General features: G+C 36.1%; 3 protein-coding genes across 3 annotated transcripts; 2 read left to right on the forward strand and 1 right to left on the reverse strand.

The window, feature by feature from the left end:
- The first annotated feature begins 4,407 nt into the window (after window positions 1-4,407).
- LOC136218009 (uncharacterized) lies at window positions 4,408-8,573 on the forward strand. Its single transcript, XM_066004731.1, has 7 exons — window positions 4,408-4,542; window positions 4,625-4,694; window positions 4,822-4,981; window positions 6,062-6,143; window positions 6,844-7,060; window positions 7,956-8,020; window positions 8,125-8,573. Exons 1-7 carry the CDS (start codon window positions 4,450-4,452, stop codon window positions 8,377-8,379), a joined length of 942 nt encoding a protein of 313 aa, XP_065860803.1. The 5' UTR covers window positions 4,408-4,449; the 3' UTR covers window positions 8,380-8,573.
- Window positions 8,574-19,219: 10,646 nt separating this feature from the next.
- On the forward strand, window positions 19,220-34,340 carry LOC136218010 (mitogen-activated protein kinase homolog MMK1). Its single transcript, XM_066004732.1, has 6 exons — window positions 19,220-19,556; window positions 19,684-19,813; window positions 25,419-25,556; window positions 29,424-29,756; window positions 30,218-30,398; window positions 33,969-34,340. The coding sequence occupies exons 1-6, from the start codon at window positions 19,315-19,317 to the stop codon at window positions 34,142-34,144; spliced, it is 1,200 nt and encodes a 399-aa protein (XP_065860804.1). The 5' UTR covers window positions 19,220-19,314; the 3' UTR covers window positions 34,145-34,340.
- A 748-nt stretch (window positions 34,341-35,088) lies between these two features.
- LOC136218011 (uncharacterized) lies at window positions 35,089-41,852 on the reverse strand. Its single transcript, XM_066004733.1, has 5 exons — window positions 41,532-41,852; window positions 40,210-40,311; window positions 37,095-37,239; window positions 36,956-37,002; window positions 35,089-35,792 (listed from the first exon to the last, which is right to left on the reverse strand). The coding sequence occupies exons 1-5, from the start codon at window positions 41,616-41,618 to the stop codon at window positions 35,574-35,576; spliced, it is 600 nt and encodes a 199-aa protein (XP_065860805.1). The 5' UTR covers window positions 41,619-41,852; the 3' UTR covers window positions 35,089-35,573.
- Between the last annotated feature and the right edge of the window lie 30,237 nt (window positions 41,853-72,089).

Consider the following 72,089-nt stretch of genomic DNA (forward strand, 5'->3'; position numbering starts at 1 on the left):
TGGGATATAGTAGCATACGTATGATATAATCATAGAGGCAACCATTACATCCATGCACAATCATGGGCAACATACAGAACACACAAGAATGAATAATACACGGATGATCTTATTCATATATAAGCAGTAGTGTTACATCCAAGAGGTCTCATTCCGTAGTAGTAGGGGGGAGACTACTAGAGATGGTAGAATGTCGGCATACTTAGTGATAAGTCCAATGTGACAGATCACTCCACCCTATAATGTTTCTTATACCAATTTAAGGTCTACAGTCAATGACCATTACATTGTTTGAATGCTACACTAGAGTCACTCTCGCCTCCATTACATAATATGATTACAAGGGTAATATGAACGGGCCTTGATGAAGTCTTCAATCGTGTGCTGGAAAGGTTGGAGGTCAGTGGATTTTTTCCAACTGGTTTATTCCTCTCCTTGAGTTCTCCATTTGATAAGATACTCTTTGTAAGAGCATCGTGATGCTGATGTTATGCGTTCTGCAAGGATTTCTTCAACTTCTCTGTTGGCGGGTGCTTTCTTTATGATTGGTGGTCTTTTTGATTTGTTGCATTGATCATCTAATGGATCTGGATGGTACTATTTCAAGTTGCTGGCGTGGAAAACCGGATGGATTGACATCCACTGTGGTAGTTTGAGTTTATAAGCTACGGGTCCTACTTTTGCTAGAATTGGAAAGTGTTCCCTCGTACTTTCTCACCAGTCTTCTATCTCGGTTGTGTAGGTAGTGAAGTTGTTTAGGTAGGAGTTTCACCATGACTAGGTCTCCAACTTGGAAGTCTTGGGAACGACGACTTGAATCTGCCACTTCTTCATCCTCATTACTGCTTTCCCTAAATATGCTTTAGCTATCTCCTCGTTTTGTTTCCACTCCTTAGTGAATAAGTATGCGTTCAGATTTTTGCCCTTATATGGCATGTCAATCGCATGAGGCACTGACGACTGTTGACTTGTAATAATTTTAAAAGGTGATTTATTAGTAGCAGAACTTTTCTGGCTATTAAAGCAGAATTGTGCTACATCCAACAATGAAGGCAAATTCCATTGACTAGTATTGACAAAGTGGTGGAGGTACTCTTCGAGCATGCTATTAAAATCGCTCTGTTCGTCCATCAGTTTGAGGATGATAACTAGTAGACATGTCGAGGCTCGACCCCAGGAGTCGGAATAGTTCATACTAGAAGCTTCCCACAAATCAGCCCCCTATCACTGAGAATACTCTTCGGGATCCCCAATATTTCACCACATTCTTGAAGAAGGCTTGAGCTATGGTTTCTGCAGTTGAGTACTTTGACAGCAGAATGAAAGTCCCATATTTGGAAAATCTGTCAACCACCACCAAGATAGAGTCGAACTCACCCATCCGAGGAAGGGTTGAAATAAAGTCGAGGGAGACACTTTCTCATGGTCGGTTTGGTACTGGTAGAGGTTGCAACAATTCTACGGGTTTCTTCCTTTCGACCTTATCTTGCTGGCAGATCAGGTAGGTTTTTGTGCATTCTCTCACGTCATCCTACATTCTTGGCCAATAATAATTATGTTGGAGGCGAGCTAACATGCGATGCCATCCTAAATGACCCGTCCATAGTGTGTCATGACATTCTTTCATCAACATCTTCCTCAGATTTGCAGCAATTGGGACATAAACCTTTTCTTTTGTTGTTAACAATAGGTTGCCGCTAATCCAAAAGTGTCATGTTCTCCCTTGTTTTGCTAGATTGATGATGGCAATCGTCTGAGGATCTTTCTATAGGTTCTCTCGAATCTGCTGCTGCAACAATGAGGATAATTGGCTGCTGGATAAGGTAGCCATCTGTGTCAACCCTGCTAGCTCTAACTTCCGACTGAGAGCATCGGTGATTCGGTTCGTTTTTTCTGAATGATATTCCAACACAAACTCGAATTCGACCAAGAAGCCTTGCCATCGTGCCTATTTTGAAGTCAGCACCTGTTGGGTCAAAATGACTCACCGCTGTGTTATCCATCTTCACCACGAACTTGGATTCCAATAAATAATGTCACTAGACTCTGAGGCAATGCACGACTGCAAGTTGCTTCTGCTTTGGCGAAGGTGGAGTTCGAAAGTGACTCTCAGATTGTGGCTGCAAGGGTCAATTCTGGGAAACCGGATCTCTCTGAATTTGGCACCCTTATTTAGGATTGCAAAAATATCATCTAAGTTAGTGATATTTTTTCAGTCGCTCTTGTTCCTAGATTAGCGAATAGGGTTTTCCATTTAGTTGCTTGGCAAGTTCATTCCAAATTTTGTTATGAATGGTGTTCCTATTTGGTTTATTGATATAATTGTTAAGGAAGTAAAGTCAATAAAGCTGATGTTGCTTAAAAAAAAAAAACTTGCCTCTGATACTGCAGTTTAAAAGTATAACCACCTAAACATTAATTTTAGATACATCCTCAAAATAAACATTATTATAAGAAAGATCCTCATACATAGACTAAAATATAATTGCAAATCATTATTATTTGTCTTTAATAGCAACAATCTTTTCGAATAATGATTATTTTATTTCATTTAAAATTTAAATAAATTGAAAAAAATGAACTATTTAGGCATAATACATGACCGACTCCTTATCCAAAATAGTAAATTGGCTCCCTAAACTTTGCAAGTATCTCACTAGTTCTCTAAATTTGCTTATTTCGTATCAGTAGCTCCCTAAACTTGTCCATAAAAATAGATTAGCTCTCTGAATTTTACAAGTGTCTTACCAACTCCCCAAACTTACTTATTCTTTAACAATTAAATACAAAGACAATAATACTAAGTTTTTGTATTTAGTTGTTACAAAATAAACAAGTTTAGGGAGTTGGTGAGATATACAAAGTTCAGTGAGCTAATCTATATAAACAAGTTTAGAAAGCTTGTGATACAAAATAAGCAAGTTTGAAAGCTGACAAGACACTTGTAAAATTGAGGGAGTCAATCTACTATAGCTGAGCTTAATATATATATTTATATTTAATTGGGTAAATTACAAAACTAGGTCAAATGGGAGGCTCATTTGTATATTTAACCCATTTACTCAACCTACTATATATCTAGACTGTTTTTGTGCGACTTTCCCATAATACCCTCAATATTTACGCTCGTCTGTCTCCCTCTGACTTCGAAGATTCGACCATATGCGAAGCCTGCGAAGCTAATGTTTGGTTTACTCGATGAATTTAATTAGTATATGCGAAGCCTGAATATGTTTTGAAACTAATTCGCAAAGTGGTATATAACAAAAAATGTCAAACAACAACGGATTCTAACATTAAAATCATAACATTATCAAAATTTACAACAAGATTGCCATAATAAACTTCTAACAAATCATTTCAAAGTCAATGTGACGAATCTGGACAGAAATTTCTCCTTCTACAGGAAGTCCATACCTTTTGGGATGATAAATGGAAGTCCAGACCTTTTGGGATGAACGTGTCTCATGATGCATACCAAGATTGGCACAATCTCTCCTAACCAATCATTTCAGAATGAATGTGTCAATCTTGAGGGAAATTTCTCCCTATACAGGAAGGAAAGTCATCTCCCATGCAGCCCAATACGTCGCCTTCCAGAAATGGATGTTATGTAATCAACCACCTTCAGGAAAAATTAATCGTGTTAGACAGGGAAAAAGATGATTTTGGCTTTACGAAATAAGGATTAGCGAAGCATGCGAATGTAAATGTGTAGGGAAATGATAATTTTACTTTGCGAATCGATGGTTTCGCGAAGTCTGCGAGGTCTGAAACGTGACGATCTACGTCGCATATCGATGCTTTCGCGAAGTCTGCGAATGAAATCATGAACTTTTCTACTCGCAGACTTCGCGAACTAATCGATTCGCGAAGTAGATCGACACGTTTCAGGCTCTTTCTCTTCGCGAAATCATCGACTATGTGAAGTGATTTCATGCAAAAACGCAGAAGAAACAGCAGATACTTACATTTTTCGCGTCTTTCCCCAATAACAATATGATAAACTGGGAAAAACGATGGAAATAACGTAGAATAACCATTTCTTTGATGGTAACAAGAAAAAAGAAACCAAGTAACAAGCAGGAACAGGAAAATGAAGAACCATGGCTTCGTTTTCTAAGATTAGAAAGTTGCAGAATCAAGAGATGAAGAGAGAAAAAAAGAGAAATACTTTGTGATTCGAAGAAATGGTGCACATTTCGTGCAATTTAAAGGAAGATCAAAAGTTTTGAAATCATTAATGGAGGAGCCAACAACCGTTTCGTGTAAGGGGAAGGAGGAAGTGGGAAGGTTAAGGATATTATGAAAAAGTCACACTAGCTTGAGTAAATGGTTTAAATATGTAACGTGCCATTTGACCCATTTTTTGTAATTTACCCTATTTAATTTCCAATGTAGATGATATATTACATACAGTAGAGAAAGCAGAAGAAAGAAAGGAGAAAGATGATGCCTCAAAGCTCCATTAAATCCAGTGAGGCACAGCTCTTCCAGACCTTGAATGGTCTCCAACATCTAGCCGAAACGCGTCGTTTTAAGGTTCGTCCCAAACCTAACTTCAATCTCTTCCGTTTTAATCTCAGCTGAAAATGGCCTAATTTGATTTCTGATTTGAGGTCAGGCATGGTTATTGGATCAATTTGGAGTCCTTCATGATGGAAAACAACCATATCCTGGTGCAATTTCAACTTGTATGTTTTTTTATCAGTTACCTTTAATCTTTGGGTAAGAGTTTTTGAGCTCCTTTCAATCACTGTTTCCTTTCCTATTTGAATGATGTCTAGTGGAACTGCATTCTTTGCCACGTTTTGATTGCAGTGAAAAAACTAGCAGGCAGCGGTGCCAGAATGGTGATTATAAGTAACTCTTCGCGTCGTGCATCGACTACAATGGAGAAAATAAAGAGTCTTGGATTTGATCCTTCTCTTTTTGTTGGAGCTATCACCAGTGGGGAGTTAACTCATCAATTCCTGCAGAGGTTAGCATCCTATTAGTTTAGTTTAGTTAGATAAGGACTCAGTTTTGTAATTAATCCGGTATACAAAATACCATATACAATGGCTAAATTGTCTACTTGAATTGTTTGAGCATTAATGATCTCAATTCACTTCTTGATAATTGTAATTTTAATGGTCCCTCTAATTCTGTTATGGTTGATGGAATATGTTACCATTATATTCCCACCTTTTCCTTTCTATGTTTTTGACAAATAAATTGCAAATGGTGGTTCATAATAAGAAATGTTGCAATGCCATTGCTTATTGTCAGCACATGTAATAGATATGTTTATCCATTTTACTTGGTTTAAAGGTGATGCAATTTGCTGTTTCATTGTGTTGCAGGGAATAAATTAATCCCATTATTTTTTTTTTTGTAAAAACTTAAATTGCTTGGCTGTAAGTTGTATTGGCTTTTCTGGATCTGTAGATATAGATTACTTGGAACTTTTAGTTATAAGGTTTAATTGGTTTTGTAGTTATACAATTACTTTATCTCTAGATAACTATATATGGATGTCTTGAGATTGTTCAATTTTAGCATACTTCAGAACCATTGCTTGTTTACGGCTTCAATTTGGTCTCACATTCTCCATTTGGATTTCATAATTTACTGGCACATATACAAGTGAGACCAAATCCAAACTGCCAAGGTTTCTTTTTCCATTGTGTTGTTATGTTCTTTATTAACTTATTTGCTAGTCTTTTCCTTTTTTTTTTCTACCCACTTAGTTTGAATTTTTTTTTTTAAAAAAGAAGAAAGAAGAACAGTGCCTCTTTGAATTTATTATACTCTTTCTTTTGCTAGTACTCGGTTACTTAGCGCTATTTATTAATATTAATTGCATATGTCCCACCACTAGTGTATATATCATTCTTCACTAGCCATGTTTTTTGTGCATGGATTGAGTAGCAGACTAGCAGTTATAATGTGGAAATTTGTGCTTCCTCTCAATTCACTTTGTTGGAGTTCAAAATGATACATGTTTTCTTCCTTAGCTGTATTTTCATATCTCAATTCCAGATTGTTTTTTTTTTCTTTTGGATTTTATCACGAATAGGAGAGATGATGATTGGTTTGCGGCATTAGGAAAATCTTGCATCCACATGACTTGGAGTGACCGGGGTGCTATATCGCTTGAGGTATGCCATAAAGATGTTTTTACCATTTTTCCTTTTTCTTTCCAGTTATGGCATACTATTTTAGATGCATATGGTCTATCTTCCTCTCTGTATGTCTTTCTTCTACATATATGTACTTGTTTATGGTAGCCGTTGTATGTGAAGGTGTTGTTTCATTTCATGTCATAATATAATATATTGGTCCATGGTAGATGTCTGCAGGGGTTCCCTATTGAGTATTGAGAAAGGTTGATTGATATATTGACATATTGTGAACCTTTTGTATCTTTTATGCTCAAATGCAGGAGTTAGGTTATTGATTAAACTGAGAAGCTTAGATCCGAAGATCATATGCAACCTTATTTTCTTGCTATTTTTTCATTCAAAAAATGCCCTCATTTGTGGTTTTGTCCTTTTTGTTTGTCAGTTTCGGGAATATCCTCATTCATAGGTCCAAAATCCATATCTATGAATTGAAATGTCCCAATAATCAACTCCACGAGCTGCTGTTAGAGCCAATAGGTCTTCAAATCGTTCATTTGAAAAAATTGAAACCCTTCTTATTCGATTTCTGATTTAGCACTGAGTGTTTTTTTTAGTGGAATTTCTGTTTAATTTGAATAATCAAGAAGGATATACTGATGACTAGGTGTATTGTATTATTCAACAATAATACTTAAAGTCCATGAATGGTAAACAATATTGCTGGCTTTTCTTTTAGGGCCTAGGTTTACAAGTTGTGGAAAATGTTGAAGATGCTGACTTTGTTTTGGCTCATGGCACTGAAGCCTTGGGGCAGTCTTCTGGTTCTGCTTCTCCTATGACTCTTGACGAGCTTGAGAAAATATTGGAGCGTTGTGCTGCTAAAAAGATTCCTATGATAGTAGCCAATCCAGACTTTGTGACTGTTGAAGCTAGAGCCTTACGAGTTATGCCTGGTAAAGATTTTTCTTACCTTCTCTTGAGTGGAGAAATTATGTTAGTGAATTTGAGCATCATTCTTTATCTTTTTAGAAGTTAATCTACCTTGATTTATAGGTCCGTGTTGTCATGCTCAGTTGCATAAGAATTTTGCATGGTTCTGCTCTATATGTATTTTGTTTGTGGGGAAGGTGTCTGGGTCCAGGAATGGATTTAGTTGAAGCTTAGTCACTAATTAATTATCTAGAAATAATCCATATCTTATGCCCATCTAACAAATGGGTGAATCCCTTTTCAACAAAATGAGAAACCCATTATTGATTGGATAAGGGAAGAGCTAATTCATTGGTAAATTAAATAATCGACCATTTGACACTTGAAATAAAAAAGAAGAAAAAGAAGCTGAGGTGCAAGGGAAGAACTTGTTTCAATATTTCCAGATGCTGGTCACTGTAGGGTATAAAATCCAGAAATTGGATCTTGTTGCACCTTTAATATCTCAAATGACATGTAGATTCGATTGAGTTTATTGAGAAATGGTGCAAATAAAGATAATATGAAATAACAATATTTGCAGTTCTCTAAGGTACTAAAACAAATTGAGATGAATTTGGACTTTCTATCTCATAGGTATGAAAAAGCTAATAATGATTTGTTTTGTGAGTTGTTATCAATTTGGGAGTATTGGATAGAATTGTAATGCAAATCTATTCTCAACTTGAGGATACGTTATTCCGTATTTGTATAAATTGTTCTTTATATCTGAATATCTTATTTAATTGAAAAAAAGGAGGATACTCCTGCATCTTTGCCGTTTCAGACATCCCTATTAATAGAAGCATGCCTGTACTTTTGTGGCTTCAAGTCCAGATATCTAATTAACTTCCCTTGTGAGTTCCATTGATTTTGTAGGTACTTTGGCTGCAACGTATGAGAAACTTGGGGGAGAAGTGAAATGGATGGGCAAGCCAGATAAGGTATTCTCTTTTGTCTTTTGAGTGAAGTGAGTGCTTTTTTTATTGCTGCAATTCTTCTCTTGATTGTGCTGCCTGTAAAATGACATGTTGAAAGTTATTGGCAGATAATATACAAATCAGCCATGGCGATGGCTGGTGTAGATGCTGTGGATTCTATTGCAGTAGGTGATTCCCTTCACCATGACATTAAAGGTGCAAATGCAGCTGGAATAGAGTCAGCATTTATAACTGGAGGGATTCATGCTACTGAACTCGGTATCGGCAGTTTCGGACAAGTGCCAGATTTATCTTGTGTACAAGCCCTTGCTAACAAATATGAAGCACATCCATCATATGTGTTACCTGCATTTACATGGTAGAAATTTACGTCCCCATGAGCATTATCTGCCCTTTTTATTTGGTTAAGATCTACATATAGCTTTGTATCAATTCATTACTTTAATAGAGATTGTGGAGAATGAATCCATAATCCCACTCCAAAAGGTGCTTGGTGGGTGTATGAAGTGATTTTTGAATAAATAGAATCATTATTATTATAACTATTGTGATATTCTGATAGTAATTATCAACATAATGAAAAAAATATAGGCCCTGTTTGGTAAAGAGCGTTTTGGGATAAAAAGAGCGGTTTTGACCAACTTTAGCGGTTTGACCACTGAAACCGTTGATTGGAGTGTTTGGTGGAGAGAGGTTTGGAAGAGAGTTTTGGGATGAAAACGCTAATTTAGAAAAAGCTCCTTTTAGCGTTTTGCAATATTAAAATTAATGGACTTCTTTAACCCTAATAGATAGACTCATTCTCCAATATTAAAAAAAGAAACGCCCTTATTCATCTTTTTGCACAAACCGCTATTATCAATCAGCTAATTTTTACTAAACAGGTCTACACAAACAGCTAATCAAATCAGCTAACAACTAATGTAATCAGCTAACAGCTAATTCCCAAACAGGGCCATAATAAAAGTAATTATGGTTATAATTTTTTGGATTAATAATTATAAGGTCCCTGTGTTTTTACCTAACACGCTAGTAAGTCCATTATATTATTATAAGGTCCTTAAGTTTTATCTTAATCAATTCTTTAGCCCTTCCATTTATTTTTGTAAATAAATGTCCAAAATTACCCCTAGTTATATACATAAAAAAAATTTATCTTTTAATTTCAAATTTAATCTAATTAATTTTAATGAAGTTTTTAAAATACATATACACAAAAATTAATATAATTGAAAAAATGTATTATTAATTTTCTTAAATTGTAATTATTTTTTAATATAATATCTTTAATTAACATTAAATATTATTATAAATATTTTATAATTTTTTAAAAATCATATATTTTTTTTCTTCATTCGTAAAATTTATTAGAATTGTAAATTTTTTTTACAATGATAGTCTTACTCCTATTTTAATAATTTTTGAAATATTTTTCATTCATTTTTTAGTCAATAAATTTTACGTTATTAAATTAAAGTTTTATAATTATATAAAAATTATTAAATCATTTACTTTATATTAGAGTTTATATTGGAGAGATTGTGATTATGTAGGAAAAAAGAGAAAAAAATATAAAATAGAAAAAATAGATATTTTATTATTAAAACATAAAATAAAGGGTAATTTTGGTATTTTAATATTTATTTAGTATAATTTGACCATTGACCCAAGCATAAGGACTAAAGAGTTAACAAAAACAAAAACTGGAGGACTGTATAATTATTTCTAAAAACACAGGGACTAAGTAGTGTATTAGGTAAAAACATAGGGACCTTATAATTATTTACCCTAATTTTTTTAGGGTAAATTACAAAACATGGTTAATTTGGAGGCTCATTTATATATTTAAATTCATTACACAACATATTACATATTTAGACTATTTTATTTAGGAATTTCCCACAATAGCCTATATATATATATATATATATATATATATATATATATATATATATATATAACTTAGCATTTTCTTCCCCTTTCTTATTTCTCTCTTCCTTTCGATTTCATACATCAATTAAAGATCCAAACTCTTTAGGTAAGTATTATGTTCATTTTACATACATAAATCTCTTTGGGCTGGGTAGTTTTGTGTATTTGAAGTTAGTTTGGGCCTATATTTGATATTTTTGGAGTTTTGATTTAACTCGATGGTTTCGCGGTTGACGATTTTGCTTCGCAGAATCGCAAACTGCAAAGCTCTTTAAGGCTTCGCAGATCACTTAAAACCGTGAAGCCAAACCTAACATATACTTCGCGGTTCAACAAAACAGTGAAGAACTGCGACTTCGCAGTTTTGTAATTTGCTTCGCGGTTCAAGTAACTGCGAAGCACATTTCCTTTTTGTCTTTAGTACATTGTTTGTATCTTTATTTTCTTTGTTTTTTTTAACAGTAGCAGTATGTCAACCAACCATTTCTTATGTGTGATCATGTGGAACGACCAATGGAAAATCATGGAAAAAGCAATGACATACGAGGGGTGAATCGAAGTTGCTTCAACTTTCAACAAAAATCAACTTCAAAATGCTTCAAGAGAGAATATACACTTCTGCACGTGTTGATTCAACATCATTTGACATATGTATGACTATGAAAACTACATAAGGTCCAAACAAAGTTCCTGGGATAGTAGTTTCGATTGTTGATTCAAGTGATGTTGAGTGCTTCACAGAGTATTGTCGGATGAGTATAAGCGATGTTATCCCACTATATGTAAATTTTGAATCATGGACAATAGATGCACAACTACCGCGAGCTATGAAGACATAGAATATTATTCAACCAAGTTTTGATGCCACTATTTAAGTGGACACAACCGTTGAAGTTGAAACCCATCGGCCAAGCAAGAAAAAGATCACTGATGACAACCTCGCATCCAACCCTGATTTAGATGATATTAGCTTGAATCTGTTTTTTGATTTGGAAGAAATGATATATGAAGAAGATATTTAGGGTCATTTTGACCCTGAAGAAACGGTAAATAAAGAAACGGTATATGATGAACAACTTATCTCTCAGAAACAATCTCGTCGCGAACGTGTTCCTGAAAGCAATGCACGAGCTGGCCATGTATCAGTAAGTTTCTATGAGGCGGATGATGAAGAAAGAAGAAGAAAGAGGACTGATCCATTTCGATGGCTGCAAGAGGTCCATGATGCACATGTGCTTCCTATTAAATCTAGTGCATCAAAAGGGGTTGTCGTTTTAAAGGTGTATAATATATTTTCAAACAAACGAGAATTACAAGATGCACTTGGAAAATAGACAGCTAAGAACATGTTCGAATGGAGAGTCTACAAGTCTAACAAGTCCATGTTTGAAGTTAGATGTAAGCATGATGAGACATGTAAATGGCGTGCTAGAGAAATGGCGATACCCAATTCTAATATGTCCATGATACGAAGAATGGATGAAATGAACAAACACACATGTGCAAGAGATCATATGTTACCACATCACAGGCAAGCAGGGAAACAAGTTATCGGCATACTACTTGCGGATAAGTTTGATCTCGAGGATAGAGTGTATAAACCAAAGGACATTGTGAAAGATTTTGAGAAAGTGTATAAACTCAACACGTCTTAGATTCAAGCTTCAAGAGAAAGATGTTGGGCATTAGAAGATGTGGGGGGTTCACTAGAAGAGTCATTTATGTTGTTACCGGACTACTACAAGACCTTGAAAAAATGCAATCTAGGTATAATGACACATAGTCAAACTGGCGATGTTAATCACTTTAAGTACTTTTTTCTGGCGATGGATCCTTCACTTAGAGCTTTTAAAGAACATATTTGACCTTTTTTTGTGTTGAGGAGCATTTTTAAAAGGTAAATATCCTGGCCAATTGTACATTGCAGTTGGCAAAATGATAATAACCAGATTTATCCTATTGCTTTTGGGGTTGGACCAAACGAAAGCAATGAGACATGGTCTTGGTTTATGACCAAGCTTAAAAAATGTATTGGGGATGTAGAGAATTTTTCCATAATCTCGGACAGGCTCAAAGGAATTGATTATGTCGTGAATTTAGTATTTCCAAATGCGATATATGGATGTTGTTGTCAACATTTGAGAATGAATGTGAAAGCTGAATTCCAGAAAATTAGAAAGATAGATGAGGTGTACTGGTTAACTGCTAAAGCTTATAGAGTTTCTGATTTAATGAGGCATTTTCTCGACTTCGGCAACTACATGGTCCCGCAGCAGAATATTTAGAGCAAACCGACATCCAGAAATGGTCACATGCATACTTTCATGCCCGTCGGTATAACATGATGGCCACAAACATAACAAACTCATGCAATGCGATTATGGTGATAGGAAGACATTTACCTATCACAATGTTGGTAGAGTACATTAGAGCTACTCTGCAACGATGGTTTTACGAGAGACAACAATTGGCTGGTATACATTTCAAATATGGTTTTATGAAACTTGGATGTCATATAAATGTATTAACATAACAACTTTGACTTTCGGGATCACGACAAACATATTTGTCGCATTGGACTGAAAAGAAGATGACGAGTTATATTGAAAAAACTATCACTTGTACGTTTTCTGGAATAAACGCATACATATTTCTGATCAGAGATCGAACAAAATGGGGAGTTGTAGACTTAAATGCAAGAACTTACACGTGTAGGAAATCGCAACTTTCTCAGCTTCCTTGTAAACATGTATGCAAAATTGTGTGTGAGCATCGATTGAGTAATGCATACCAATGGGTGGATAGTTACTACACCAATAACATGATTAAATTATCCTACGTTGAGTTTATATACCCAGTCGGACCCCCATTCGAAATGGACAAACTGTGATCCTTTAATGAAAGTTCTCCCCCTGTAAAAGGCTCTACACCTGTCGGTCGACCAAGAAGTCAGAATAAAAGATCATCACAAGGTGAAAATCTAGTTCCAAGAATATGTAACTGATGCGGGAATACTGGCCACACTAGGTTGAATTACCAAATACAAGTCATCATCCAAGTACAGTAATAAGTTCTCTAAGTTCTAGAACATGATGTAAGAATTTTGCCATAATTGTAATAGTTTTAAACTCATTATAATAGTTTTGAACTTATGAATTTCATCGTAATAATTTTAAACTTTTGTAATAGTTTTGAACTTATTGTAATAATTTTTAACCTTTGAAATAATTTTAAACTTTTGTAATAATTTTGAAATGCCACTTCGCAGATGGAAAATACTACCTTGCGGTTTCATGACATGCGAGTTTGCAGTCCTTGTCAACTACGAAACAGATATAACAACTACGAAGTATAATACTTCGCAGTTCATTATTGTCGTTCGCGGTTACATGAACTGTGAAGTATAATATACTTCACAGTCACATCAACTGCGAAGTGGTAATGCCATCTGCGAAGAGGTCTATTTGCACTTAGTGAGTTTTCAAAACCTGTATAATCAAAACAATCCAATACCAAAAAACACATATATACCAAAAAAAAATATACTATGTATATTCCAAAATTTACAATGGATATAGTTTTCCATTAAAAACCTTGAGCACAACACGATATCTTGAAAAATCTTCATCATTTGGACTAACTGCTGTCAGTGGCCTTCTAGCCATGGTTTTAAGAACCGAACCAGAAAGGCCGGTTCAATCAGGTTCGATCGGAACCAGTCATAATTCTGGACCAGAAATGGTTCGGGTTTTTAATACTTGAAAATCGATCTGAACCATCTAATCCGGTTGATTGAACCGCGACCCGTCTGGACCGGTCGCAGTTAACCAGACTGGTCAGGTTACATTTTACACTTAATAAAAAAAATTGATTTCCGAGAGATTCGAACATAGGATCTTTGAATAAGGAATGTTTACTTTACCACTGGACTTAGAGGTGGCAATGGGGGTGGAGGAAAACTGAAAACCGTAGAGATTCGAACCGACGGGACCGGAGAAAAATCGAAATTGTTGACTACAAGTAGCTTCTTTGTTAGGAGCTAAGGAAATCACAACCTATCGAACTATCTTTTTTAAATACTTATTTCAATTTGCATTATTGTTAATATATTGTTACACAATTACAATTTCAATTATATTAATTATTTATTTTTGCTTTATATTTATATCAACAAAAAGTTAGTGCATGAGTAAGAAAAAAAATACTTTTTGAAGTGAAACGATGGTATCTACTGATTTAAGCGGATTTTAAAAAATAAGAATGAGAACAATTGATTTCCTTTTATACTATTTGGTTAATATATATTAAATAGAAATAAAAATCTTGGGGCATATTGCAATACAGTATTTTGAAACGGTTTTCTCTGACAATAACAGTGAATGGAATGAAGTGGTAGATTTGATGCAGCCACGCATCACTGATCGGGACAATAACCAATTACTACGACCACTTACAAAACAAGAATTCAAGAGAGCTTTATTTGATATGCATCCTGATAAGGCTCCAGGACCTGATGGATTTAATCCAGGATTTTACCAAAAATTCTGGGACATAATTGGAGATGATATCTTCACTGCTGGGTCAATATGGCAAGGTATGTTCCCCTCTGAACTTAATAATACTATCATCACTCTTATTCCAAAGTGTGAGAATCCTGTTATTATGACTGAACTTCGTCCAATAGCACTGTGTAATGTTATACTCAGAATTTTCTCCAAAGTCTTAGAAAATCGATTGAAATTGCTTTTGCCTGGGATTATCTCTGAAAATCAATCTGCTTTTATTAAAGGGAGGTCTATTCATGACAACGTTTTGATTACATTTGAACTTATTAATAGCATTAACAATAACGTTACTAAGAAAGTAGGTAATGTGGCATTAAAGGTTGATATGAGTAAAGCATATGACAGGGTGGATTGGAATTATCTAAGAGAATTGATGCTAAAGTTAGGTTTTGCAGATAAATGGGTGAATTTGATAATGCATTGTGTATCTTCTGTGCAATATATGGTTAAAATAAATGATCAGTTGGTTGGTCCTGTTTGTCCAAAAAGAGGGCTTCGCCAAGGTGATCCATTATCACCGTATTTATTCATGCTTTGTGTTGAAGGATTGACGTCATTATTGACGGCAGCTGAGAACAGGGGGTTATTGCATGGATGCCGAGTTAAGAGAGGGGCGCCAACAATTTCACATTTGCTCTTTGCTGATGATGCATTCTTATTTTTCCAGGCTACCATATCTGAAGCTAGAGTGTTAAAAAAATTACTCAGAACATATGAATTAGCTTCGGGGCAAGCTATAAATTGTCAAAAATCTGGAATCATGTTTAGTAGAAATGTGGCAAATGACCTGGCTATGGGAATTTCTAGCATTTTGGGTATTACTAGTCCGTTGAATACGGGAAGGTATCTGGGTCTTCCATCGTTGGTGGGCAGAACAAAACGAGTAATCTTTGCACACTTCAGAGACAGATTATGGCAGCGGCTACAGCGCTGGAGAGGGAAAGGAATATCAAAAGCTGGTAAGGCTACACTTATTCGAGCAGCAGGGCAAGCTATCCCAATCTATTTTATGAGTGTATTCTTGCTCCCTATATCGACGGCTGAGGAATTACAACGAATGATGATTTCGTTTTGGTGGGGTAATAAAAAGTCAGGTGAGAGAGGACTGAATTGGATGGCATGGGACATATTATATGCTCCAAAATTGATGGGAGGACTTAGTTTCCGAAATTTCACAGCCTTTAATCTTGCTATGTTGGGAAAACAGGGATGGCGGTTATTTACCAATCCATCTTCGCTTGTTAGTAAAGTTTTCAAAGCTAAATATTATCCAAGAGGGGATTTTATGGGGGCCTCATTGGGGCAGTCACCAAGTTTTATATGGCGAAGTATCTGGAGTTCTCAACTAATCATTAGAGAAGGAATCAGATGGGAAATAGGAAACGGTCAATCAATAAATGTGTGGAGTGAGAGATGGTTGCGTAATGAGGATGATGGCTATATACGAACCCCTATGGTGGAAGGGTTGGAGTATTTGAAAGTTAATGATTTGTTTATCCATAATTCCAGGGATTGGGATGAAGAGCTGTTGGAGGAAATTTTCGAGCATAGAGATATTACGGAAATTCATAAACTCGTCATTGGTACTTTAAGTAGTGAGGATCGGTTAATATGGAAATTCCATTCTTCGGGACATTACACAGTGAAAAGTGCTTACCGATTGGCTACAACATTGGAAGCAAGTGAAAGATTTCATGTTCAGGGAGCCAGAAAAAAATTATGGCATGCTGAAATTTCACAAAAAGTCCGGCATTTTGGTTGGCAATTAGCACGCAATTGTCTCCCAACGCGTGTGAATCTTCAATCTCGTGGGTTACAGATATGTAGTACTTGTGTAATTTGTAACGAACCTTGGGAGGATGGATGGCATCTTTTTATTGAGTGTGCAGGAGCTATAAGAGTGTGGCAGAAGGCGGGACTTCTCGAACGAATTAATGCAGAGGCGGCGGTAGCTGAGAACCTGACAGCATGGTTTCATAATATAATTAGAGCAGCACCGGAACAAATTATAAAAACATTTTTGATGCACCTCTGGAGTTTATGGCAGGCTAGAAATACCCGTCTTTGGCAGTATGAGGTTCGCACAACAGATCAAATAGTAGCTCAAGCTTGCACAGTACTTAATGATTGGTCATAAGCAAATGAGGAATCGGACTGGTACGGGGGAACAGCGGATCGGGAATACAGTAGTAGGAAATATTTCATCTGTTGGTTGCACGGCTTGGCACCCGCCATCGGAAGGATTTCTCTCGTGTTGTGTTGATGCTGCATGCTTTAACGTTGATGGTCGTGCAGGGATGGGAGCAGCAGTACGAGATGCAAATGGGCAGTTTGTAATGGGGAGATGTGCGGGTTTGTTATGTTGTCCGACAACACGAGAATGTGAGGCCGAAGCTCTATTACATGCTATGCAATGGCTAAAAGCTGATGAAATAAGGAATGTGGTTTTTGAATCTGATGCTATCTTGACGCAATAAATTCTAGTTCTGTTGATGATTCTGAATTTGGAGATAGAATTATTCAAATACGAGCGATTCTAACATCAAATGACTCTTACTCAGTTAAATGGATACGGCGGCAAGCGAATGGGATGTCACATGTGTTAGCATGGTCTTCTCCTTTATCCACTTGCCCTTCTGTTTTTAATTTATTACCGAGTTATGTTTCTGATTCATTGTTACAATTTTGTCATGATTTGGCTCATTAATTCATTGTTTTTTTTTATTAAAAAAAATAAAAAAATAAAAATCTCATTCATCCAAACATCGGAATCCAACCTCTCTCCCATTAATCATATTTCATTCCTTTTTTTATTATTAATAATGACTACAAGGCTTTTTTTTTTTTTTTTTTTTTTTTTAATCATGTATCCCATAATGTATAAACTTTAAATTTGGGGACTGCTATATACCGTAATATTTTTTCCACCTACCGCACTTTTTTGACAATTTTGTGCTCCTCATAATTTAAACTCAAAAATTCAAAAATCTCAAATCCTCTCTAGCTTTTTGGTTTTTCAAAAAACCCGACCTAAAACAACATGCCGCCAAAGCCAGGAGCGGGTAAAGGCTTCATGAAATCTCCGTTAAGTTTTTTTTAAATTACTCAGAAATCACGGGTTCCGCCTCCGAATCGGAAACGGAACCCATATGAATATAAGGTAAACGGAATCGCCGTGCCGTTTCCACCATGGGTGGAACGGACGAACTGCCCCTTCCACCCGTGGTGGAAACGGCACGGCCGTTCGTTCCACCGTAAGGTGGAACGAACGGCGCTCTCGTTCCACCGTACGGTGGAATGAAAGGCGCAATCGTTCCACCGTACGGTGGAACGAGAGCCATGCTCGTTCCGCCTTACGACGGAACGAGCGGCGCATCCGTTCCACCGTCCGTTTAGGCCAAAAAAAAATCGAAATTCAAAAAACGAAATTTTAATTTAAATTTATATCGTAGGATTACCTCGTGTTCGAAATCATGGTCTTCGGGAATGCTCGGGTTCATTTTCGTCCAATTCGGGTTTTTAGGCTTGGGAGAAAAAGAGAGGAAAAAAAAGTTTTGGTTTTTGATAAAAAAATTATGACAAAGGCATAAATGTCAAAAGAGTGTGGTGGGTGGAAAAAATATTGCGGTATATAGCAATACTTTTTTTTATTGCAGAATGTTACTAACTATAAGTTACCATTATATATTTTTATAATATTTATATTTTATATATTATTTTAGTGAAATTTGTATTTATTTATTAGTTTATAAATAAATAAATATAAATTATCAGATTATGGATACAAACCAAATCAAATAGAATTATTAAATGGTGATTTGAATTTCGATTTCCTACCATTTTAATTTCGATTCCAATTCTGATTTTAACATTTAAACCAAACACTAAATATTTGAAACACATCATTAGAAAAGATAAATTGCATCTTCAAAAAAAAAAAAAAAAAAAATTAATTGTAGGTTAGAAAAAGAATGGTGATATAAAAAATAAAGAATATAATGCTAATTGACTGAAATCATATCAGGCTAAAAAATATCATACCTTAAATAACTTATATTTTGTATAAAATAATTTCTTTTATATTTCAAACAACTTTTAGTCAATGAAAATTACAAATTTATTATTATTATTATTTTGGTAAAAACATTTAGTAACTTTAGTATAATTTTCATTTATATATCCTATGATAATGTTGGTAACGGTAAGTTACTATTATTTATATATATATTATTTTAATAAAATTATATATTATTTATTAGTTTATAAATAAATAAATAATATTATATTACGATTCCAAACCAAACCAAACAAAATTATTAAATGGTGATTTCGATTTAAATTCACTATCATTTCAATTTTTATTTATATATTTAAACTAAACATCTTCTAAATATTTAAAACACGTCATTAAATTCTTCAAAAAAAAAACACGTCATTAAAGGAAATAAATTGTAAGTAAATGCAAATAAGGAATATTATGCTAATGGACTGAAATGATAGGCTAACAAAAATATTAAATAACTTATATGGTATATAATATGATTTCTCTTAAACATTTAGGAGGATTAATATAATATGTATATTATAAAAGGAAAAAAGAAAAGCAGAGAGAAATTGTCACGTGTTCCCAAATTCACTTTAGCCAAACATAATAATTAATATCAAAGGAATCGAAATAACAAATCAGAAAAGATTTCTGCTTTCACATTTTAGCACATATATAACATTCTTCACCTTCAGATCTGTTTGACCCTTTTTTTCACTTTCCATTCCGCACCTTTCTTAACCAATTTCTCAGTCATGGACGGGGGTGGAGCTGCCCTGCCGGCCGATGCTGAGATGGAGGATGCCACTACCGCTCCTTCTGACTCTCAGAACAATCACCAGCTTCCTCCTACTGCTGGCATCGAGAATATTCCGGCCACTCTTAGCCATGGAGGCAGGTTCATTCAGTACAACATATTTGGTAACATATTTGAGGTCACTGCTAAATACAGGCCTCCTATTATGCCCATCGGCAAGGGCGCTTATGGCATCGTTTGGTATGCTCCCTTTACCTTTCTCTGTATGCTCCCTTTAGAGACTGTTTTTGGGTTTAGTTTTTATTGTATCCAGTGTATTTGATGGTGTTTACTGATTCTTTCTTTTTTTGCTTTTTCTCCTTTTTAGCTCGGCATTGAATTCAGAGACCGGAGAGCATGTGGCAATAAAGAAGATAGCCAATGCTTTTGATAATAAAATCGATGCTAAAAGGACTCTTCGTGAGATCAAGTTGCTTCGACATATGGATCATGAAAACGTCAGTGAGTGGTTAATTGGGGGTATTAAGTTTCAATTCGAGGTTTTGATTGAACTGAAATTTTCTAGTTTTTGGCAAATGACTTAGTAAAGCATTCAAATGCAAATACTAGTGTTCGTTTTCTAATGTCTATTTTGTCCATTTATATATAAAAATCCATGCCAGATATAGTTAGATGCCATCTTAAGGCAGATGATCTTCCCTTCTAAATAGGAAAAATGCCCTTTTTTGGAATGCACAAAGTCATTGTTATAGTTACTTTATGTGCAGCTTAAGTCATTTTAAATGATAAAGTCTGAGACTTGCACTCGCTGAATAGTTATCTTGATTCTTCCATTTGGTTCTGCTGTCTTTGTATTAACTAGAAAGAGCTGAAGTGGAAACTTTGTATGGTATTAAATGTGGGAAACACTCATTGGGCATGTTCCTTGGTTATCCCATTTTATTGTTTGATGAAGTAAAAGTTGCTCAAGGGGAAAAAATTTCAGTCTTTAATATATATTAGATAACCATGGAGTAATGCGTATTTAGTGTTACAGCCCCAATTTCAAAGGTTCGACCACATCCTTTTTTTCTTTTGTCAGAAAACTGGGCAAATATAGTAGTTATCATTTTTATTAGAGAATAAATAAAAATGCTGTTTACATCAGATTCATAAGGATTCCTATCACATGCAACTGCAGTTCTTTTGCTTTCATGTGACATTTCATATATCTTATGGGGTCTTTAGCCCAAAACGGAGCAGTGAATGTTGTTTCCTTTTTTAGGTATTGGAATTTGACATCTTTTTGTATTTCTCTTACTTATTTGTCTTCATTTTTATGGATGTTTAATACAAAATTCTTCATTTCACTTGACTTGGGAAAGAAACTCCAAATAAATGTTTCTAACTTCTAAGCATGAACTAATTCTTCACCTTGAGAGAGGGACAATAACTATACTAAGTTCCTTGCTTCACAATCTAATTCTACTCTCATCAAATGGTACTATGGTACTGTGTATTAGTCTTTAGATGCTGGCATAACACGAGACAGTCAAAACTTGTACTTTTATTAAAATATGGCTTTTGTCTTTTAGTATTTAAATAGACCCTGTAGTGAACTGAACAGACCATACAGGTTTTGCCTCAATTGGGAAAAATCTTGTGCAGGATTATGTAGGACAGTCCTAATTGTCATGACTGGTGAGATCCTTGGTCACACTTGTTGGCATGGACATGTTATTGAGCTCTTTCTAACAGTAAATATGTAGTGATTGTACATTCTTACCATAATTTCATAATAAGCTATTGAAGCTTTTTACTTATTAAGAACAGCGCGGTGCAAGTGAAAGAATAACTGTGACTTCTTGGGTGAGAAGTGGATCATTGATTTGCTCCTGTATCTGTACTTAGAAATTGACGTGTTTGTCTAAAAGAATATTAGTTATTTTCATAAACTATATATTCACTGCATATAACCTCTGTTTTGCATTAGCCTGTTTTTTATTGCTACAATTCTGATTGAATATTAAGATTCCTTTTTCATTGATTTTCCACTACGTGTTTAATATTATTCTTGTGATTTTTCTTCTCTTCACTTTTAGAAAATTAAAATCAAGATCAAGTTTGATTAAAATTCAAGTGACACCTGTAAAACATATATTAGGACTTGCGATTTGCTAAATTACTTTAATCCTTCCTTCTTGTAGCTCTTAAGTTCATTACATGACCATGCTGGTCTTTAGTTTATTGCATTCCTATAGGAGTTTGAGCTTTTCTTTCTTGAGCAAGTAGAAGAAGTGTTAGTATTAATGCACACGTGAGTATGGAGGAAAGGTCTCTTTCATCTTTTGATGCCATAGTTAAAGGATGGATTGTTGTAAACTGTGTATATGGAACTAATCACCTTAAAGTTCATAAAAACAGGGGTGTAGCTATGTAGAGGAGAGTGGGGGCAAGTGCCCCCACTGAAATTAAAATTTTACATGTATATTTATTATATAAAATAAATCAAAACTAAATACAAGGGTTGCGGGTAAATAAGCTAGTCCACGGTAATGGTAGGGGTAGGGGTAAGGGTAGTAGGTTACGCTTTGGGACATGGAACATAGGTTCTTTGACAGGAAGATTAGCTGAAATTGTAGATGTTATGAAGAGGAGGAGAATAAATATATTATGCCTACAAGAAACCAAGTGGGTTGGAGCCAAGGCTAGAGAGATAGCTCCTCGGGGTTATAAGCTTTGGTACTCAGGAAAGGATAAGGGTAGAAATGGAGTAGGTATTCTTATTGATAGGGAGTATATTGATGAGGTAGTAGCGGTGTCTAGGAAGAGCGATAGAATTATGAGTGTCAAGCTAGTGATAGGGGATGAGGTTGTGAATGTCATTAGTGCATATGCGCCACAAATAGGATTAGATGTGTCTATAAGACAAGCTTTTTGGGATGACTTAGAGGAAGTGGTGCAACAGGTTCCTAGGGATGAAAAAATGGTACTAGGGGGTGATCTCAATGGACACGTGGGTTCTAGGCGAGATGGGTTTGAGAGTGTTCATGGAGGGTATGGCTTTGGAGATAAGAATGAAGCAGGAAATGATATTTTGGAATTCGCATCAGCCTATGACTTGAGTATCATGAACACATGGTTTATGAAGAGAACATCCCACTTAGTGACTTATCGGAGTGGCGGTAATGCGAGCCAAATTGACTTCTTCTTAGTAAGGAGTGCTTGGAGAAAGAGTTATATTGATTGTAAGGTGATCCCTGGTGAGAGTACGACAACCCAACATAGAGTAGTGGTGCTAGATTTTCGAAGTAGGAAATGTATAAGAAAACAAACACCTCAAGTAGAGACTAAGATTAAGTGGTGGAAATTGCAAGGGGAGAATCAACAAAAATTTGTGGATGAGATGACCAAAAAAGATATTTGGACTTGCAATATGGATTCAGATATAGATTCGATATGGAATAAGATGGAGCATAGTATAAGGGAAGTAGCGAAGGAAGTTCTAGGGGAATCTAAAGGTAGCATGCCACCGGGTAAGGACACATCTTGGTGGACAGAAGAAGTACGACAAGCAGTAAAGAGTAAGAGAGAATCCTATAAACTATTGGGGAAATGTAGGAGTGACGAGAACTACGAAAAATACAAAGAGGCTAAAAGGGAAGTAAAGAAGGTCATACGAGATGCTAGAGCAAAGGTGAATCGGGATCTGTATACAAGATTGGATACGAAAGAAGGGGAAAGAGACATATATAGAATTGCTCGGATGAGAGATAGGAAGACGCGAGATCTCGGAAAAGTTAAATGTGTGAAGGATGTGGACCAGAAAGTCCTAGTTGGAGATAAGGATATCAAGGAACGATGGAGGTCCTATTTTGATGACTTATTTAATGGAGATCGCCAACAAGATGTTGGAGATATAAGTATCCATCACGATATGATAAATAATGAATGCCTGCGGAGAATTCAAAAGGGTGAAGTCAAAATGACATTAAGTAAGATGAAGTTGAAGAAAGCAGTAGGACCTGATGGCATCCCTATTGAGATTTGGAGATGTTTGGGAGAAAGAGGAATCGAATGGTTGACGACGTTCTTCAACAAAATTTGGAGAAACAATAAGATGCCATCAGAATGGAGGAAAAGTACCTTAATCCCTTTGTATAAGAACAAAGGCGATGTCCAAGATTGTGCCAACTATCGGGGAATCAAATTAATGAGTCACACTATGAAACTTTGGGAGCGAGTGATTGAACAAAGGCTAAGGAGGACGGTGAAGATCTCGGAAAACCAGTTTGGCTTTATGCCGGGAAGATCAACTATGGAAGCCATCCATCTAATGAGACAATTAATGGAGCACTATCGAAATAAGAAGAAAGACTTGCATATGGTTTTCATTGACTTGGAGAAAGCATATGATAAGGTACCAAGGGAAGTACTTTGGTGGGCCTTGACAAGGAAAGGCATTTCGCGGAAATATATTGACATCATAAAGGACATGTATGAGGGAGTATGCACGAGTGTACGTACTAGTGTTGGGAAGACTGAAGAGTTTCCTATTACGATTGGAGTGCATCAAGGTTCCGCACTAAGCCCATTTCTTTTTGCCATCGTTATGGATGAACTAACAAGTTCACTTCAAGATGGTATACCATGGTGCATGCTGTTTGCAGATGATATTGTGTTGGTTGATGAGACGAAAGGAGTGGAGATGAAGTTGGAACTATGGAGGCAAACTCTAGAATCTAGAGGCTTTAAGTTGAGTCGAAGTAAGACAGAATATTTGGAGTGTAAGTTTAGCGGCCGTAGGAGTAGGGAGGTAGGGACAATCACCCTAGATGGGAGAGTTGTTCAGGCCTCGGATTGCTTCCGGTATTTAGGATCTATTATCCAAACGGATGGAGAAGTAGATGGAGATGTTGCTCATAGGATTAAAGCTGGTTGGTCGAAGTGGAAGAGTGCTACGGGTTTCCTTTGTGATCCCGGCATGCCTAATAGATTGAAGGGAAAATTCTACCGGACGGCAATCAGACCAGCATTGTTATATGGTACGGAGTGTTGGGCAGTGAAACACTGCCACATCCATAAGATGTCGGTGGCGGAGATGCGTATGTTGAGATGGATGTGTGGTCACACGAGAAAGGACCGGGTGCGTAATGAAATAATTAGGACAAAAGTAGGGGTCACATCTATTGAGAATAAAATGAGAGAAAACCGACTAAGGTGGTTTGGCCATGTGAGACGTAGAGCGCTTGATGCGCCGGTTAGGAGAACCGAAGAGTGGCAAAGGGATGTAGTGGTGAGGGGTAGGGGAAGACCTAAGCAAACTTGGAGGAGGGTGATCGAGAGTGATATGAGTTTATTGGGAATTGAGGAAAATATGGTAGTGGATAGGACGGAGTGGAGGGAGCGAATCTGTGTCGCTGACACGACTTGATTTTCACGGTTTTATATGATGGTTCATGTTAGCCGACCCCGAATCATTTCGGGACTAAGGCTTTGTTGTTGTTGTTGTTGTTTGCAACTTAATAAACAAAGTTTTAAATACTAATTAAGAATATTAGATCAAATTGGCATTGATATTACCAGTTACCACTGCAAGTTTTTGAAAGAGCATTTTCTATGATAAAGATTGTGAAAAATCGACTACGAAATCAGATGGGAGATCAAGTGTTGAATGATAGCCTTGTTACATATATTGATAACTGTATTTGATGGTCTTGTTATGAAGTATTTTCAGAATATGAAAAACCTTCAATGATAATTATAGAAATTGTAAGTATACTTTAGAGTTAATAATTTGTTACATTTTTTATAATTATAAATTTATTTAGTATATCTATTATACATTTTGAATTTTGACCGTGCTAATTGAATTTTTTGGCTATGCCCCTGCGTAAATAAATAAATTTAAAGCTGGAACTGAGGTCAAAATTTGTGATCGTTTCTTTGATAAAGCATAGATGTAAAACAAAACAATTTGGTGAAACACCAATCACTTGTTATGATATCTAACTGTAAATTTTTTGGGATTCAATCTCAAGATTTGGCTATGCATATAACCTTTGGCAACAAGTATATTCAAGGGTATGTCCCTCATGAACTTCATTGGAATTTTTCTTTCAGGTGGTTGCAATCAGGGATATAATGCCTCCACCCCAAAGGGAAGTGTTTAATGATGTTTACATAGCATATGAACTAATGGACACTGATCTGCATCAGATTATTCGTTCCAATCAAGCATTATCAGAAGAGCACTGCCAGGTTGGCTTTTCTTTCACATGCACAGCTTATTTACTTTTATATTTCTAGTTTATTATCAAGTTCCATAGCATTGACTGCAGATTATGAATAAGATCAAAGTTTTTAGTAATGAACTAGCCATGCACTAATATATGAAGATAGGAATTTCTACATGTAACTGTAAAAGAGCAGCACTTGAGGCAGATTAAGTTATTGACTTCAACTGGCTATGGTTCTGGTCTTCATATGGTTCCGCCTAGGACTGTAATTGTTCCTCATCAGGAAATAGCTACATTTTATCTAAGTCGTATTGGCTGTGCTATTCATAGCTTTTACCACTAGTTCTATGATACTGTTTAATTTATGCTGTATCAATCTTTTCTTGCATGTTACAGCCATGAATAATTGTAGCTGCTGCAGATAATGCATGTGAATTTCTGATATGATAATAAGATTTTTTGATAGATATAGAGCTCTTAATATACCTTGAGATTTCAGTGACAGCGTAGTATTAGTATTACCACTTCTTTTCAGTAGGAATATCAGAGAATTTATAAAAGATATTGATGATATGAAAGATAGAGGCTGCATTGCCCATAATTTCATTATTTCAACAAGATGCGCATGGGATGGGGCATAAGACTTACTTTGTGAGGATTGTTCATTAGGTTTGTGATATTACTTTTCATGGCAGGCTTACCTGTTTCGAACATACTAGTTGTGAAACATCTCTGCCTTATATATGTAACATAAAATCTGTAGTTCTTGCCTGTTAGTTTAATTGATCTATATGCCTTTCAATTCAATAGTTGTAGTACTTTGGAATCACAGCATCATGTACATCAAAGAGATTTTTATGGAGAAAATGATAGCTTACTTCATAAATTTGTGAAGTATAGGTTCTCAATTTAAATACAAATGAAGGTATTTTCCTTGAGGTGGGATTATTGGCTCGCATGTAGTTGGCAATTCTATAATGATGAGAATAGATTTATTGTGATTACTTGGCGTACTAATTGATTGAGCTGGAAGATATATTTCTTTCCAATTTATGATAACCTTAGACCTACTCAATTGTGTGCAGCAGATGCAAGAATTTAGTATAATAGATTGTGATTTGTTGAAGCCCAAATATAAATCACAAATTTGGGGTTTGGTCTAGTAACAGACTAACAGTACATTGGTAATATCATAAGGAGTTACTTTTGTCTAGATTGCAGGTCTGTTGCACAGAGCATAAATTTCTAACAAAAAGAAAGCTAATAAGTAGGTCTTTCATGTTCTTATATTATGTGTATAGTTACATGGTACTTCTCTGCATCATATAGTATATGCATGCCAATTGAGTAACATCGCCTTTTCCGTAAATTTCTTTTATTTGTCTTTATACTTTCTTTCTTGTTGACCTTTCTAGAAACCAAAATATCCTGAAATCAACAATTCTGATGGCAGAAAGAAACAATTTTCGTACGCATAATCTTCTTTGTAAGATTACTTGTGACCTTCACTTACGCTTTCTTTGTTTCATAGAAAATATTTTCTGAGGGAAGCATTTTTTTATTTTTCAATAAATTAGACTGAAAAAACGTGCACCTATAAAAAACTCAGGTTAAATTATGAATTGTATATTGAACGAATCCAGGCAAGGAAAAAAGTAGTTAGTGGTTGTTTTTTGTCAGAACTTCAAGTTCTGATGTAAGAAAATTGGAATAGAAGGGAAGGATAGAATAGAATATAGGAGAGAAGAACAGATTAAGAGGGAAGAAGAATGTTAGGAAGAAGAAAGAGAATTATCATCATTCATAATCAAAAGCACGACCCCTATAAAACCATTGAGGTCAGAAGCAGTTACAAGAGTAAATAACTGCACTACAATCTAAAACTGCCTAGTGCTAACTTCTAGGCAGCATTTAGGGAAAACAAAATAACTAATTCTGTTTCAGCACATTTAAGGGTAAATCTCACTTCTAGTCCTTCAACTTCTTCCCTTTACGTTGATATGTAACATTTTTGAAGAGTGGTGATGGTCACTGGTAGCTATGGCTGCTGGAATGATTGACCTAGGTCCATAAATTTCTTTGTTTTCTTAAAAGATGAAGTTATTTTCACTGAAATTGTTTCTCCTTTCATCTAGGCAAACTTTTTTATTAACCATTTTTCCTGGAAATATTTTCTGCGCCAGAACAGCATCAGCTGGCTGTTAGTGCAAACACATATTAGTGATTCCTTCTCCCAAAAGAAATTTAAATCTATGTTAAAATAAAAATAGAAACTTTGGTTAAATAAAGTCTATGGTTCTATTATATGTACGAAAAAATTTGTCTGTTTCTCTTGTATCCAGGAGGTGATTCTACTATGCAGGTATTTGTTTCATAATTGGAAATCTCGATTGAGGGAAGGACAAAAGAATCCTTATCTAACTGATACACATGATACATAAAAAGAGTCAACAAAGAAAAATTAACAAGTACAGAAAAATAACTTTTTAAGAAAAAACCGATGCAGTAAATGATTGGAGAATTTTGTTCCAAACTTTAAAGGAAGCTTTAGGGTTTAATATTTGGTTTCTAATCAATGGAAAGCTAGCTTTATGAATTTACGTTGTGCATCTTTCCCTTTCTGAAGCCTAGAGGGTTCTTTTGCTGAAGCTTGTCTAACTCATTAGGATACGTATGTTGTCAGATAAACAGGAGATATGTTCCAAGTGAACCAAAGGGAAGAGCTTAGCCTGATTGCATGGCTTTTAAATTTGAAGGTGTCTTTTCTATTCAACTGTCATTTCAGTGACAAGATTTCTTAAAAATCTTTTGATATTGGACTCATGGGATTTCTTACTGGCACCTGAAGATTTAAGTGAGAGAATAGTCAATTTAGCTTGGGCTGTTATTAGTAGATGCTGTTTCAACAGTTCTGAGGAGCCCCTGCCAGTTTCAGGCATGCTAAAACACTGTACGGTTAAATGCACTTGTGGCTGCTGCAGGTGGTGCTTCCTAGCGCCTCTTACACACTAGGCGAAGTGTCTTCAAAATAAATGGAAATGGCTCCTGTTGGCCTTAATTTTTCACCTAAAGCAAGGACCTTGGCGATTGAATCAAAAGTATCTAATAATTTGCTCCATTTTTACTTGCAATAAAACTATCTGAAATAGTTAAAATGATGTTTAATGGACAACAAAATACGTAACAGAGTTATTTTAGTTGCAGAATTAGATTCCAAGCGGTACTAGGAGTAGGAGTCAAATATTAAAACACAAGCTTCGTTTTTCTTTCTATTTTCTCTTATTTTACTCCCAACAAAATTCAGTATGATGTTAGGTTTGCCTCAAGTATATGGATAAACTTTGTGTTATACTGTACTCCAAGCCAGTACCTTTTTTTTTACCTTCAGCCTCATATAACCAAGGGACCTATTGAAACTTTCACTTTTAGTTACCGCTACTCCAGTCATATTCCTGATTGAGAATCTCCCGATCAAAAACGTTTTTCCCCAAAAGATGATAGTAGAGTAGTTTGAAAACTGCATATGAAGGCCTATGTCAGTAACATGCTATAGTAGTTGAACTGTGGTTACAAGAGGTTCCTGAGTTTTTCTTTATCACTATCAGTTGCAATACTTTGGTAATTATATGATGTCTGGCTATTTGGCTTCTTTATTTCTCATTTTAAAAGTAATACTCAAAGGTAAAGAATAATGCCCCAGAGCAACTTTATCACCTTTGTTTGTGAAGATTTCATATGCTGCCTAGATGAGATTGACTACTTGCTGTATATATTTGTTCATGAACACGGTTTTGTTAAGTTTTGTTCAAGCAAAATCCACTTGGTTAAACTCAAATCAAGTTTGACTGAAGAACCCAGAGCCTAGCTAATTCATATGTGGTTTATGCAGTATTTTCTGTATCAAATTCTCCGAGGGTTGAAATATATACATTCTGCAAATGTTCTGCATAGAGATTTAAAACCAAGCAATCTCCTCCTGAATGCAAATTGTGATCTAAAGATTTGTGATTTTGGTTTAGCACGTGTTACGTCAGAAACTGATTTCATGACAGAATATGTCGTTACAAGATGGTACCGAGCACCAGAATTGCTGTTGAACTCTTCAGACTACACTGCAGCTATTGATGTATGGTCAGTGGGCTGTATTTTCATGGAGTTGATGGATCGAAAACCCCTATTTCCTGGCAGAGATCATGTGCATCAGCTTCGTTTACTTATGGAGGTAATTTAATTATTAAATTTTATCTACCTTCTCAAAAGATATAGCAAATCATGCCATGATAGGGTCAATCAAAAAGGTCTATACCGTGCAAATGATTACTTATCATTTTGAATCGTAAGAATATTATTTTGGATGTCATTTCTTGAAAGTTATACCTTATTGGCTGTGGTTGATTTATTATTTGTTTTTCCTAGTTTCCTTTATGCAGTTAGAATTGTATTCAATTGTTGTTAGCTGACACGACTTGATTTCACGGTTTTATATGATGGTTCATGTTAGCCGACCCCGAATCATTTCGGGACTAAGGCTTTGTTGTTGTTGTTGTTGTTAGCATCTCATATTTTTTACTTAACAGGAACATTTATATGAAATTTATTTTATCCATGTCCTAATTTCATGCACAAAGGTTTTTAAATTCAGATATATAATTTGCATATACTCAATCATTGTAAACCTTTCAGCTAATTGGCACTCCATCAGAGGCGGAATTGGGGTTTTTGAATGAAAATGCAAAGAGATATATACGGCAAATGTCTGTTTATCATCGACAATCTTTCACTGAGAAGTTCCCAACTGTTGATCCAGCAGCTATTGATCTCGTTGAAAAGATGTTGACATTTGACCCCAGACAGAGAATTACAGGTGACTTAGTATCTTGATGTTATTTTCATGGCAACATTGGTTGTCCTGCATTATTTATTACTCCTTCTGTTCCACAATAGATATCTTTCTAGAGATTTTTTTTTTTGTTCCATAATACATGTCGTTTTGATTCAATCCATGCAAATCAATTGAGTTTTACCAAATATACCCCTATTTAAGTTGCCTTTTTATTTTGGGAATAAATAAAAATTAATTAGTGGATGCAATTAATACAGGAGTAACAAAGTATTTTAGTTAGAACTAATTATATTTCTTAATTCTTGTGCCCTAACCTTAAAAGACATCTATTGTGGAACGAAGGGAGTATATTTTTTTGGTTTGGAATGAGTTTTCTACATAATGGTGCTTTTGCTGTCTTTGTTTTGTTTATGGGTATAGTTTTGAGGCCTCATAACATTTGCGTTACTTGTGTGATGCTTTAACACTCGTAACATTGTTTAGTTTAGTATGTGCTTTAGAATGACAAGGCTAGCATTGTACTTAATTAATCATTAACTCCACTCATACATTAATTGGTAACAGAAGAGAGCTTGAGGAAGATGTACAAGAAAAATCATATAAGATTCTAATAAATATTGCAGAACACAATTAACAGATTAAAGGCTACATCTTTACCCATTAAACTATCAACTGTTGCTTCATGTTCCTTTAACGTCAAAACAGCTGCCTACTTATACATTGATGGCCCTAGCGGTCACTACTCTCATATTTGAATTTTTCTATTTTTGACAGAGGGAATTTCATTAAATCAAATAAGAGTTACATCTTCAAGGATGGAACTCGTCTATAGAACTAGCTAGAATCTTACAATCATGAATAGCAACACCAAACTCTGATAAATCCTCAGAGGTACCGTTATACGCATTAGCCATGACTCCATGAGGTGAGAGTCGGCTTCCATGATAACACAGTTCTTGTTGTTGTCCTTGAGCCAAGATAAGGCCTCCTTAACGCTAAGAACTTCCGCCAAATCAGCACTAAGCACACCCGGGTTCACAGAGGAAAGAAACCTTCCACACTACCTGCTGAGTTTCGAATGATAAACCCACAACTGAAGGACTGAAGATCAGTGAAGATAGTGGCATCGACATTGACCTTGATGCGGGCTGAGGGAGCAGCCAGATGCACTGGGACAGGCCCTGCGGGGGCAGAATGAGCTGCTCAGAACTGGGCATAAAATCCCAGCAAGCTGGACGGAAATCGAGGCAGGAGAGGTTGGATTGTTCCACACGTCAGCATTCCGATTACCAACATTAGGAAGCCCGGGTGAGGCCCAAATACCAACAATTCCACCATCCCCAAGGCGCCTACGAAAGCCATGCGAGAGGTAAGAAATCGCATTCCAAATACCACGCCAAATTTGGCTAGGGTTAGAACCCAAGTTAGCCATATTTAGCTTTGAGAAGTCTACTTGAAAGGATACTTAGTAACGAGATTCCAAACATGTTTTCCCAACATAGCGGTATTGATGCCTGCCATTCTCCTTATCACAAAGTCGAGTCCAAGAAGCCAAACGAATACGACGACTACCATCCGTTTCATACCCCACCAGAAGGAATTCATTAACCTTTGCATCTAAGGAGGAAGGCACTCATGCAAAAAGACGGGTTAGCTTGGACCACTAACTTGAGAAGCACTTCCTTCCGTGCTTGAGAAAGAAATCGGCCTTGCCATCTATTAACCTTTCGCCAGACTCGGTCTTGAAGAAGACTGAAGACATCATATTTGCGACCAATAAGAGAGGGGAGCCCTAAGTAGCGCCTTGTATTAAGGGGATGAGAGACACCAAGCAAGTTTCTAATGTCGGCCTGAAGATGAGGGGGAGCATTGTTACTGAAGAAAAGCCCCAACTTTTGCAAATTAACACTTTGCCCTGAGTCAAGCTCAAATCTAGCAAGGATATTTTGGATAACAGAGGAGCAGCTGTATCGGCCCGCAAGAATAAAATATTGTCGTCTGCAAAGAACAAATAGGACACACCTGAAGCACCAGCGCAAATACGAACACCGTGGAGAGCTCCACTAGACTGCGCCCTTCTAATGAGCTGTGAAAGCCCTTCTAATGTAGGACAAATATTAGACAACCCGATGTGTAATAGAGATGGGAATGAGGAAGACCAGTCGAAGTAGAGGAGAGATAAGCGTGAAGGCCGTTTGTTAATGTACCTTACCGTTTGTTTGTTTGGAGGTTTTTTTAAATTAAGGTAAGGTACGTGTACGTAGATGTCCTTGTTCGTTTTGAAGTGTAATGTAAGTAAGGAGAAGTGTAAGTTTACTGAAAGAAAAAGAAGGAGAAGTGTAAGTGATGGTAAATGGTGGTAAAATTTGGGTGATTTTACTTACGCGCCTCAATTTGGAGGGGAGCCATGGTAGAAACTTTACTTTTCCTATATTACTCTCAACTTTCTATTTTGTTTCCATCACTCTATGTTTAATATAAATACTTTATTGTAAGTGTAAAAAAGTAAGGTAAGTGTACGCTGATGTCTTTGTTTGTTTTGAAGTGTAAGTAAAAAGTGTAAGTGGTGGTAAGGTTGGGTGATTTTAATTACACTCCAATTTGGAGGGAGCCATGGTTAGAAATTTTACTTTTCTTATATTACTCTCAACTTTCTATTTCATTTCCATCACTCTATGTTTAATGTAAATACTTTATTGCAACGATATAAAAGTAATTTACATATAACTTTACCTTTCTTTGTCCTTAAACAAAATACAACTAACATTATTAAACCATCATTTAGCTTACATTTGTTTCCAAACAAACAAGGTATTTCATAAAACTTTACCATACTTCACTCAACTTACCTTACCATATCATACTTTAATGAATGAATACTACCATGCTTTAATGAATGAATACTGATTCATCTAAAAATACATAAAACTAAAACTATTATAATAAATGAACAAATATCTAGTAGTGGGCAAGTTTTTTTTGTCTATTGATCTCATAGATAAATCATATATTATGAGTTAAGAACTCTTCACTTTAACTTGCATGACATTCATCTTTCAAGGAATAAGTCTGTTGGGTTTCATTGAGTGTGATGGTGAAGCTCATAGATTAAGGCAATAGTCGATTTGAGGTAATCAGATACCTTTCTTGTTACATACATAGGATCAAATGTGTGGGCTTGGGTTTGAGCCTCCTTAAATTGTTCAAAGACACATAATTTTATCCGGTCAGGCTAAGACCGGAACTCAAAGAAAGCTAAATCCCATGTCTCCCAGTATGCAAAGAGGCTCTCATCAAGTTGGGTGTAGATTTACGTTCTATTTCTTTACTCTGTAAACAAGTTTAAAGAGTACCTACCTTGGAATGAGAAAATTTGTGGTCAACTATTGTTCAACTGTTTTTTGTTCGAGTCATACAAGTCAATTAATTTGGTGTTATAATACTTTGTTCAAAACTTTGTTCCATTTGAATTTTGTTAGTAGCAGGCTGTGACTAGTACTGCTGCGAATCATGATTGTTGTATAGTTACGTTTTGGCATTGAATAAATGTGGTATAACTAACTGAATATTCCATAATTTTTGTTGGTACAGTTGAGGGTGCACTGGCCCATCCATACCTAACATCGCTACACGACATCAGCGACGAGCCAGTGTGCATGACCCCGTTCAGCTTCGATTTTGAGCAGCATGCTTTGACCGAAGAACAAATGAAGGAGCTGATATATAGGGAGGCTCTGGCATTTAACCCGGAGTATCAGCACCAATGATATTGTGGCTTTGATCAGTGTGATTTATGTTAGTTGGGATGCTTTCAGTGATTTATTTCCTGTATATATGTTCCACCAAAACTGGGTGGTTCTTCACCTGAATTATTTGATTATGGACGGAATAGGGAACAACAACTATTTAAATGGTGTTTGTATTAGCTATGTTTCTTTCTATTGTGCCATCGAGTTTTGTCTCTCTCCTTGTGGTACAATGAAATGATAAGGTCACCGTGAAGCCTAAATATATTAGGCCCTTGAAATTTGCACGAAAAATCGGCGGTCTCTGAATTTTGAAAGTGCCTTATTAGTCTCCTCTTGATCTTCCAAACTTAATTAAAGTGATACGTTGATATTTGGAACTTGCTTAAATTGATATATTAGTTCCATGAGTTCAGCTAAAATGATATACACTCAACTTTTCCAAATCTCTTATTGGATTGTCATATAGCAATAGTCATATTAATCGAGTTAAGAAGACTAAAGAGGTACCCTTAAAGTCCAAAGCTCTATTGTAATGGATAATGTTTACTTGGATATTGATTTGGTCAATCACCGTTAAATATGGACTTGTTAAAATCTCTTCTTAGGATTAGTTCCACTCTAGAACTAATAAATCTATATCTAATGGTGACTAAAACTTATTTACTCAGCAGGTCTAAGAGAACATTACCATATTCTAATATATTCTGTATAGTTGATATGAAACCCTAATAATGTACATTAAAAAAATAAAAGTGACATTTAAGGTAAAATCATTTGGTTAAGAAGTGGCTGTTTCGTACAAACGAATTGACAACTTTAGCTATACTAATGTCGCATGAGATTTAAAAACTTGCATTTGCAGACATAAAAGACATGAAAGATACACGAAAATTTTGTTATATTCCTCTTTTCTATATTTTCTACATTGGACATTAACCAGCCAATATAAGAAAAACCTAAAAGAATTACATGTAATGGATAAGTATTAACAATATATTTTAAAGTATTTTTCTGGGCAATATAAATCATATTATGTCTATTATTACACCAAATTTTTCAGCACTGAGATTTAAAGCAATTTATACAGTTCCGATTCTAACTAAAAAACATGACAAACAAGCAGGTTTGTTTCAACATTTACTACACGCATAAAGCGCCACAACAATAACCGGTTACCTCATCTTGTGTTATCCTTTGCCTCCCTTGTTTCAGCAGAGCAGCATAAAACTCAAAAAGAACCCAACTTTTCAGGCAACCAAAGAACTCGACTTTTCCAAGACAATATGGAGGCAAACAAATATCATTACAGGCTCTCAGAAATTCAAAAATTAATAACCGGACTGACTTCCTGAAAGCAAATCTCATGTTAATTCTTAAGAACAGGGTAACTGAATCCCCGTTCTTGGAAGAAGATTTGCATAGTTCAACACCATCTTCAACTATGGAACTATGTTTTCATGCTGCCGAAGAACTTTGAAAGTGGTACAGGACCATCGGTTTCTTTTTTGCCACTGATCGAGCGCTTGGATTTTGACTTGTGCTTCTTTTCTTTCTTTGTTCTCTTGGATCTGGACTTTGATCTTCTTGATTCTCTCTCATCATCACTGCTTGAAGAGTCCGAGGATGAACTTGTGGAGCTAGAATCCGAAGATCCCCGTCTTGAATGCTGCAATTGCAATGTTATATGAGAAACTTGAAGTTTATATGCATGTAAAACAGCATTACCAGCAAAGTAAAAGGGAAGATATACCTACATTTGCTGCTCTAGACCTTCCAACTCGGAAATTACATTATACATTCAACACTTTTATTTAACATAGACTATCGGATACTTTATTTATCAAACGAGCATAAACCCATAGTCTCAAACACCTTACATGAGAACTAGAAGTACAATTTGACTGTTCTGAAAGCAAGACATGAAGATAGTGATTTATGCATGTTATCTGGGAACTAATATACATTATCTAACTAAGGTGACAAAAATAACAAGAAAAAAACATTGAAATGTCTTCCTATTACCATAGCCCTACGATAGTTCAAGAACACTTCAAGCAGTACAACTAACAGGAAAGAGATATTCTACATTACTATATCTCCGTAGCTGCTGACATTTTATTTTCGGAACCAAAATCAGCACTGCATCAGTGAATAAAGAGTGAGACACTGTTTCAACAGGAAAAGAATGAAAACTAAATGAAGAATCTTTTTTTCTTTGACATTTTAGATTTTCAATGAAGAAATCGAACAGCACAAAACATTATCACATCAGAATGTGATGGCATTTCAGTTGATTATACGTCACAAAGAAAATGCAAATTCTCTAAGTAGATGATGCTACTATTTCAACCCGAAAAAGCAGAATTCATATAATTTCATTTAAGTCAACATACATTGCCAACTTAAAGTGCAGGCGAAATTATTCCATGTGAGGTGAGATGATGACCCAAGAGGTCTATCTTGAATTGCGAATGCCAAGAAGATTGACCTGACATACACCCCAAATTTTATATTAAATTAAAAGATACCAAATCATATTCTGTTTTCAATAAAAATTATGAGAGCTAGGGTTCATTTTATCCTCGCTGAAATGGAACAAATCTTCTGAACAGCAAAAATACCAGGAAACCAATTGTATGGCAGATTTTTTCTTAATGTGTTAATTTTATTGACATAAGAACATAGCCTAAAGAATTAAATAACAAAAAAAAAATGAAATTAATTAGAAAATCAAGGAACGTCAGCATTTCATTTTACACATAAAAAAGCATGTTCTAGAAAATCACACTTCAAATACTTGTAAAAGTAAAAACAAAGCAATCCATGCACCTTTCTCTTTCTGCTGCTGTGTTTCTTTGAATCTTTGTCTTTTCTATCTGCAAGGGCACATCTCATTCAGAAGTGCCACGCAAGAATACTTATTTATACATAAAATACTATTTTCATATGTCACTTTTTTGAACATTACCCTTTTTGTGATTAGACTTGTTGCTGCTAGAATGGTTCCTTCCATGGGCAAGTTTTTGTGCCCTTTCAGCATCAAGCTGAGCTCTGTACTCTCGCATCATTCTATCTGTATCAGCTTCCAGTTCACCCTGCCTCAGTTCGTCTTCCTAATAATCAAGTGAAAGAGCGAACATAGTTACCATACTATGAACCAGAGTGATTCATGTGTTTTTTGTGTGTGTGCGCGCGAGTGTGTGAATTTGGAAATTCTAAATGAAAACATTACAAAACTTTAGCCACCATAAAGAAACAAAAAAAAAAGAGGACATCTGAACCTTTAACCTTATTGACAAAAGTTCAGATCATAAGTAGATCAACTTTTATGGACAACTCCAGTCCCCGCTTGTCAGTTATAAGATCATTACACTTGACACTTCTGTTTTCAATAACACAATTTATACTTTTTGCATAATTAAATTTTCTTTTCCTACTTCTCTACATTCCACACACAACCCAACAGACGCATTATGCATTGTCCGATTTCTAGTATTTTTTATCATAGAAAATAAAAATTTGCTCAATGCATTACTTTCCAATGTTTTAGGACATCGAGAATGTGGAGCACAGGCAATAAAAATTTGAAAGAGCCTAAGTCAAAAATCCATGTTCCTCCAGGCAATTTGTAGAATCCAAAGTAAATAAAACCTATAGCAGAGGCAAAAAAGGCAAGTAGGGAATGTAGGTAGTTGAGATATTAGAAGAACAAATGAACAGAAACACTAAATGATAATAGAGAAGAAAAGGAGGGAAGAAAAATAAGCAGAACTGGAATTTTAATTCTCAGCCAAATCTCTTAGTTTGCATCATGAAAATTTTCTCTCCAGAAACATATTGGCTTAAACACGTAATCAAGGCGTCAAGAAAATATTCAAAACAAAATTGCTAGATCTACTGTGATAGAATTCACAAAATGCTATTAATCCTGCTTGTAAACTAATGATTTACGTCTAGATGTTGACAATTGTAAACATGCATACAAGACTGCACTCGGCAAGCTAAACGGTAAGACAACACACCATCTTAATATACATGGAAAATCTACCTCCACTTCCATACATTACCATACCTTCGGGCCATGCTTGGTACGCCACAATGGAATAGAATGACACAATGAAATGGAATGGTTATTCCATTACCGTGTTTGAATGTGTACAAAAATGTAATGTATGTGTATATATATATGTGTGTATATATTGTTGAAAAATACCAATGACTGAAAAAGGACAAAGACACAAAAATAATATGAAACCTTGACCAAATAGCTTTGAAGTTAATTGCATAAAACTAGCTGTTTAGACAGATTGATATGGATTACATATTAAGTAAAGTCTTCTTGAAAAAAGAAAAACGATGCAATGGTAACTAGACAAAATTTTAATGGAATAGTGATTACATGTAATACTAGTGAAAAGTAAGATATTTGATCTTCATTACACTACACTGAAAAGGGAAATCACAACCGAACACCGTAATGATACTATCATTCCATTATATAACTCACTACAGCCTACCAAACATGGCCTTAAATTACTTAATAAATAATCATCTAAAACATCAAACAATCGAAGGTTTATCAGATTTCCTCAAGATTACATGGCCTGCAACTAAAGGCCAGTCTAGGTACAATTAATTCTTCAATCTCCAAGGTACATCAGCAGCAGCAGATAGAGTAAGTATGCAAAATGTAAACATTCCAACAAAACATGAATCTTTGCTCCCACATCTCATTAATTCAAGCAATACTAGAAGAAGCTATGGCTAGATTAGCACCACCCATATTTCAAATAATATTGCTACACTCTGTTTATGTGCATGCAAATTCATTTTGAAAACAAGGGTAAATTACTACAGTTTTTTCAAGCAACCAAATTTTAAGAATTTTTATCATTAATATTTTTCTTTTTTAGGGTTCGAGTCTTAGGAGCGGCCTCTTGCCAAATAAATTGGCGGGGGAAGGCTTGCTCCCAGTACACCCTTGTTATGGGACCCCTCCCCGGACCTTCGCTCAGCGGGGACGCGTAGTGCACCGGGCCACCCTTTTTAGGGTTTTGTTGACTCCTTAATTGAAAATTTTGTAAGGTAAATGGATGAAGCACACCCGACTAAGGTGGTTTGGCTATGTAAGAGGAAGAGCGCTTGATGCGCCGGTTAGGAGGACTGAAGAGTGGCAAAGGGATGCAATGGTGAGGGGTAGGGGAAGACCTAAGCAAACTTGGAAGAGGGTGATCGAGAGTGATATGAGTTTATTGGGGATTGCGTAAAATATGGTAGTGGATAGGACGGAGTGGAGGGAGAGAATTTATGTTGCTGACACGACTTGATTTCACGGTTTTGTATGATGGTTCATGTTAGCCGACCCCGAATCATTTCGGGACTAAGGCTTTGTTGTTGTTGTTGTTGTTAATGGATGAAGCACACCCCAATCTTTTTCAAATTGACAAGGTAAGGCAAGTTTTAAGTATAGCGAAATATTTCCAACTAATCCCAAAACTTGTTTTATACCAGATACCAGAAAGGAGGCTATGCACAAATGTTTGTCCTCGTGCAGCTTGTGAGTGACAAATGTAGAAAAATCACAATATGCTGCAGTTGACTTATGATCACTCTGAATCTTGATAATCATAATTAGCACCGTAACAAAATTTATTGGGTACAATCATTAAAGTTTTCTGATTTGATCATTTTCTAGGGAATCCTCATTATTTTTGCCTAGTCCTATATGAACAGGCTTGATTTTGCAAAATAAGGCTAGAAAGTAGCTTGAGCTTATTCATGCATTCTAATCCTGAGAACTTAATCACAAAACTAGAGCCGAAAAGAGTTGTATAAAAAAATGTAACAGCATGTGTACTCCCTCTTATTCCTCTACCTTTAATTTCCATTGAAGAATTCAGGCTTCGACAAAAAAAAAAAAAAAAAAAAAAAAAAAAATCAAATTTGGCTGTAAGAGAGTTAATGTGTGTGTATATGCACAGAAGTAATTATGAATAAATCATGGTATGTGAACATGACGAGAAGGTAGAATAATAGTAAAGCTGTAAAAAATGGAAAGCAGATATAACAAATCAAAAGACTACCTTCTGCTTCTTTTTGAACTCTTCCCATGTGACTGTATGAGATTTGTTAAGGCTGGCCAAACGAGCAGCATGCCACTCTGGTGAATGAAAAGAACCATCCACCTGCGACTGTCCTCATCAGACATGTTCACAAAAAGTAGGAGGAAAGAGAAAAAGAAGATTCATCCAAAATAGAGAGAATACACTAGTCTAATGCAAAACTGGCAGCAATTTACTTGACCGAAGCTTATTATTAACAAACATAACCACACACTCAAAGTTTTGACAACGAAAATCATTAACATCAACAAAATGATGACTAAAATAGTTTATAAGTTTTAGATAACCAAAGACAAACATTAATATGGTCATTATGCATGACACACAGGCTATAAATTAAATTGCATTCAATTTCTGTGATGGGTCAAATTCAGTAAACGGCAACTAACATATAATTACAAAAAAGCTATCAATGTATTAGCGAGGAAACAGAGAAGTTAGTCCCTCTGTCGTCCTTCACTTTTCATATTTTAAACAAAGTCATAGTCCATGCAGAGTCGTAGGCACCACAAAGGAAGAAAACAGAATTGCATCCATATCCAATCATCCAGTAGCACTGGCAGAAGGTTATATAACTTTTAAAGAGCCAACTATGATGCCATTCACCATGTCATGTCAAAACTACTAACTACCAAACTACGTTGCATGGACACTCCTATTTAGTTGTGTTTCTTCATTTTGTATCCGTGTCCGTTTCATTTGCCGTGTCTGTGTCTGTTTCTGTTAGAAGGCTATTTTATGAAGATTATGTTTTAGAAATAACTTTTCCGGTATCTTCCATTTCAGTGTCCATATCCATATCCATATCCGTGCAAATATAGCTACCAAATGATCAACTAAAAAACTGGAATAACTTATCGGAAGTAACATTTCAACATGACAAAAGAGCATGTTTACAAATTTCACACTAACAAGTAATAAATCAAATAACATCATCATACCACAATTCAAGCTAATAAAAATTTAGGACAAAATTTGGAAGAAAAATTTACAATATAAACAACTTGCTAGTGAAAGGAAAATAATGACCAGAAAGCACAACTTACATTCAATAAGAGTATGACTTGTAGCTAACCACCAATCTCAACAAAAATCAATAAAAAAAAATCCAAACAGACAACCACAAACACTAAGCAAAAAGGCAATAAAATAAATGCAAAGCACAAAGATATAAGACCAAGTTAAAAGAAATTATAAGCAAATAGAATAGTCGCATAAGATCAAAAGCGAAATTTGGGGAAATTGCAGAGTTGGGAGATATAATAGTATGAAAGGGTACAAACCATGCCGTCTTCGACCTCTTCGGGGCCGGCAGAGCTAGAACCAAGTCGCGCTCGCTGCATGGCTTTGTAAGCTTGATTCTTCCCCATTCTGAAATCTGAGAGATACCCAGATGAAGAAACGACAGAACTGCGAGAAGGCCAAACTCGAACACAGAAAGAAGATCAAAGGAAATTTTGCAGAAAGATTTGATTAGGGTATTAACGGTCCAAAAACCCTGTAATGAAAGAGAAAATATAATGAAGAGAGAGAAAATCAGGATACAGGTCAAATCAAATCATGTTCTCAGAAATTTTTTCTTTAATATGGGTTTCGCACCTTTCAGCAAATTAAATCGCATAATTTCAAAAACAATATTATACTTGCAAATTGCACTATTTAGGTGTTTCGCTGCGCATTGAACTTTATCAAATTTTAACATTATTGCTATTTTAATTTTTGACGGTAGGACCATTGAATTTTACACTTTTTAATATTAATGGTCACTCAATTATTTAAAATAACATTTAACGGTCTTAAAATAAAAAATTCGAAGAGTTAGTGATATTTTAAGGAACTTTAATTCTTAAAAAATTTCGTTTTGAGGTTATTTAGGTGTTTTTTTTTTTGTTAGAAGAGAGAATGAATTTTTAGAGAGTGAAAGCTCTAAAAAAATGTGATTTTAGAAAATAAAAAAAGTGATCTTATGGTAAATATCGTTCTGAACAACATTAATTCTTGAATATTTTCATTTTGAAATTGTTAACGGTCATTTTGAGGAGTTAGTTAAAGTTAAATGGTCACCGGTGTTAAAAAATATAAAGTTCAGTGGTCATATCATTAAAAATTGAAATTCAGTGGCCATAATATTAAAACGGATAAAGTTCAGTGGTCATGGATGTAATTTATCCATTTTCATGCTCATATTTGCATTTTCACCGAGTTTTATGTATTTGGTTAGGAATTTCTTGTTTGTCTTTTACACCTGAAAAATAACCTTGTAGAAAAGCATGGAATTCATGTTTTTTTGGAAAATTAGCATTTTCCAATAGCAATCAGCAACATATGTTCTCATTCTTGTTCTAAATAACTGTTATTTATCTTATCAGTAGCAATATATGTTCTATATTTAGAATGGAATCGCAATATAACAATATTTAAGAGTCATATTTTATGTTTCTTCAAAATAAAAATAAAAAATCATATTTTATGTCATTATCAAATACTAAATCAAGTAATTATTTTCTAATTCTTGTTCTAAATAACTGTTATTTATCTTTTAAAATACAGTAGTAGCATATGTTCTATATTTTATATCACTTGTGTTAGATTGTTATTGAAAACTATTATATATGTGCAGTTCAAAAATCAAATTTATGTTCTGAATAACAATTATATATGTTCTAAAATAGTGTATTGTATGTTCGAAAATATTTTATACTATGTTTTAAAATGTTATGTTCTATGTTCTAGCATGTTTAGAAACAAATAGATATGATATGATAAAACCTTTTATTCTAAGATGGTATATTGTATGTTCTGAAAATTTCTATAATATGTCTTATATTTTATGCCCATTGTTCTAAATTGCTATTTGTACTTCAGGTCAAAAAATCTAATTCATATACTAAATAACTGTTATCTATGTTCTAAAGTATATTAGCATATGTTTTAGATGTTATGCCCCTTGTTCTGAATCGTTATCATTACTTCTCTGTAGATTTAGTTTTGACTGATGAACAACCTACTGCATATACAACTCCTGTTGGATTTACTATTAGAAAATCTACTGTTACAAGAAGGAAAAACAGAAAAACTGTCACCTTTCAATACTATTTATGCAATAAAGTGAGCTTCAAGGAGAATCCAATGGATAAGGTTGAGGATACATCTAAAGTTCAAGATGGAGAAATAGAGAACGAAAAATTCAGTTACCTACAAAAAGTTTGGTGACTCATGTTGGATGCATGACCGATAAGAAAATGTTATGATTTATGTTCTAAAATAATGTACTGTGTGTTAAAAAAAACATATATTGTATGTTCTAAACTCATGTATTATATGTTATAAAATCATAAACTGTATGTTCTAAACTCATGCATTGTATGTTCTAAAATCATTTATTGTATGTTCTAAATATTCTAAAGTGTAATGTTGTATGTTCTAAAATGCTTATTCACAAATAGGAATAACATGATAATTCACATTACATGATAATTTTATGTTGTATGTTCTAAAATGTTTACAACCAATAGCAATGACATGGTAATATTTATGTTATAAAATCTTATATTTTATGTTCGGAAATGTTATATATTATGTTCTAAAGTGTAATATTCTATGTTCTAAAATAATCATATTGCAATATCCAGAATCTTATTATTTATATTCTGCAAGATATAATAAACACAAATAACAATGAAGTAAAAATGTGGAAATTAACATGTATTCCTAACCTCAAATAATATGTTCTAAATATGTACATTATTGTTCTATATTTGCGAAGTCTACTTGAAAGGATACATTTTTAAACGAGATTAAACTCAAATCCTCAGCCCGCTTAATTAAACTAGATAACACCTCTGCACAATGAACAGATAAGGTGATAACGGGTCACCTTGCCGCAACCCCCTACCAAGTATAATCGTATCGGTTAACTCACCATTTAAGGATACTTTATATTTGACCGTCCATCCAGCCCATTTCGCACTAAAACTCATACGGTCCAACACAACCTCCATAAACTGTCGATCAACCCTATCATAGGTCTTACTGATATCAATCTTCAGAAGCCACACTCCCCTTCTCCCCTCTATTTTGTTGTTTCATAAAATGAATAGTTTCAAAGGCTACCTGCCTACACACTATTTTTTTGAGTGAAACTGAGTTTCAATGAGGGAAGGAAGAAGGTTAATCCCAACTAGGTTGGCATCAACCAAGCAACCAAACCCCGACCCAGAAACCAAAAAACTTTATTGAAAAGAAAAGAAGAAAAGTACAGTACAATGAAGGCGAAGGCCTACTTAACAAAGCGAAAATACTCTTTCATATTTGAATCTCTGAACACAGTATTAGAGCAAAAATAAGGAAAAGAGTTCCATCAACAGTTAGAGGTAGCTGTGACAGAAAACTTGGAAAGACAATCTGCAACTACATTCCCCTCCCTAAACACATGGAAAATTCGAACTGCACGAGTACGAATAATGTCAAGACAAATCAACCAATTCGAAAGAAGGCTCCAATGAACATTTCTCGATCTCGATTTCAGTAACTTAACCGCATAGATTGAGTCACTCTCAATGCACAAAGGAAACCAATTCCGCTCAGCTGCTTTGAGGATAGCAATGGTTATCACTTTCAACTCCGCCATGAAAGCTTGTTGTTGCCCCAAAGGATGTGCAAAGCAAGCTAAAGGAAAACCACGACAAGTTCGAAAAATTCCACCGACGCCCGCTCCCGTCAAGCTTACTGCCCCGTCGGTGTTAACTTTAATCCACCGCTGAGGAGGGGGCTGCCAGGTTAGAGAGAAAATAGTTAGAGCCGGCCGAGCAATGCCCTTGACTCCGAAATTGTCCAGGATTTTCTTATCAAGAATGGTATTGTGCATATACCCCTTCATCCCAATGCTAGCCTCCTTCACACACTTCCAAATAGTCTTCAATGTGAAAATAATAGAAGGTTTAACATCATTAAAGACGCTATCATTTCTAACCTTCCAAAGAGTCCAGAACCCGCTAACAATGGCCGAATTCCATAATGGAAAGATTTGACTGCTGAAATTTGCTAGGTTTGCCGAAATAATTAAAGTTTTAATAGTCGAGGCGCAATTATTGACCTGGACAAATGTTGATTGGGTATCAGTGATAATATCCGGTAAGATACCTTTCAAACAGTTACCTAAGACTTTGGCAATCAACTTGTACAACACATTGCATAACGAGATTGGACGACTCTCTTTCAGCGAACCCGTGGTCTCACATTTAGGAATTAGAACAACAGTATCATTCAAGGTGGACAGGAAAGTCCCCTAGTTCAGCCAATAAGTGCAGGCCTCAGCTACTAACGTTAATTGGCATATAATTAATCGTTATATGTACTATATCAATATTCCGATGATTTTTTTATATAAATTAATTTGAATCACTTTATTGAAATTAAATATACAATTCAATATTTTATTAAAAAATAGAAATTTAATAATTTAAAAAAACCTAAACTTTAAACTTTAAGGACGGTAGTAATTTTTCTATGTTTGATTACCTCATGTCATTTGCTCGATCACGGGACTTCTTTGGATTTTTAAGCTCATATGTAGAAGGGGAAATTACATGGAAATTCATCTTTTAAAAACTATTTACAACTCAAGTCATAATTTTAGATTATGTCAAAGTGGTAAAATCAGTAATTTTAATATATTTTAAGAATTAGAATTTATAGATTAGAAGTCTAGAATATATTTTCTAGGGTTTATGATTTATGAATTGTAGTCTATAATTTTTAAAATCATTATATAGAGAATAATAACACATGAAGAATTAAGTTTGGTGATATGACTTAGTTGTAATTTTGTACTTAATTATGATATGAGGAATTTACATGTAAAATCATGTTTGATATTTTTTTTACAATTAAGGAAAGTGATTTTTTATTTTTATCAAAAACCTATATTTTTTTTTACTTTTGTCAAATTACAGCAGTTAAGAGATTTAAAAAAAAAATCTGAATAGATTTTGCAGTTATTTATTTGATATTTTGAGAATTAAGTTATTACTTCTAATGTTTTGTTTTTTTTTTTGATAAAAATTGCATACATCATTTTATAGATACGAAAACATCAAGTACAACAAAAAAGTAAGGAATAAAACCTTACATAAGTACAGGCTATGCCTATTACAAAATCCATAAAGGTAAAAAAAACGACTACAACGAGCAAAATAAACCATTAAAGGTACAGATAAAACAAACATTATATGAAATATATACTTCTTCAAATACCAAATTTGTAGAAAAACACATGTATTCTCATCTTCAGCATTTAAACTCTTCTGAATCTTCGGATCTAAGTCCTTTTTTTTTGCAATCACGTAGATGTAGTGATCTACGTATAAGATCTACCATTTCTGCTCTTGCTAAAACAGAAAAAAGTTATCAATGAAAAAATAACAAACAACAGATGCAATTCAAGCGGAATAAGGGATTTGGTGAAATATATGCAAGAAGAAAAATAAAACAACAGAACGGTGCAAGGAGGAAAAAGGAAGACAATCTTCCTTCTTCCTCCTTAAATAGAAGACTACAACTTGAAAAAGAAGAAAAATTCAATAAATAGGAAGATTAATGGATGAAATTAATGAAGAATCGATGAAAATGGAAGAGAAGGGGAATGAACAGTTAGATAAATTTTTTTGGAAAGGGAGAGAAGAGAACGGTTCCTATTAAAAAATAGATATTTGTTTTTTTTTACTTCTGATGTATTAATAATAAAATTTTGTAGTATAATTAGGTTGTAATTATTATTATCATTTGTGATTTTAATGTAACTTACCCTTATGATATTTATGTATTTGAGCCGTTGTAGAACATAAGAGAAAGGGCCTGTTCTTAGTTCCAAATTAGATATCACGGGCCTTAACAAGCCCATTCACCACCATTGAGGTAAAGAGTTTTTTACATAAATTACAACATTACAATTAACTCATTTCAGTAAAATTAATTTTAACATGTCATTATTATTTTTATGATTTGATATTTTAATTTAAAAATTTTAAATTCTAATTCATAAATTATAACCTTAGAAAATATATTTTAAACTCTTCATTTATAAACCTTAATCCTTAAAATAGGTTAATTATAGTAATTTTATTAGTTTTCTTTGAAAGAATGAATTGAATTAAATTGAATCAGAAATGAGAACATCAATAAGAAAATGTGGTGGACATGCCCACTCACCCAGATCAGACTCACAACTAACATCTTTTGCCAGGAAATGCGCCGCTAGATTCGTTAAGATTTTATTAGTTTGATATAACTCAAATTGATACATAATATAATTATAGATTAGTTTTTAAAAATAAATTTCCATATAAATTTTCCAAGTAATTTTTTTTTCATATAAATCATAATGAGGATAATAATAATAATAATAATATGGTATTTTTCCTTTTTGAAAATTATAATTAGTAAAAAATTATAACTAAATCATATTTTCAAAATTAATTCTCAATATATCACTATTTTCTATATATCACAAATAAAGTATGATTTTACACCCTAGTTTAAAAATTCTAAACCCTAATTCATGAATCCAAAATCATAACAAATATATCATAGACCCCTAATTTATAAATTCTAGTCCTAAAAATACATTAAAGTAATAATTTATTTAGTTTGATATAATTCAAATTTTTACTTAGCGTAGTTATAAATAATTTTTAAAAAATAATTTTCTATATAAATTTTTAGAAAAGTAAAAATAAACCACGTGGTTTAGATCATTTTCAAACATAAAATATGTGGTTTAAAAGTTGATAAAGAACTATATTGTGGTTAATTCCGTTAGCAAACACAATCCAAACTGACTAACTGTGTTTAAAAAAAGGTCAAATGACAGTTAAAGTCAAGGACAAAGAGTTATTTTTGTTTTTATATTTATTTATTTTATAAAACTTATCCTAATACTTTACAAATTTCTTAAAAAACCATAAACAATTCGTGAAATTGAAACAAAATCGAGTAGTGAACATCAGTGGCAGAACCAGGACCCCGGATGACTCGGGGCTCAAATATATCAGTAAAGAAATTTCAAAATGTTCAAAAAAAAATTGAAATTAACTGTTAGGTTGACGGTAAATTTTCAAAGTCCAGTCCGTTAGTGTTGGACAAAAAAAATTTAGCCTCCAACACATTAAAACTGTAAAAATGTTATTATTTTTTTTAGAAACTAGCATTGAACTAATAGAAAATTAAACATGTTTACTTTTTTTTAATGGTAAAGACATAATAAAAATGAATATTAAATATGTTTACTTTTTTTTAATGGTAAAGACACATTAAAACGAATTCAAAAGTGTTATCAAAATAAAAATAAAGAGTCCATTTAAATTAATTAATAATGGTAACATGTTTTTATAATTATTAAAAAATAAAATTAAAATAAATAAAAACTTTTTAAAATAAAATGAAGTTGAACATAGAACCTCTCAAATTGAAGTAAACATCATTAATCATATCTACATTTAAACATTAAAATAATACTACATAAAATCAATATAATTCTCTTTAAAATATTACCAGACACCATTACTAAAAAAAATCAATTCTGCGGCGGCCTGCCGGGGGCTCAAGCCCGCAACCCCCGGTTCCGCCCGTGGTGAACATTATGAAAATTCTCATAAAGGAACTTCATAAAAACATCAAGCCCGATTGAAATTTTGGCCGAAATTTGTCCAGATGAAGACATGTGAATATTATAGCATATCCTTGGGCGTGGTGGTCCACCTTGTACCTCCGGAAGAACCTTCGCTGCTTATGGAGTCGCCGCCTCTTTTGGTGTGGCTAGTACTGCAGATCAGCCTCAATGGACCATTCAGTCATTTAGATGCTAATTAATTAGTTATTCTTTTATGGAATTTATGATTAGTTTTTCTTTTTTCATTTCAAAATAGCATTGCACAGCTGATTGGAAATGAAGCTTCTTTTGTTTCTTATTATTTGTTAGTCTCCTATCAATGGTTATGTTTGGATCACTTCAGTGGCGGATCCAGGATTTGAGGGAGTAGGTAAAACTCTTTATAATTTTTTTTGGATAAAATAGCATTAATTTAAAAAAATATACTTTAATATATAATTGTTATTCGATACAAAATGTCTTAAAATAAAATAAAAAAAAATTTAATGCTAAGTACATCGATGGCAATTGACATCTACGATCTGTTATAGCTTGAAAACGATCTGCTGTCTCTACCTATACTGCTTATTTTTAGGGTTAAGGTGCAAAAATATTCTTAACGTTTTGGGTCAGGAGCAATTTTACCCCTAATGTTTGTAGCCAAGAGCAATTTTACCTCTAACGTTGATAAATTGGATCAATTTCAGATACTATTATAAAATACAGTCATTTTTTTCTTTATTTTGCACCAATTGCATATCAATTTGTTCTAAAAAAAAGATATAATGTCTTTTGTAATTTAATAATAAAATTAGAGATTAATATTTATAAATTCGGTGAATTTTTTGATTTTTTTTTGTCTAATTCGTACAACAGACAATATATTTTTAATATTTTTTTTTATTTTTTCACATCTCAACCTATGTTTGTGATTTGTTACTGATAAAATAGCGCATGTGTTGTAGTTTACAAGATTCATGACCGAGAAAACAGTTTGATGAATTATTTCTCAAATTGACCCAATTTATCAACGTTAGGGGGTAAAACTGCTCTTGGCTTCCAACATTAGGGATAAAATTGCATCATTTTAGACGTTAGGGGTACAATTGCTCATGACCCAAAACGTTAGAGGTATTTTTGCACATTAATCCTTCTTTTAGGAATAATTTTTTTTTTTTGAATGAAGGAGGGCAAATGCCCCCTTTGACTCCCTACATCTGCCCCTAGATGAGTTTAAAAGCTTGTTAAGCAGTAGCTTTCAAGATTATCTGATGATTCTGCTGTAAATTTTGGCCAGAATTTCAATCGGGGCTTGATGTTTTTATGAAGTTCGTTTATGAGAATTTTCATTATTCGGTGCTCACTGTTTGATTTTGAGTCAATTTCACGGACTGTTTATGGTTTTTGAAAAAAATTCGTAAAGTATTAGGATAATTTTTATAAAATAAATAGTAAATAAATATAAGAATCAAAATAACTATTTACCCTTTACTTTAATTGTCAACACCTTAGGCTTTGATTGGATGAGAGGTTTTGAAGTGTAATTAAAAGGAGGGTAGGGAAGGGTTAGTGGAAACCCTTGTTTGGAATATTAAAAAATATGAGAGTAAGGGTTTCGAAGGGTTAATGAAGGGTTTTAAAGGGTTCAAAATCAATAAGCTTTTAATAGATTTTCAACCCACCAAATCGGTGGGTTTGGAAGGGTTTTGATGAACCTTTCCCTTTCTCCCAAATAAGGATAAGGGTAATACCCTCTCTCCCCTTTCCTACCCTTCCCTACCCTTCCTTTAATTACCCTTCAAAACCTCTCATCCAATCAGTCAGTATGGATTTTAAACCATATAATTTATGTTTGAATGACTTAAATCACAAGATTTATTTTTATATTTTTTCCTAAATTTTCTATTTTAGTCGGTATGGATTTTTAAACCATATAATTTAGGTTTAAATGACCTAAATCGCAATGTTTATTTTTATATTTTTCCCTAAATTTTTCTATTTAATTATTTCTAACTTAATTGGTAGTGATTTTATTTTATAAATGTCAGAAAACTCGAAAAAAAAAACATTAATCTGTGGGATTTACGAAAGTTGGATTAAAAAATCAGCTGATGATAGCTGCATATAAAATTTTACTTAACTGATAAAATTATTTGAACTAAAATTCAAAATAAGATTTGAAATAACTGTAATTTGTTTAGAGTACATGATTTTCTATTTAATTTCCACTAAATTAAATTCTAATACTTTCCAAACTCGATATGATACGTTAATTGGTTATAATATTAAAAATTCAATCTTACTTTAAAAGCATCATTAACAATGGTGAAGAATTTTTATGAAGATTGAGAGTTTTGAGATCTATCTCTTCTCTTTTAGATCTTTCTCTCTCTTTTAGATCTATCTTCTCTTTTTCAGATCTGGCTTCTCTCTCTCAGATCTGTTGTCATGGTGAAGAATTTTTATGAAGATGGAGAATTTTGAGATCTATCTTCTCTCTCTCAGATCTATTTCTCTCTTTTAGATCTTTTTTCTCTCTTTTAGATCTATCCTCTCTCTCTCAGATCTATTTCTCTCTTTTATATCTTTTTCTCTCTTTTAGATCTTTTTCTCTCTTTTAGATCTATCTCCTCTCTCTCTCTCTCTCTCTCTCGGCTAGGGTTCATGGTAAAGCGTGTTAGGGATAGATCTAGGGAGAGGGGGGCTGTGGCCGGCGAGGGGGGGTCGGATCTGGAGGGGATTTGCGGCAAGGAAGGGGGCGGTGGCCTGGTGGTTTGGGGCGAGAAGGGTGAGGCAAGTTTTGTTGGCGGCGAGCGTGCACCTAGTGTAGATCGGGGCGGGGCGCTTGGCGGGGTGGAGGCAGGGGAATCCAGGGGCGTCGGTAGGGATCTCGTGGGCATGGATGGTGCATCGGCAGGGTTCTCGCGGGCGCCGCCCGTGCGGCTGGGGACGGATCTTTGCGATCCACAGGCGGCAGATTCGACAAGGTTGTCGCGGCTGGGTGCGGATCAATGGGAGATACGGGCGGCTGGGTTTTCTGATGCCGGGGGTAAGGCTTCCCCAATCTCGAGGGGAGAAGTGGGGCCGGGGGTGCCTGGCGCAGGGCTATGCGCCGATAGTGCCGGGCACTACCCAGGCGCTGCCGGCTCCTCGGTCGGGCAGTGGGCTGGGGCTGTCGGCGCAGTGCCTTGCGCGGGATCCTCTCCTCCGGGCTGTGAGGGGCAGGCAAGGGCTACGACGGGGAGGCAGGCTGCCTCGGGTCTGGATGTTTCTAATAATTCGGGAAGGGTGGGTGTTGTAGGAGTAGCTCATGGGAAGACGGTCTCCCCCAGACCTAGGGTTCAGATGAGCGAGATCGGTAAAAACTCTTGGAAGGACACGGTCATGGGGGTGGCTGAGGAAGAGCCGGTTTTAGAGGAAGTTTTAATGGTGGGAGATTCTGATGATATGTTCTCGGATTCTGATGAGGAAGATAATGGCCAGGAGGATCCTCTCTGTCCGGTCATTAGACTTTCCGCTGCAGAGAAGCGTGAGCTTAGAGAGAAGTGGAAGGTGTCTTTGATTGTTACTGTCCTGGGTAAGCGAATTAGTTTTAACTATTTTGCCCAAAGAATACAAGCGCAGTGGGCAAGGAAAGGTAAAGTCAGTATTACTGACCTGGAAAATGACTACTATGTCATTAAATTTACTAGGGTTGAGGATTATAATTCGGTTATCAAGGGAGGCCCATATATCATTTCCAATCATGTTTTGGCCTTAAGGCCTTGGGTTCCTAATTTTAATCCTCACGACTGTTCGGTTAACAGGATCTTGACTTGGGTAAGATTCCCGGCCCTTCCCATTGAGTACTACAGTGAAAACTTTCTGAGTAAAATAGGAGGTTTGGTTGGTAAGGTCCACCATGTGGACAAGACTACAATTGGGGCCATTAGGGGTAAGTTTGCTAGGGTATGTATAGATGTTGATCTGGCTAAACCTTTACTTTCTAAGTTCTGTGTTCAGGATAAAGTGTTCTTTATTGAGTATGAAGGTTTACATAACATCTGTTATGATTGTGGCATGTATGGTCATTCTCAGGAGGGTTGCCCTAAAAGGGAGAGGGTTGTTATAGAGAGGGTTGAGAGTAGTGTGCGGATTACTGGAGGGAACCAGGGGTATGAAGGGAACTTTGGTCCCTGGATGGTGGCAAAGAGGCCCGCTAGACGTAGGAATCAACCTGCAGTGGTTTACAATCGTCCTCCTGATATCAACACAAATTCTAAGTCCCTTTCTCCTAAAGCTACTGTTATTCCAAATGTCAAGGAGAAGCCTGTCCTCAAAGCTAGAAATGAGGCTGGGGTTTCTTCAGTAGCCTTGCCTGGGTCCAGATTTGGGGCCCTGATGATTGAGGAAGTTCAAGAGTCAGACCAAGATGAGAATCATATGGATGAGAGTATTCCAGGATTAGAGTCTGTAGATCCAGTCGAGAAGGTGGTTGAATCTGTGAACCCGCTTTTTGTCTCTAAGGATGAAGCCCAGGGGGGGACCCTGACCCTTGCAGCTAGAAGGATGAAGAATTCAAATGAGGTTAGTATTCCTGTTCCTGGTATTGATCCTGGGATTGGGAAATCTATGGGAGTTAACAAAACTATTATGAAAAAGCTTAAAGGAAAACAAAAAAGTGGCCTTAACACTTTGGCGTTTCCAGATAAGAGGGGGCCCGGGGGTACCTCGGTAAGGCTCTCAGGAGCCCCTAGTAAATACCTAGCTTAGGGTAGGGGTGTGGTCAGTTGTCCTCCTTTCTATGGATTTGTTATTTTGGAATGTTAGGGGTGCGGCTAGCAAGGCTACCCGTATCCATATTAATGATCTTATTAAGCAGTTTAATCCATCTTGTTTTGCTCTTTTGGAAACTAAGATTAGTGGTGAGAAAGCAGATGAGGTGGTTAAGAAGTTTAAGAACTGGCACTGTGTTAGATCGGAGGCAACTGGCCGGGCTGGGGGGATTTGGCTTTTTTGGAGGCCAGATCGGATTCATTTTGATATTCTTAGCATGGATAAGCAGTTCATTCATTGTAAAGTGAGTATTTCCGGCAATACTCCCTTTTTTATTACCCTTGTGTATGCTGACCCTATCTTGTCTAATCGAAAACGGCTCTGGGAGGTTCTCTATTCTATGAGTGTCAGCATTTCGGAGCCCTGGTTTGTGGCGGGTGACTTCAATGATATCGCCTTTATGAGTGATCAGAGAGGGGGATCCAATCATTATGTTAATCGCTGTCTGCATCACAAGAATAGTATGGATTTATGTGGGCTTTCCGATCTGGGGGCTTCTGGTCATAAATTCACTTGGAAGCGTAATAATACTTTTGTTCGATTGGACAAAGTCTACGCTAATGTTTTAGCTCTAACTTCCTTCCCCGAGTGCTCTGTGTTGAACCTCCCATTCCGTCATTCGGATCATTGTCCTATTTTGTTTAGACTTTTGAGAGGTAAGCATCCTAGGGGTAAGAGACCGTTCCGGTATCAGTTGGCTTGGGAGTCCCATCCTAAGTTTAAAGAGTTCGTTCATGAGAGTTGGAGACCTCATTCGTATGTACTGCAAGCTGCTGAAGGGTTCAGGAATAAGGTGCAGGGGTGGAATAGGAATGTGTTTGGGCATATTATCAGAAGGAAGAACAAGTTATTAAAGAGGATGGAGGGCATTCAACGCAGGTTGGAGGGGAGGTTTGATCATAGCCTTGAGGGCCTCCTCAGAACCCTTCAGAAGGAGCTGGAGGCTGTGCTTAGGCAGGAGGAGTTCCTTTGGTTCCAGAAGTCTCGGAAGTCCTGGATTAGAGATGGCGATCGTAATACCAAATACTTCCATCTCTCTACCCTGATTAGAAGGCAGAGAAATAGAATTGAGGCCATTAAGGATTCTAATGGTGATTGGGTTTATGAAGATGAGGTTATTCGAAACTTAGCCCTGGATTTCTACAGAGAGCTGTTCAAAGAGGAACCTGTTCTTTTGGAGAGGGCTCACTCTATTGCTACATTTCCTTTAATCAGTGAGGATTGTAGTCAAGAGGCCTTTCAACCTATTTCCCGAAAAGAGATTGACCAAGCTATCTTCAGCATTGGGGCTTCTAAAGCTCCTGGGATTGATGGTCTTCCGGCGGGCTTTTACCATAAGCATTGGGATGTAGTGAAGGAAGGCATCTATAATTTTGTCTTGGGGGTGTTCAGTGGTTCGAAGGATATTGAGCTGGTTAATAGAACCCTCCTGGTTCTGATTCCTAAGATTGATAAGCCTTCTTCCTTTTTGCATATGAGACCTATCAGTCTTTGTAATGTTCTTTACAAAACTGTTACAAAGATTGTGGCTAATAGAATCCGTGGCATTCTTCCTGCGATCATTTGTCAGAATCAGGGTAGCTTTGTGCCTGGTAGACAAATGATGGATAATGTGGTGATCGCCCAAGAGATGGTCCACACGATGAAGATTAGGAAGGGGAGGAAAGGCATTGTGGCTCTGAAGCTGGATTTAGAGAAGGCCTATGATCGAATTAATTGGGATTTCTTGATGGAGAGCCTTGAGAGAGCTAGAATCCCGGACAGCTGGAGAAGTTTAATTAAGGTATGTATTTCTTCTCCTGTGTTTCAAGTTATGGTCAATGGGGATATGTCGGAGGAATTTTCCCCGGGCAGAGGAATCCGTCAGGGGGATCCTATGAGCCCTTTCCTTTTTGTTATTGCTATGGAGAGGCTCTCTCACCTGATTCAGGATGCGATTGATAATGGGAGTTTCCACCCTGTGGCGATCAACAGCTTCTGTCCCCAGGTGACTCACTTATTCTTTGCAGATGATGTCCTTATCTTTCTTGAGGGTAATGAGGAGCAGTTGAGAGTCATTATGGATATTCTGGATTGTTTTTGTTCGGCCTCTGGGCAGAAGCTTAATATCCAGAAATCTAGGATGATGTGCTCTAAGAATATGAATCAGAGAGTCTGTAAGAGATTAAGTGATCTCTCAGGTATTCCTCTTACTGATTCTCTTGGGAAGTATCTGGGCGTTCCCCTCCATAGTGAGCGTGTGTCTAAAGGCTCCTTCAAAGAGACTTTGGATAAAGCTAATTCGAAGTGTGCCACTTGGAAAGCCAAGACTCTGTCTCTCGCTGGCCGCCTCACGTTAATTCAATCTGTTAATTGTGCTGCTCCCAATCACATCATGCAGGCTTGTAAGCTTCCGGATCCTGTGCTTAATGATCTTGACAAGATTAACCGTAGGTTCCTGTGGGGGGAAGCTGCGGAGGGCAGGAAGATCCATCTAGTGCCTTGGAGTGAGGTTTGCCAGCCTAAAGATTCTGGGGGTCTGGGTATTAGGAAAGCAAAGGACAATAATAAAGTTTTATTAATGAAACTCCTTTGGCGTATGTGGCAAAACCCCTCCTCTCTTTGGGTTCGCCTCTTTTGTGGTAAGTATCGGAAAGACAAAATCTTCGGGGGCCCGAAAGAGAGAGTTGCTAATTGTTCCTTCCTCTGGAAAGGACTTAGTGCTGTGTTTGATGAGTTCTGCTCGGGAGTTGGCCTGGAGGTGGGGAATGGTAAGTCCATTAGTTTCTGGTTTGATAACTGGATTGGGGATAAACCGTTAATTGAGGTGTGTTCTTCCCCCCCGCCTAGTGATATACGCAACTGGAGGATTGCCGATGTGGTTGACTCGGAAGGGGACTGGATCTGGTCAAAGTTTGATACTTTCTTTAGCCTTGAGACTCTCCTTAGAATGCGGGGAGTGAAGGTGAGTAATCAAGAGGAAGACTTGGATAGGCACTGTTGGGCGCTGACTAACAATGGAGTTTATTCTTGCAAATCGGCCTTTGAAGCTTTCTCTCTCTTTAGATCTGATCCTCCCTCGGATGTGTGGAAGTCGATTTGGACCCTTAAAGTTCCTTTCCGTATTAGGAGTTTCCTGTGGCTGGGCGTTAAGGACAGGCTTCTTACTAATTCGGATAGGCACAGAAGGCACTTGGCTGATTCTGGAGCTTGCAGTAGATGCAGAGGCCATGTTGAGACTTTGTGCCATGCTCTTAGAGATTGCTCTAATAGTAAAGAGGTTTGGAGGAAAATTCTCCCACACCATATTTTCTCTTCCTTCATGGCACATTCTGAGGTCGACTGGTTCTCTGATGGTGTTAGAGGAAAGTTGCTTCCATACATGGAGCATGGTGACATTTTCTTTGCTATTATCTGTCACCAAGTTTGGAAATGGAGAAACGAGGAGATTTTTGGAGATAAAACTGTTTTTATGACAAACTTAGCTGATTTCTTCTCGAAAAAACTTTTCTCTATTATCGATAGTTTCAAAGGAGAGTCCCTTGCCAGAGCCTCTCAGTGTTGTGATGTCCATCTCGTGGGATGGAGCAGGCCAAGAGAGGGGGTTGTGAAGCTGAATACTGATGGTTCCTGCCTCAGTAACGGTAAGATTGCGGCTGGAGGTGTGCTTAGAGATGTAGGGGGCGTCTGGCTTTCTGGGTTCTCCCAGAATTTAGGGTTGGGTTCTTCCTTTTCTGCGGAGCTCTGGGCTATTCTTACTGGAATCAATCTTGCTAAAAGGCTGGGTGTTAAGAGGCTCTCTGTGGAGTCTGATAATTTGGAAGCAATCAAAATGATTTCTGAGAATCATTCTATGGGTCTTAACAGTCGTAACCTCATCAAAGCTATTATAAGGCTTTGCTCCTCCTTTGAGTTCGTAGAGTTCAGACACATTTTTAGAGAGCAGAATCGTGTTGCTGATCGCTTGGCGGCGGCGGGCCATGAAGGGACGTTAGGCGTTACTACCCTTCCTGTTTCCCCTAGTTTCATCTCTCATCTTCTCTTAGAAGATAGGATTGGGGTTAGCTTCCCTAGGCTAATTCCTGGGTAGTTTGTTGTTATTCATTTTTCTTTTCCTTTTCTACCAAAAAAAATAAAAAATTCTAATACTTTCCGCTTCATCATATCACCTATCTACTCACCCCCAAAAAAAAAGATTTGAAAAATTATTTATAATTATGTCAAGTAATAATTTTAAATTATATCAAACTAATAAAATCAGTATTTTTAATATATTTTAAGGATTAGAATTTATAAATTAGATATCTAGGATATATTTTTTAGAGTTTAGAACTTATGAATTGGATCCAGAATTTTTAAATTAGGATGTAAAATCATACTTTATTTATAATATATAAAAAATAATAATATATTAAGAATTAAGTTTGATAATATAGTTTAGTTGTAATTTTATAGTTAATTATGATATTCATGTAGTTCACCCATTTTTTTTTTAAAACAACATTTTTTAAAATTATCTCATGGGCTTGCTTTTCAAAAGCCCATTTATAATTGAATTCTGAAATACCTCTAATTTAGATGGACTTAAAAAAAAATCCAAAACACAAAGGTCCGAAAATCTATAATTATAGAGAAATTTAGACTAAGGAAATTATTATTTTTAATGTATTTAAATACTTTATAAATTATAGGTTTATGATTTTTTAAACATTAAAATTTATAAATTGAAATTTTAAATTTTAAATTAGAGTATAAAATTATATTTTATTTATGTTATATAGAAAAAATAACATATTTAAAATTAATTTTGTTAGTATGATTTAATTGTAATTTTATATTTAATTATAATTTTCATTTAAAAAAGCTCATAATTATATTCTTTCTTATATTTCAAGAATCCACGCTCTTTTTCGTGTTGTTCAGGAAGAGAGATTCCATCACCGTTTAGATCTATTTTTCTCTTGAAACAATTTGTTTTGCTGAATTACTTTCTCCTCTCATTCACATCCAAAATTAAAGCGTGGTCAATTGGATAACTGAGATTCATTCGATATTTTAGTGGTCATGACCTAAATAGAAATCCACTCTCAAATCGATCAAATTTGTGTCATCAAATCGATCTTCATTAAATTGTTTCTCCAATCTTCATTCTGAAACAATTTCGAATGTTTAGAGTCTCGTAGGATCTCCCAACAGTTCAGACTATCATATGATCTCTCGAAAGGTAATTAAATTTGTACTTGAATATCGATGTATGTATTCTGATTATGATTATGATTATATATATATAAGAATTTGAAATATGATATTTTTAAAGGAAAAAATAAAATATGATTAAACTAATGTAGTATGCATATAATAAAATACACTAAGTAGAATATATAAGATAAGATAAGTGAGTGGGAAATTACAGATCATAACTAATTGAGTTAGTGCCTCACTGGTCAGCTTGTAATTTGTAATAGATGCTCAAATGATTGAATCAAACAATTAAAACAAGTTACAAATATATGGACCCATTCCACACTCACTTTTATTCTCTTTAGGGAATGAACACATATTCTGGCTTTCCTTTTCTTTTTGTCTTAGAAAAAAAACAATCCTATTTGCGTTTAATTATTTGATGTTTAATGTTGTTGTAATTTATTATATTATATTATTATTAGCGTTATTTTTGTATTTGTAATGATATTAATTTCAATTTCATCACGTGTGGTTTGGATGTGTACGTGCCAAATAAATTAATTCTCAATTAATATGGATGGTTAAGTTTATAGATTTGCACGCCAAACGATAGGCGAAAGACTCAATGATTTAAAAAATCCGTCTTGGATTCCTAGTACCATTATAGAAACTTTGCCAAATTATTTAAAGTTATTGCGTATTAGACTATTGTAAGTAAGTAAATGATGAGTTAACCTGACCTATCAGATTCTCTTCCTCAACTTGGTGTTCAGCCTCAGTGGCGTGAGCGGCTTTCCTTCTTTCAACTGAGGACCTTGTGTGAACCGTTTCCGCCTCGCGGTCTTCCCTTTCGGAGAAGAGTGGACTCCAGTATAGTTTACCGGATACTGGCTCATCCTCTTCGACGTTGCCACCTTGGAAATAAAGCTAGAAATTACAAAGAACAAAGCTAGAACTCTAAGGAGAATTTTGGCATAGTGTATGTATTTTTGGATTGTTGGTTGGGGTTTGGAATGGAAACTTCGAGTCCTATTTATAGTATTTCGCGGATCATGGTGGTTGTGCTTGCTGCCCACATCTCTTATTTTCACTCTCATCTTCTTCCCACCAATTGTATTTATCTCACTCTTTCTAACTTCACTCTTATTAATTGTTACTCATCTCACTCTTCCTTTAATCTTGGGTTCAAGGGTAGCGTGGCTTTTATACAAGTATGAATAATGTGTCAGACTCAATGAGAGAGCCATTGGTTCACTTAGCTTGTTGAGGTGTCTCGTGGCTCCAAATCCCCGAACCATTCCTGAGTAATGCTGTCGATTTTTCTGTCTCTGACAACGTGTGGGCTAATCACACGTTGTGTGACTTCTTTAAACGCTCATTTTAATTCATTGTTTTGTGTTTCACATAGCATGTGACTAGGCCACACATCGTGTGAGTTAAGTTTTTTCGAGCAGAGACTTTAAGATTCCATCCACACGCTATGTGACTGATCTACAAGTCGTGTGGATGACTTTTGAGCGAATTGAATTTTTGAAATCCACAGCTTACATAACGTGTGACTTAACTACACAGCGTGTTGATTTGCGATTTTCGAACTTTGGCATAAATTTGTTATATGCTTTTATTTACGTAACATTAATAATAAAAATTTGTTACACGAGTGGATTAAACCTCAAGGTAACAAAAACAAGAAACTAGCCATTAATCAAACTAGAGAAGCAAGAGGTTAATCTTTAAATAGGACTCTTTATATAAATTATTACGGGTAAATTACACTCATGGCCACTAAACTTCAATTTTTCACAATATGACCATTGAACTTTACACTTTGTTACATCGATGGCCACTGTGACCGTTGACCAGCCTGTTTCAACCATTGACTCCTGTTTTAACCGGTTGTATCTCTCCTTTCATCATTCTAAAACCTAAAATTTTCATTTTACCCTTTTTTTTTTTCTCTTTCTCTAATACAACTAATATAAATAATTATAAATATAACTAATACAAATATGTTTTTAATAGTTGAATAAATAATTATATAATTTTTTTTTTTTGTAAGAATAAACTATATAAATGGATTCATAGAATATTTGGATTAAATCTTGGCAGAATGGAGTTGGACCCACCCTCAGTTACCACTAAGGAAAAGGAACAAACATTCTTGTTAATTATATGGTTTATTTATGTATGAAGTAAGGAATTTGGAGGCAGATGCAGGTTTTATGGGTATATTAGATTGCTAATTTTGGATACTACTGTCATCAGATACCACTACAAGGAATTATATTATACGAATAGTTTTTTTTTATTTGTATGTTAATGTTACGCACGTGCATAGTCAAAGTGAAACACACGTGCTTGTCCTTTTGGATAATTAAACTATTAATCCTCTTCTTTGGTATTATTTTCTTTATTAGGAATCAAAACTTCAATTCTTGTATAAAGCACTCAACTCAACAATCATAAAATTATGAACCAATTGCAAATGGAGAAGTTGTACAACTATTTGCATGTGTTTTTTGGGTGATTTATAAAAGAAAATAAAAATTATAAAAACTAGGACCCACAGGGCTCAATATAATTTTTTGAATTAGGTCCTCAACACTTTTAGCATTAGCACCATCCTTAAAAAAAGAAATATTTTTTTATATAAAAAAACAGCAACTTTCTCATCTTTTTATTAAATAAAAGAAAGAAAAAGTTAATAGTAATATCCCATAACATATATCTTTTTGTTTTGATATAAAGCAAAGTATAAGATATTAATGCAAATGAGAATTTTTCTTGCTTTACTTCACTTTTGCTTCTGAAAAGGAATATTCATTTTCTAAATACAAACAAAATTTAGTGTGTGCTATTTCAACTCTTTTGATTTTCATACGTCACTAGAGAAATAACTAGAGCTCTACTTAATTTTGCAGAAGAGAAGAGAATTTTATTTAAGAATGAAGAAAAGCATATTCTAAGTTGGAGATCAATAATAAAAGAAATAAATAAATCCATATTAAACATGGTTTGATAAATAATACATCGTGCCACATTAGCTAATCTATGAACGAAGGATATTTTTAAAGTTCGGTTTTTATTGTAGTATTTTTTTTACAATTTTGGACAATACTTCCATACTACGTCAAGTCCACGCGAAACGAAAACAAGCTATCTAACTTTGCATCCATTTCGACCAAGATATTAGAGAGATTAAGAGATTGTAACCATATCAAGCTATGTTGCAAAGTCAAAATCTCAAGCACCTTATGGTCAAAAGTAACGGCTAACAACTTGCTCTGGTCCGTTAATATAGGCCCGTCGGGTTTACGAATAGCAGTTCCAAATCCACTACAGGCTTCCCTATTAAACCGAGCACCGTCGATATTAAACTTTAAAAACCCAACTGGTGGCTTATCCCAGCGAATTAAACCACGAACAGCAGTGGAAGATGATGAACTGGTGTTTGTACCCTGCCTGTGTTGTGCATTCCTCCATCCCTGAATGAATCGAATCGACCAAGAAACATCAATAGCTGGTGAATAAGTAGTAGTGTGCCAAATTAAGTCATTCTGTTGTGTCCAAATCGACGACAAAACAACAACAATTGATCAAAGGGAATCATCATTTCCTGTTTTGCAACTTTAAAGCATTCAATCTCCCAAAAATTCCACGTTAGGATCAGGCCGTTGCTTGTTCAATTCCGCCCAACATTGACATGCAAATTGGCAATCAACGAACAAATGCCAGTCGTGTTCAACTTTTGGGCACAAAACAGACAGTTTGTTGGGACAGAAATGTGACAAGCAACTAGACGCCATCTAGTATGGAGCGATTTATAACATAAGCGCTATAGTAAGCTTTTAATTTTTGGGGGAAGCTAAATGTCCCATAGTTGTTTACAACCAATATCTGAAGGGCGATTGCAACGCAAGATTTCAAGAACCTGATAACTAGATTTCGATGAATAAATGTCATTCTTCGTGAAGTGTCATATCAGTCTATCTTCATCCGTACGCATTGAGAGCGGACAAATTCGATCAGCTTCATTGGTATAAAAATGGTCCGAACTTTTCCCCTATCCGAAACTCGTGTGTTAAGAATAAATAACTCATTCACCCTAGCAATATCAAGACCAAGCCCAAGAATGGAATTCGACACAAACGCATCCTCCTTTGGAATCTAATGCTCCAACCCCATACGAATATTATAGCCATTTCCAACTCGCTATCGAAGGTCTTTAGAAAGAATATCACGAGAGCCCCACACGCTCCTCCAAACATAGTTAGGATTATTATCTAATTCAAAAGATAAGAAAGTATACTACAAATAATATTTAGCTTTAAAGATCTTACTAACCAAATAATGTGGTTGGTTGATAAACTTCCAACCTTGCTTCTCGAGAAGGGCCAAGTTATACTCATGCAACTCCCAACATCATAGACCCCCTCTCATCCTTCCTAACGTTGAGTTTAGACCAGTCAAAGCAATGTATATTCTTCTGCTCATTATCCTTCGAACCTCACCAAAAGGAATGTTGAACCTCGTCACACAAGCTTTTTAGCAATAGAAAGGTGCCCATACAAAATGTCAGTAAAGGCTGAACCGGAGATTTCAATAAGACTTCCTTTCCAGTAAGAGATAAAAACCTGAAACTCCAAGAACTAACCCGTTTGTACAGTATGCCAGTTAAAAAAACTAAAAGATCTTCCAATAAGAGAAGGAATACCTAAATACCTCCGTGTATCAAGATTAAACTGAATCTGCAACGTAACTTTAATATCATTCCTGTCTGCAGAAGAAATGTTAGAGCTAAAAAATATGCCAGACTAACTAAAGTTGATAGGTTGTCCTAAGGGCAACTCATACTACAAGAGGATATCAACAACAATCTGGCTTTCAGTAACCGTAGTCCCAAAAACAAGAAACCGTCATCAGCAAACAGGAGATGAGGGACTCTAGGACTAGACCAACCTGACACCCTTTAATACTACCATTTCTTTCTGTCGGGGCCAGTAACTGAGCCAGAGCTTCAGCACAAAGAATAAACAGATAAGGCAAAAGTGGTCTCCTTACCTCATGCCTCTGCCAGGATTGAGAGGACCAATAATTCTAAGATATATTTTTAGGAGACAGTAGTAAAACAAAGCAATAACCATTTAATCCTTTGAACACCCGAACAAAAACTCAGTTCACCCTATCACATGCCTTAGTGTTACTGATATCAATTTTAAAAGTTATATCCCCTTTAGGTCCTATTGTTCTTTTCATATAGTAAATAGATTCAACTTAAACCCATTTGCAAGAACTTTATATACCTTAAATCTGTCATCTTTTTCGGAACAGTGACTTAAAAATAAACACAATAACATTGTCATTCATATTAGCTGGAAAAATATTAATCGAGATCTACTGAATTTTAATTGCTATAGATTTATTTTGTATAAATTTACATGATAAATCAATTTGCTTTCTTAATTTTACAATGAAATATGTTCAGAAATAAAATACAACTTTTTTTTAATATGAAAGTAATAAAAACAAAGTTGAATATTGTCCGGATAATTTATTATCTATATTTCATTGTAAAATTAAGAAAGCAAATTGATTTATCTGAAAGTAAAAAAATACTGAAGAGTGCTATAAAAAAAATAAAAAAAAATAGTGATAAGTGGATAAATAGTAAGTAAGGCACTCTCCTCTAGAAATGGAAGATTTATTTATTTATAATGTAGTAGTAAATAAGGCAGACAATCAGGTCTGCGATATTCACGGGTTCACTATTGTTACGTCATTTTCTCGTCCTTTTTCCGCATCCTTTCCACCCTCTATTTTGCTTAATTCTCCTTTTCACCGACGACCATACTACGTCGTTTCCACTCTTTGTCTTTTTGGAACTTCCTCCTCATATTTTATTATTGGTACCAAGTTTTTAATCGAGTACTGCGTAGAATCTCGAATGACTGTCTCCCGTTTTCTTCCACGCGACTACCAATAGGCGTACGCGCGTTCGCACTTTTTTTTTTTTCTTTTTCCTTGTACCTTAACTTGAAGGGTATTGTGCAAACCAACTTCTGAAAAATAGAGGGTATTGCTAAATACCGCCCCTAATTTCCGGTTCACCGCACTGTTTGGACCATGATACCCTTGCCACTTTTTTTCCCCTAAAACCTTCAAAACTCTCTCTAGTTTTCTCTCCCGAGCACAAATCCCGGATTTAAAAAAAATGGATCAAAACATGCCCGAAGACAATGAGTTCGAACACGAGGTAATATTACGAGAATTAAAAACGTTATTTAGCATTTTTTTATTTTTTTTTATTTGGTTTTTGACTGGGCAGGTGGCGATTACCACCCGTTCCTTAGGCCGAACGGATGAACTACCCGTTCGGCCTAAGGAACGGATGGTAATCGCCACCCGTTCCACCTTTGGAACGGGCAGTACGCGCTGCCCGTTTCCACCTATGGTGAAACGGGTAGCCTGCCCGTTCAGGCCAATATGGGCAGAAATTGCCCCGAATTATTTTTGAACGGGAGAAATAGCCCCGAGGTATTTTTTTTTGTAATTTTAATGTCAATTTTTCGTATATTCAGGTACCGATAGAAGATTGGAACCCCGATAACATTGATTATAGTTCGCGGTTCATAACAGATACCGTTTTCCCCTCCAGTCAGGATGTTATTGATTGGGCAAAAAAAATAGCTATTCAGAATGGGTTTGAGCTTGTAATATCTTCGCACAAAAATGGGGGAAAACAAAAGTTGTTGCGCTGTTCACGGGGTGAACGATATAGAGGTGTTGTGAAAAATGATGAAGATCCTGCAATTAGGAAAAGTAAAAATAAAGCGTGCCGCTGTAAATTTCAGATTAAAGCCTATCAACATGCAGACCTTTCGGGATGGGGGATAAAGGCTAAGGCTGGGTTAACTGGAATGCATAACCATACAATGCGTATGTATCCAGAGGGAAGTCGGCAAATGAGCGGACTCAGTATCGCATCTAAACAAATTGTGCGTGATATGTCTTCAGCTCAAGCAAAGCCTTGTGCTATTTTAGCAGCAGTTAAAGAAAAACACCCAGAGGACAACTCAGTAATTAAACACATATATAATTACAGGGACAAAATGAGGAGGGACGCGTTTGAAGGTAGAGACCTGGCTAGTCAATTCTACCATATTGCTGTGGAGAACAAATATGTCCATTACACACAGACTGATTCAGGTGTGATAACGCATGTGTTCATGGCACATCCAGAGTCAGTTGATATGTTTAGGACTTACCACTGGTACATCGGCATTGATTCAACGTACAAAACAAACAAGTACAAAATGCCGTTTGTTAAGATTGTTGGGATGACGCCATGCAATAATAATTTCAAGATAGCGTATGCTATTGTTAAAGACGAGACCGAAAGGAGCTATCGTTGGATTTTGCAAAGGCTGAAGATTTTGCTTGGGGATGATCTGAACCCGACCGTTGTTGTTAGTGACAGAGAGCTTGGGTTATTAAAGCCAATACAAGAAGTTTTTCCACAAGCAGCGCACTTGCTATGCACTTGGCATATAAATAAGGATGTGGAAGATCATGTGTATAGAATCATTGGAGATAAAGGCCTTGCCTCTAAATTCAAGAATGGCAAATGGAGAACAATATTAGAATCATTAACCATTGAGGAGTACGAGACCAATCTTATGATGATGAAGGAAAAGATGAGCAGGTTCAAAGGAGTTATCTCGTATGTTGAGGAGACATGGTTGGTGCATAAGGAGAAGTTTGTTGTTGCTTGGACAAAGGAGTTTCTATATTTTTGTAACACAACTACTTGTCGAGTGGAGAGCGAACATGCTAGTCTAAAGCAATGGCTCAATACGGCAACTGGGTCCCTTGACACGGTATAGCAGAAGGTTCACAAACAGATTGAATCACAAGCAACCAATATAAGGTATTTGCAATTTTTTCTACTGCGATTTTGGAATTTGCATTTAGGGTTGTATCATTTCACTAACTAATAATAATTTTGTCTTCGTATCAGGTACATGCTTGAACAGTCCCGGCTTCGTCAAGCAGTCACTTTCACCGGACGCCCATTAAGCCAACTTGTATTCAAAGTCTCCCATTATTGTCTGCAGTTGTTGAATCAAGAGTTAGAGCGTATGAGAGGGTTGAGCCATGAATTGTACGTGCGTTGCGGTTGTGTATTGAGAACATCGCATCAGATACCATGTGCATGTGAGCTGAAACGAGCTTGTGATCTGGAACAAATGATCAGTTCTGAGAGTGTTCACGTGTTTTGGAGAACACTTTTAATCAATCATGGTCACACTGATGAAAATGACGGGCGTAATGATCTGAACGAGGAGCAGCGATATTTTAAGTCCTTAGTGGACCAAGTCTCTAAAGCCGACCCATCCGTAATGCGTAATATTTCAATGTTTATCCATGATCAACTACACCCTGATCAAGCTTACTACACCGAACCCGATGTCAAAATTAACGTGCGGGGGCGACCTAAGGTGAGCAAATCCACAAAACGTATGCCGAGTTCTTGGGAATATAATGAAGCTCGTCGTGGACGGGCTCGTTCCACTAGTTCATCTAGGAGTCGTGGTAGAAGTGGCAGAATTAGCTCGTCATCCTCGGTACATAATGCTGCCTCATCAGGTAAATTATATCTGATAAACCTAACTTTTTTTTATAACTGTTTTGCAATATAGAGTTGTTTTACACTAATATACATGAATGCAAATGGAAAAACGTATCATGGTTCTGAATTCGTACATTCCGATAAAATAGTTGGCATAATTAAACCATACGTCGAATCATACTACGACGTTGTAGGTGATGGAAATTGTGGTTTCCGTACGGTAGCAACTTACATTTTTGGTGACGAAGAAGCGTGGCAGACAGTTAGGCATCACATTCGAAATGAAGTAATTGCTAACCGTTGTTTGTCTCAAAGAGTGTTTGTTGATACTGTTGATGCAGCTCTTCGTAGAGTAAGTTGGGACGGTGCAGGTTGTACGTCGGATTATTGGATGACCGTTTGGGATGACTTGTGGCCGGTTGCTACCATGTACAATTCTGCTATCATGTTATTTGGCTTCTCAGGTGGGGACACATTAGCGTTGTGTGGTACTATCTTACCATTGTATGCCGCATCGACTGCTACAAGACCATCACGTGAGATTTGTATAGCTCATTTAGGGAATCACTGCCAGCACTACATACGTTTAAATTTATCGCCTAACTTTTCGGTGCCCCTTATAGTACACTGGTGGTTTGTGCACCGAGGCCAAAGCGTTGTAGGATGGGAGCGCTTCTATCAGGATAGGGTGACACAGTGGACCAGATTGGCCCAATTTAGGGGATATTAGTGGTTGATATTCTGTAATGTTACAGGTGAATTCTGATGAATTATGTGTGGTTCTGTAATGTTACAGGTGAATTCTGATGAATTATATGTGGTTCTGTAATGTTACAGGTGAATTCTGATGAATTATGTGTGGTTCTGTAATGTTACAGGTGAATTCTGATGAATTATGTGTTGTTCTGTAATGTTACAGGTGAATTCTGATCAATTATGTGTGGTTCTGTAATGTTACATGTGAATTCCAACGGCTATATTCCAACGTCTATATTCCAACGTCTATATTCCAACATGTGGTATTCCAACGGCTATATTCCAACGTCTATATTCCAACGGCTATATTCTCCATCTATAAAATTAAACATTCTTGCTACTTCAGTTATCCACATTTACTCTTTAAATTCCAATCAACGAAAACTCTCAAACATAAATGGCTTCATCTGATTTTACCAACGAGTTCCCTAATTTTCCTCCCGAGAAAAGCATAGTATCAACTTTGAATAAGTCTGATTGCACGACGAAGATGCTTGATTACCAATACTACGCAATCCGTGTATATGGAGAGACATTTGTGAGTCCAACAATGTTCCATCCTGAAACTCCATTTATGTTTTGCTTCAAGCTTCCGTCTGCTGGTGAGTTTCCAATATACTCACTACACATGCTGTGGTTCTTATGTTATATGTATTACATGCCTTTTGAATTTGCTCTAGAGGAATGGTTGAACAATTTGAATGAAGGAAATATTCCTAGTTATATTCAAACATTTCTGAAGTGGTTTATGCCTATTGATGACTGGAAAGCTATGTTCGCCAGACTACTGCGTGATAATCAGAGGGGAATTATCCCTAAAAAAAATTTCAACTCCATCATCTTTTTAAGATGGACAGAGTCTGAAATTTCTCATGAGGTTCATCGAACTTATCCTTACTCGATCGTGAAAAATTGGGATCGCTATAAATTAGAGGTTCGAGTACTACATAGTATCAGCGCCTCAAAGAACGATTACTTGCCAGGACGAGCTTGGCCAAGAAATAGAGGAAATGCTCCATGGAACATTTTTCCTGTGGAATATGAGACGAATATTGCAGAGGAGAAAGAGATATACCTTGCAATACAGTCAGGTGTACCAGCGACATCTTCACCAAACATTCAGGTGTACGAAGAAGATAGTGACTAATGTCTTTTTTTTCCGGTTTATGTCGTTGTAATGTATTTTTTCAGTTTATGTCGTTGTAATGTATTTTTACAGTTTATGCCGTTTATGTCGTTCTAATGTATTCTTAAATTTGCAATAATAACAAAACGTACCACAAAAAAAAAACCAAATTCTGTCATAATAGTACTAAAATATCAATCCACCAAATTCAGTCAAAATAGTACTAAAATACTTCAAAATACAGTCATAACTCACTTGGCCAAATGCCAAGCACCCATAATCTGCTCTAACGACTGCCTATATACAATCGCAGCATCCTCGTCCAGATGACTCATGTGATCCAACACAGTTTCACCCCAGCCAGATAATCGACTAACCCACTGTAAAAAGTAAGGAACAAAAAACAAGGTTAATATCACTTCACATTTCAGTAAATATCATTTCACATTACTAGACCAGTCAAGAAAAACCAAAAATAACTTACAATCTCACTGTTCGAGCGAGTATAATCAGCCGGTCCGGGTGCAACAATCTCCGGAAGTAGACGAGGGTGTGAATGACGGGTGTACCAATGCATGTACTGATCCTCACAATCTGATGGAGTATGTGCTGGAGTGAATACAGACAGTATAAGGACGGACGACTGGGGAAAAGAGTCCCAAATACCCTGCACCATCACAGTTGGCACCTCCACACGATACTTCAAACTGGTCCACGGGCGAACAGCCTTAGAAGGCTGCAATATCGGTCTAGGAATGGTCTGCACATGTCCAAGCTGTCGAAGGCATCGCCCCGGTATGTACGGCTCGATCACATCCCGATACCGTATCCATCCAGAATATAGAGTCCTCGGGGTCTCAGTAATGGCATCAGGGCCATACGGCATCCACATGACCTACAGATGTATAAAATTACATTAACACATACAAGTAATACAAATTTATTTTAATTGAATAGTATTTATAATTATATAGCAAGTATACCTCATCTGCTGTCAACACATCAAGCCGGGCACGAAATGCTCTCAGCCGCTCATCGCTCTTCTCCATCGATATAGATGGCCACAACGAAGCCCTAGGAAGATCCGGGTCAACTGTAACTGCCTCTCGATGTGGCCTGAAGCAAGGAAAATACTCGTAAATCCAGGACTGGAGCAATGTCATACAACCCGTCATCTGCCCGCAATCTCCTCTGGTAGCAATACCAAGATGACGGTATAGATATGCTAGTGCAGCTGATCCCCAAGAAAGTTCAACGGCTCCAGCCGCCGAGTCCTGCACCTCTAACAGACAAGAAGGTCGGATGCGGTCACCACTCTTGTCTACGAACAAGGTGGAACCGAGCATCAGCCACGTCCAAGCTATAGCCTGGGTCTCAGGAATCCGATCACCTCCACAGTGCTCCATGACGGAAGCGGCTCGTATACCACCAGAAGCATAATGACGGGCATCTAACTGAACCCGAGTCATCCCAAACAAATCCATCACGCACTCCTTAAGCTCATCAACAGTCGCATCAGCAGTCACCATGGCACCATCTACGGGGATGCGCAATATCTCCCACACATCATGCATCAAAATGGTCATCTCGCCAAATGGCATGTGAAATGATGACGTGTCTGGCTGCCACCGCTCTACAAATGCCGTGATCAGAGCAGCATCTATGTGACTGTGCATAATACCAGGTAAATGGAACAAGCCAGATGACTCGATACGCGACTGAATCGTCCTGGAAGAACCACTGTACCATAATCTCAGCTTCGTGCAATACCCTGATCTGGTATGACACCTAAGGACGCCCCTATCCTGACCGGCCCATATAGCACATGCAATATGTCCCAAAAAGCTCGGGATCACAGCACCATCAAATGGACCCCCGAGGACGGGGTCCTTCACAACCCAGTCATCCTCTACACTCCTCGATCGCTTGCTGCTACCTGAAATTATAGCAAACGGTTTACATTAAATTTTTGGTATATTTTTCAATAATCACGATTAACACAAATACAAATAAACACATTTTTTAATTTCTCTTACCAGAAGAAGATGCTGCGGTAGAAGAAAATCGTCTGTCTCGACCCCTCGTCACGACGCCACGATCTATGGGGATAGTATCAGCACTAGGACGATGCATAGAAGCATCCCCATCCATGTTTATATCAGCCGCCTCATCCTGTCCTTCAGCACGCTCCGCCTGTGCAGCATGTGCCCTCCGGGCGTCCGCCATGAACCGCTGCTGCTCCGTCCGGTCCCGCCGAGCAGATGCAGTAACAGGACGTGAAGACGTGCGTCTAGGGTCAGCTCCCTCCTGATCCTGTAATATTATTTATTTAGTATATTCAATTTAACATAATTTTTTTTATATATGTTCGGGTCTGCCTACGTCCGGTCCGTACAACTTTTTTAAAAAAAAATTCAAAATTTGCCCCTTTTTGGCCTGGGCGGGTGGTTTACACCACCTGCCCTATGGTCCAAACGGGTGCGGCGCACCAGTCGGCCTTAGGGCCGACCAGTGCGCCGCAAACGTTTGGCCCTTAGGCCAAACGGGTGGCGCATGCGCTCCACCATAAGGTGGAGCGCATGCGTTGTACGCGTTCCACTTTAGGTGGAACGCGTACGACGAGCGATCCACCGCATGGTGGATCGTATGCGCCGCGCGTTCCACCTTACGGTGGAGCGCGTGCGTCGTGCGATCCACCATACGGT

This window comes from Euphorbia lathyris, chromosome 2 (assembly GCF_963576675.1).
Source record: "Euphorbia lathyris chromosome 2, ddEupLath1.1, whole genome shotgun sequence".
Lineage (NCBI taxonomy): Eukaryota > Viridiplantae > Streptophyta > Magnoliopsida > Malpighiales > Euphorbiaceae > Euphorbia > Euphorbia lathyris.

Excerpts from the sequence above, each read along its gene's own strand:
- LOC136218011 (XM_066004733.1), bottom strand. The coding sequence starts at position 41,618 with ATGGGGAAGAATCAAGCTTACAAAGCCATGCAGCGAGCGCGACTTGGT. Across the intron at positions 37,003-37,094 it reads CAAGTCTAATCACAAAAAGG|ATAGAAAAGACAAAGATTCA; the intron begins GTAATGTTCAAA and ends GTGCCCTTGCAG. Across the intron at positions 35,793-36,955 it reads ACAGCAGCAGAAAGAGAAAG|CATTCAAGACGGGGATCTTC; the intron begins GTGCATGGATTG and ends TTGCAATTGCAG.
- LOC136218010 (XM_066004732.1), top strand. The coding sequence starts at position 19,315 with ATGGACGGGGGTGGAGCTGCCCTGCCGGCCGATGCTGAGATGGAGGAT. Across the intron at positions 19,557-19,683 it reads GGCGCTTATGGCATCGTTTG|CTCGGCATTGAATTCAGAGA; the intron begins GTATGCTCCCTT and ends TCTCCTTTTTAG. Across the intron at positions 19,814-25,418 it reads GACATATGGATCATGAAAAC|GTGGTTGCAATCAGGGATAT; the intron begins GTCAGTGAGTGG and ends TTTTTCTTTCAG.
- LOC136218009 (XM_066004731.1), top strand. The coding sequence starts at position 4,450 with ATGATGCCTCAAAGCTCCATTAAATCCAGTGAGGCACAGCTCTTCCAG. Across the intron at positions 4,695-4,821 it reads TCCTGGTGCAATTTCAACTT|TGAAAAAACTAGCAGGCAGC; the intron begins GTATGTTTTTTT and ends TTTTGATTGCAG. Across the intron at positions 6,144-6,843 it reads GGGGTGCTATATCGCTTGAG|GGCCTAGGTTTACAAGTTGT; the intron begins GTATGCCATAAA and ends CTTTTCTTTTAG.